A 68,179-nucleotide genomic window follows, 5' to 3' on the forward strand; every position below is an offset into this window, starting at 1 on the left:
GCCAAGAATTAAACACCAACTACTAATACGTAGATAGAAAAGAGAGAGGAGGTTTTGCGCTTCCGGACTTAGAATTATATCATGCGGCAGCAGGATTGGTATGGCTGAAAGAATGGATTATCTTAAAAGAAACTGATTTGTTAGTTCTTGAAGGCCATGATAATCGGTACGGATGGCACTCTTACTTAATATATGACAAGGTGAGAGTCCACAAGGGATTTCTGAGCCATGTGATAAGGAAATCACTTTATAAAATCTGGATTAAATATAAAGGATTACTGGAGCCAAAGATACCATTGTGGACCTCACCTGTCGAAACAACAGTGGTGGGGGGGGAAAGGAATATGAAGGGAAGGTGGCCTACATACCGATTATTATTGGAGATGGATAAAGACAAGCCAACCTTGAAGAAATACGAGGAAATCAAAGGATACTTGTCAGACTGGCTTCAGTACTTTCAGTAAAATCAAAGATTGTGCATAGACAAGAGAGAAGGCATCACAAAAGAAACAAGAAGATTTGAGAAAGAATTAACCCACAATAAAGGAAAACACGTATCACGAATCTATGATTATCTACTACAGGGGTGGCCAACTTCCAAGAGACTGCAATCTACTCACAGAGTTAAAAACTGGCAGTGATCTACCCCCTTTTGGGGGGGTTCAGGTCAAAGTTGTTGAGCTTCTTTAGGGAGGAGGAAAGTTGTTTTTTATTTTTATCTTTATTTGCGTTTGGAACATAAACAACAATTTTCAATAAAAAAGGAAGGAAAGCCCTTTTTTTGATGGTTCAGGTCATTTTAGGGGTGCAGGGCAAAGGAGTTTTTTTTTAGGGCAGCCAAAGTTTTTTAGCTTCTTTGGGGGGAGCCACTGATCTACCAGTGATCTACCACAGACGTCCAGTGATCTACCGGTAGATCATGATCTACCTGTTGGACATGCCTGATCTACTAGAATGGGGAACTAAAGAAGAACAAGTTAAAGACGTGATGGTGAAGTGGGCACAGGATTTGGGATACAGTATTTATATGGAACAGTGGGAAAGACTATGGAGAACAGATATTAAGTTCATGGCATGTTATAATCTCAGAGAAAACACAATGAAGATGGTATACAGATGGGTACCATACCCCTTTAAAACTTGCCAAAATGTTTAAGGGGAAATCGTCAACATGCTGGAGATGTAAAAAAGACATTGGATCTTTCTTCCATATGTGGTGGAACTGTGAAGTGATATCTGAATTTTGGAGTAGCATCTAAAGTGAACTTAAAAAATTATTCAAATTTACATTAAAAAAAGACCAGAAATTTTTCTGCTGGGTATATTACCAAAATAATTTTTTAAAAAAATATAAAGCCACTGTTTATGTACGCAATTACGGCAGCTAGAACAATAGTAGCGAGAAACTGGAAGAATAAAACCTTACCATCGGTAGCAGAATGGCAGATTCTTATGATAAAGAGTATTTACAATTAGCCAAATTGACTGGGAAAGTCAGAGGAGTGTCAGATCAGAAAGTGTATGGAGAATGGAAAACATTTAAAACCTATTTGAATACAAACTGTGCAGATAAAAAAATACTTGCAGAACTAGATTGATACTTGTAAGCAATAAAATGTATTGGATATTATACTGGATTATATAATTTATTGGACACATATGCTTTATAAATCTGTGAAATAAATAAGGACAGAAACAGTATAGTGAGAATGATTGGAAGTTAGTGATTTTAAGTTGTTAGTCAATAGTAATATGTTGTATTATAAGTATTTGTTCATTTACGTATTTATTGTACTTGTTTCTTTTATCTCTTCATCTTGTATGATTTGCTAATTATGTTATCTATGTTTGTGCGTAAAATGTATAAAGGTTACTACAAAAAAAGGGCTACCTAAGGTATCCAGCAGTTGGAAATGCAATAGGGATAATGCTTCTCTGGAACATGTGTTTTTTCATTGTTCAAAGATTTTTGGCCGAAGGTAACTGAACTGTACGGAACAACTTTACATTTATAGAGCAAAATATCCTCTTGAATTATATACCCAGCACATGGAACCTTACAAAAGGACAATACGAGTGGACTCTCCGTGCCCTTACCACGGCAAAGAGACTAATCCTAATGAACTGGAGAAAAAAAATGAGGCTCCTTTCTATGATTGGATCGAAGACTTGTACAAACTAGCAACATATGAACAACATGCATATAAACACAGATTCTTACAAATACTGTTATAGATTCTAAGATCTGGTGAAGTTCAATAGCAACCTTGTAAAATATGCAGTTTTGGGTTGTCGTCCCCGACCTGCCCCCTTTATTTTCCCTTCTCCATGGGTTCTGTTTCTCTCTTTCTCTCTTTTATTTATGCCTCACTATGTTTAGTGCACATATAATTATGTACTTTTTGAATTTTAAATAGATTTTAAACAAAAACAGCAACTGGTTAAAGCAGGGGCCAGAATTATCAGGGACGGTGGGGGGGGTGTAGTTCAGCAACATCTGGAGTATATGCTGTATTGCAGGGGTCAGCAACCTTTTTTCAGCGGGGGGCCGGTCCACAGTCCCTCAAGACCTTGTGGGGGGGGCGGACTATAATGGGGGGGGGGAATATGAACGAATTCCTATGCCCCACAAATAACCCAGAGATGCATTTTAAATAAAAGGACACACACTACTCATGTAAAAACAGGCTGGATCCCAGACTGTCTGTGGGCCGGATTGAGGTGATTGGGCCGGATCCGGCCCCCGGGCCTTAGTTTGTCTACCCATGCTGTATTGTTTTTAACACTCGACTGGGAGCCGCCCAGAGTGGCTGGGGAAACTCGGCCAGGTGAGCGGCGTATATCAATAAATCATCATCATCACGAACCCCGCAGGTTCCCCACGGGGAGCGATGTTTTCCCCACCAGCCTCCATCAGTTGCTCTGCGAAGTCAGAGGCCAAGTGTCTCAGGGCTGGAGCGAAGGCCGGGGGGGGGGGTATCTATCTATCGATTTACGGGGAGGGCGGGGGGGGGTCCCAATAGCGCCCCTTTCGCCACAGAGTCGGGAAGAGGACCCGAAACAACCCCCGTCACCCTGGGGGAGGAGGAGAGGTCGGAAAAGTCAGTTTGGGAGACGAGCAACTTACTCCAAGAGCTCCGCCTGCGACGAAGGAGAGGCGCAGAATGAGGCCCAGGGGCCCCGGGAGCTTTAGCTATAGAGCAGGGATTTCCGGGCCGAGGGACCTCTTCCGGGACATGGCTAAAATGCTTCCGGCGCGACGGAAAGGCCCTCCCTCCCCCCCCCCGTCACTCTGGTGGCGCAGGGACCATAGAGGTGCCACGGGATAGAGCGGCCTACTCTCCTCACACCATCTCCGCCAATCTTTCTCTCTATCTCTCTCCCTTCCTTCCTTTCACTCTCTCTCTCTTTCTCTCCTTCCTTATTATTATTATTATTATTATTATTATTATTATTATTATTATTATTAATACCCTGCCCATCTGCCTGGGTTTCCTCCCTTCCTTCCCTCTCTCTCTTTTTCTCTCTCCATCTCTGCCTGTCTTTCTCTCTGGGTGCCCTGCCTGGCGTGAACAGCGCCTTCCTTGGATCTGCCCTGAAGGGATCTGTTTTTAATGCTGCTTTTAATGTGCCGTTTTTATTGTAACTATCTCTGTGTTTTTAACAGAACGTGCATTGATAGGTGATTATTATTATTTATTTCTACCCTGCCCCCCTGGCCAGGTTTCCCCAGCCACTCTGGGCGGCTCCCAACAGAACTTTAAAAACAGAATAAAACTTCAAACATTGAAAACTTCCCTAAACAGGGCTGCCTTCAGACGTCTTCCAAAAGTCAGATAGTTGTTTATTTTCTTGACACCTGATGGGAGATAGACAGAGACATGCATACATGTACAGTATATTCTGGCGTATAAGACTACTTTTTAATCCAAGAAAATCTTCTCAAAAGTTGGGGGTCGTCTTATACGCCGGGTGGAAAATCTGTGCTTGAGTATATCTCAAACTCTATATTTTAACTGGAAAAGTTGGGGGTCGTCTTATACGCCCAGTCGTCTTATACGCCGCAATATACGGTAGTTTTAATTCGATTAACGCTTAATTGTGTTTGTTTTTTGTCTTCCCATGTGTTTTCAGCTGCTCTTTTGTTATCTGTAAGCTGCCCTAATATTATTATTAATTATTATTATTAATTATTATTATTATTATTACTATTACTATTTCCTGCTTTTCACCACTGCAGGGCACAACATCCATTAAGCCACAGTGAAACCAGGTTCCCCTCTTCTGCCTTCCCTTCGGCTGAGTCTCCTTGCGATGGCCGGCTTCTCCTTGGAAGCCCAGAAGCGCTTAGCGGCCGACATCACCCGCGTCCTCTCCCTCTACAGCTTCATTACAGATGCCTACATCATTGTGAGTCAGCCCCCATCTCCACTGCTGTGGGGCAGAAAGGGGTCTGGGGAAGGGGGGCACCCTGGCCTCGCTGGGATCCGCATGATGAGCGGGGGCGGGGGGTCCTGGGCTTTTTCCTGAAGAATCTGGGAGGGGTTGGGATGCAAGGCTGCAGGCACACTATACAGTTAAAGCACCAAAGAACCCTGGGAACTATAGTTTTCCTGCGCCGAACTACAGTTCCCAGCACTCTTAACAAGCTGCATTTCCCAGGATTCTTCAAGGGGAGGGTGGTGGGCAAGAAGCACGCAACTGTAACCCTGTTGCACCCCACCCCCACCCCCTTTCTTCCCTGCTAGGAGTTTTTCACGGACAATCTGTGGGGCAGCCTCCCGCTGTCCTGGCAGGCCGCCTTGGCTGACCTGCAGCCCCCACAGCTGGCCGCCCTCCTGCTGGAAAACAGACACGCCAAAGAGGAAGAAGCCAGGTAGGGTCGAGGGTGTTGTGGGTTTCCTTGGGCAGCCTCAAGGATGCTTCCTCGGAAATGGGTGCATTTGAACCCCCCCCCTTGCATGATTGGGGGGGCCAAAGGGGTGTGGGGCTCCCAGTGGAGTACTTTTCTCACGGTTCCTGAGCAACTGCTTAAAAACACAGAGACCGTATAGTGAATTTAATTTTCTGTCCCTCCTCCGCCCCGCCATTAAAGACGAATGAGAATGTGGGTGGCTTCGTTACCTGCCACCGCTTGCCTCCCTCCCTCGCCCCCCCCTCAGGTACAGCTCGGTCTGGCCACTCTCCCTGCTGGCCTTCAAAGCCTCTGCCGACACCTTGGCATTCCCCAGGAGGCTCAGCGGCTGGGCTGGCAAGTCCAAGGAGGCCGGGAGGCCGGAAGAGTTCCGGGACAACCAGTGCCAGAGCTCCAGGCTCCCTTCCCTTTTCCGGAAACACGTCAAGCCCAAGAAGCAGCACGAGATCCGGCGGCTGGGGCAGGTATGGCTGAGCTGGGGAGGGCGGGCGGCTCGAGTAAGCGAGCCCAGCTGCATGTCACGAAGGAGGCGAGAACTGCTACCCCCACTGCCAGGCCCAGTGTTCCTTTTACATCCTGCCCAGGGTGGCAAACACACCACTACCGGAAAGCATTCTCAAAACAGGGCATTTGTTTTCTACCAAACAGGGATTTTGGGGTCACCAGGAGCACACATCAGATGCCAGCCTGGGTATAGACAAAGGTCTTAAACTCCCTCCTGAAAGCCAATTATGAGGGAGGCGGGCACAGCTCGAGGGAGTTGTTGTTGTTCAGTCGTTCAGTCGTGTCCGACTCTTCGTGACCCCATGGACCAGAGCACGCCAGGCACGCCTATCATTCACTGCCTCCCGCAGTTTGGCCAAACTCATGTTAGTAGCTTCGAGAATACTGTCCAACCATCTCATCCTTTGTCGTCCCCTTCTCCTTGTGCCCTCCATCTTTCCCAACATCAGGGTCTTTTCCAGGGAGTCTTCTCTTCTCATGAGGTGGCCAAAGTACTGGAGCCTCAACTTCAGGATCTGTCCTTCTAGTGAGCACTCAGGGCCGATTTCCTTGAGAATGGATAGGTTTGATCTTCTTGCAGTCCATGGGACTCTCAAGAGTCTCCTCCAGCACCATAATTCAAAAGCATCAATTCTTCGGCGATCAGCCTTCTTGATGGTCCAGCTCTCACTTCCGCACATTACTACTGGGAAAACCATAGCTTTAACTATACGGACCTTTGTTGGCAAGGTGATGTCTTTGCTTTTTAAGATGCTGTCTAGGTTTGTCATTGCTTTTCTCCCAAGCAGGCGTCTTCTAATTTCGTGACTGCTGTCACCATCTGCAGTGATCATGGCTCGAGGGAGGGTATTCCACAAACAGGAAGCCACCACTGAAAAGGCCCTGCTATGAGTCAGTGCCAACCAGTCAGCCCCCAGAATAAGACCTCCACAGCCTGTCATAGGGTCCAAGCAAGGCATTTGCTTTGGGGGGGGGCTGTTGCCAGAGCTGCTGGTGGTGGTGGTCACTGCAGGAACTACTGCTGTGCTTCTGATGCCCCTGTGGCCCTGCCCACCAGCCTTTCCTTCGCACACTCCCTTCCACCTCTTCCTCCAGCCACACCTGGTTTCCTCTCCTGCTGCTGCTGCCCCTTCTCCTCCTCTCCTGGGAAGCAGCCGCTGCCGCTTGCTGAAGCCACCAAGGGGTCCCTCCACCTTCGCTCCCTGAGTGGGTCCTGGGGGCCAGCTCCACAGGGGCCTCCCTGACTCCCGTTTCCCCCGCAGATGGTGAAACGGCTGAGTGACCTCACGGGATGCCGCCAGGTGGTTGACGTGGGCGCTGGCCAGGTAAGTAGGGATGCAGGAGGCCTCTCGGGTTGCTCTTCCTTTTCGGAGTCTCGCAAAGTCGGCTTTATTTATAGTGTCTTCTCCCTGCCGTCCTTTCCCCCCCCCCTTCCCCCAGGGCCACCTGTCTCGCTTCCTGGCCTTCGGCCTGGGCCTCTCCGTCACCGCCATCGAGGGAGACCCCCGGCTGGTCGCCCAGGCTGCCAAGTTCGACCAGGAGCTGGTGCAGGCGCTGAGGAAAGAGGGGGCCAAGCCACGAGGGCAGGTGAGAAGGCAGAACGTCAGGGTTGGGGAGGGGGTGTGGTGTGTTGCAGAGGGAGCCAATCCCAGCCCTGTGTGGAGATGCTGCCAGCGGGGATGGAGCCTGGGGTCTCCCGCATGCAAAGCAGGCTCCATCCCACTGAGCCACAGCTCTTCCTCTCAAAATAAAGTAGGACTCTAGTCCTCATGGTTTATGAAAAAATGGTTGACATAGGAACGTACCTTGCACAGAGCCATATACCTTTGTTCTGGGAGCTCACCAGGTTAGGGGAAGGCTGGCCCAAACCCATCCTAGTCCCCAGGCAGGGGTCCTGGCTTCACCCAGCTCCTCCCTGGTTCTCCCTCCGGGCGACACCATCTCCCTCTTTGCTTCCCTGCAGGTCCCCAGCGGAATCGCTCTCGAGGGGCCGAGGCACGTGGTTGGCTGGGTGGACCCTGGAGCACCGTGGACCGAGTTCTGTCAACTGCTGCAGTGCCCAGAAGAGGAGGAGCGTGGCCCTGCGGTGGACAGAGGCAGCCCTGGGACCTTCTGGCCCAGAGAGACGGCAGGACTGGATTCTGGGGGAGGGGACCTCCCAGGCTCCCGGGAATGTGGGGCCTGCAGCGCACCCGTCTGCCCCACTCCCAAGGGGCGCCAGCTGCTCCTGACGGGACTCCACGCCTGTGGCGACCTGAGCGTGGCCCTCCTGCGCCACTTTGCCCGCTGCCCTCACGTGGCGGGCATCACCTCCGTGGCCTGCTGCTACATGAAGCTCACCACGGCAGAAGCCCCCATCCCACCGGGCCCTGGGCCCCTGCACTGCCCCGCAGAGCCCGGCTACCCCCTGAGCGCCTGGGTCTCCGCCCTGCCCGGCCACCAGCTCTCCTACAAGGCCCGCGAGGGGGCCTGCCACGCCCTCGAGGACTACGCCCGGAGGCTCAAGGGCCAGAGCGCTGCCCTCAGGACTCACTGCTTCCGCGCAGCATTGGAGACGGTGATCCGGGCTGCTGACCCGGCCAAGAAGCGCCTGGGGGTGCAGACCATCGCCAAGGCCCACCGGCTCACCTTTGGCGAGTGAGTGAGCCCAGGGGGTGGCGAGCACCAGGCCAGGCAGCTCCACTGCAGGGGGTGGGGCTAGATGGCCCTTGGGGGTCCCGCCCAACTCTCTGGTTCTATGAGTCAGTTAAAGCTGTGGCCCCAAATGTCCCCGAGGATTTTGGAGGTGGGGGTGGAGGACAGCCCTGTGTGGATATAGGGTGGGGGTACAGCAAATGTTGGCCCCAGAAACCAAGGCGCTGCCAGTAAGTAGCCATGAACCTTATTAGATGTGATTCCTGCAATGCAGGGGGTTGGACTGGATGACCCTTGGGGGACCCCGCAAATAATATAATGTAATAATAATTTATTATTTCTACCCTGCTCATCTGACTGGGTTTCCCCAGCCACTCTGGGCAGCTTCCAACAAAATATTAAAAATAAATACAAAGTTTGCAATTCTACAGTTCTAATGGGTGTGGAAACCAAAAGGAACCCCACCCCCCAAATGGGGCACGGGTGGGTGGGGTTTCCCCGAGACCTTTTGCGCTTCAGCCCGAGCGCAGGGGCTCAGCACGTCTCTCTCCCGCCTCCAGGTACGCCCGCCTGGGCCTGGCGAGGGTGGGGGTGGACCCTGACGCAAGGCTGGAGCCTGGCCCCCTGCAGGCGCTGCTGGCCCAGGAGGGGAAGGTGGTGGCCTTCTTCAGCCTGGCCCTCCTGCTGGCCCCCCTGGTGGAGACCCTGCTGCTTCTCGACCGGATGATCTTCCTGCAGGAGGAAGGTAAGCAGGCGGTTCCCCAGCCCCAATTCCTGCGCTGCAAGGGGTGGGCCAGATGGCCTTTGGGGGTCCCTTCCAACTCTGCGATTCCACGAACGAGCACCAGGGGTGGACATCAACCCCTCCAGGGAACTCCCTGCCCCGCTGAGGAGGGGAGGGCCTTGCTCCAAGCAGCCTTCCCCACAGCTGCCCCCCCCCAAGCGCAGCCAGGACCCTCACCAGGCTCTCCTCCCCAAACAGGCTTTCACTGCCAGCTGCTCCCGCTCTTTGACCCCGCCTTCTCCCCCCGCAACCTGGTGCTGGTGGCGGCCAAGACCCCCCTGGGCTCTGCTCTCTTGGACGTGGCAGCGGAAGACTGAGGGAGACCGCTTGGCGACGCCTGGACCCACACACCCTGCCCCACACCCCAGGAGGGGGAAAGCAGGGCGTGGGCACTCTGGACACAAACGGGGGCTCCTGCTCCCATCATCCCTGGCCAGGAATGGGTCAGGGCGGGTGGTAGAGATCCAGAGGTTTCTCCCCCTTCCCAGAGGCCTGGAGAGATGAGCAGCCGGACACCTTGCACCCAGCAAGGAAATGCAAAGGAGGGCAAGACACCCTCAGCCACCACCAAGTCCAGCCGAGGAACGGCCTCTCACAGGATGGGGCTTTAGGAGCAGCAGAAAGCAGCTGGGAAGGGACGACTTCAGGAAATTTCAGTTATTCGAGTGACTTGGCTGCTCATTTCCATCATTTTCTGTGTTTTTTCCATGCACTGTGGCATTTTATGCATTGTAACTTTGCAGCTGCTTTTATTAATGTGTTGGATGTTTTCAACTTATCAACACAACTGTCGAGAGCAGATTTCTGCTTACCTGATATTTTCAGAATGAATTTTACCGTGTACTATTGTGTCGCTCTTCTATTATCACTGTGTACTATTATATTCTTGACTATTCGTTTGATGCAAGTTGTTTATCCAAAAGCCCTATCTTTTACTGCGACCTTCTCTGCCTCGGACCAGATTGTTCCTTTGCTTCTAGGGCTTATAAACCGCCTCATGGGTGGTGGCGATACAGGAAGGCGGTATAGATAAGACTTGCCAGAGGGGAACGGCCACCTCCACACACACAAAGACACACTCAGGTTGCCGTTTAGGGAGTCCTTTATCAGGAGGCAACAGCCCCCATCTCAGCCTCCTCCTCGGTCTCCCCTCAAAGCTGAGAGTCTCTTGGGGTCCAGGCAGCCGGGCACAGATCCGCGGGACGAAAGGCCTCAATACCAGTAGGACTTTCTGAAGCGGCGCGTCTCCACGATGGCCATCATCTCCATGATCTCCTCCTGGAACGTCTTCAAGGAAGGGACGTAGGTCTTCTCCAGGGCATCCTCCACCGACGTGTCCTTGGGGCAGTCTTCAGCAGCAAGGCAGGAGGAGAAGAGAAAGCAGGAAAGTAGGAGACTGGGTGTGGGGGTTTTTTTTAATGCTATGGTGCAAGACCTGTAAACCCGGAACCAGGATTCTAGTCCACATGGTGACAGAGGACACCGCCCGAGGCAACAGGCAGTCAGGATTCCCTTTTCCCCCATGGAAATCCGCTCCATACCAGCCCCACTCCCAAACGGAAGAGCCACTCACCTGTCCATTGTTCTGGGATGATGCCGTCGTCCCGCTGCTCCAAGGGCTTTGGGATGATCCTGCCGGTCCGGAGAGAGACGCGCACCCTCTCTCCTTCCTCCGTGTAGCGCCATTCCACCTCGGTGGGCTGCCTGGGGGGCAAGGGGCAGATGAGAGGGGAGAGGGGGGCCCAGGGACAGTCCAGCGGGGATGGGGAAGTGGTTTATTTGGGGGGGTGTTTGAAAAGAAGCTCAATCTGAATTTCAGCATCTGCTAAAGACGTTCTTGCTTAAGCCACTCAGATGCTTAGGAAGTTGGTGTGGGTTTAAATTTTCTGCATGCTGTGAATTTTTACAATTGAGCGGCGTATAGTTTTAAAGAAATATAAATAACTAAACTTAGTCTGTGGATCAATCATCAAACTGTTAAACAACAATGATACAAATACCAGTGCTTTTTTCTGGGGGTGCTCAAGGTTATGCAGTATTGGCACCCTTTTTCCTAGAAGAAAAGCACTGATGATGATAATAATTTTATTATTTATACCCTGTTGCATTTGATGCCTCACTTAAAAACACCAAAGTCTGCAGTCTTTGAGCATATGGCCAACGGGGGAAATTAGTCCCCAGGTGTTTGTTATAATAACAGAAAAGAACAACAATAGATATTTCATTTACCTAGCAGTATTTAAATACCCCTTAATCATCCTTAATCTCACTGGTTGGTTTACAAATAATATTAAATCTTCATTTAAAAAATCCTGACACTTTCATTCTACAGCTTCCGGAGACAGACCTAACTTCGGACACTTGAGAAATATATTTTTAGGCCCCACCTTATTTCTGTGATCAAACTTGTTCAAAACTGTTTTTAAGGTTGCGTTTAAATCGCAGGAAACGGCCCTGGGGCCTTGGGGTGATGGCCAGTTTAATAATAATAATAATAATAATAATACAATAAATTACAATGGAAAGCTAGAAAGGGTTTTCCTCTTCGTCCAGCGAACAAGCCTGCTGTTTAGAGACTTTTAGAACATTCAGCAGTTTAGGAATGCTCTTAAGTAAACGAAGGGGAGAGAGGCAGGCGTAACCTCTGGAAACGAATCCACGGTGCTTTCGGGGAGACGGCGTTCGTCCCCCGCAGATTGTGGGATCACAGAACCATGGAGTTTGGAGGGACCCAAAGAGCCATCTAGTCCATGGACAGGCAAACTAAGGCACGGGGGCCGGATCTGGCCCAATCGCCTTCTCAATCCGGCCTGCGGACAGTCCGGGAATCAGCATGTCCTTTTATTTAAAATCCATCTCTGGGTTATTTGTGGGGCATAGGAATTCATTCATATTTTTCTCTTCAAAATATAGTCTGGCCCCCCACAAGGACTGAGGGACATTGGAACGGCCCCCTGCTGAAAAAGTTTGCTGGCCCCTGAAGTCCAACCCTCGGCCATGCAGGGATCGCAAGCAATGAATTCAGGAATGGCGATCAAGGGGCGGGTTCTTAGTATTGCCCTGCCCCCTTACCTGTCGGTGGGGTCGACCAGGGACACCCAGTTCACCAGCAGCGGACCCTCACTGGCCATGTACATCCCACGGTAGGGGCCGGACTTGCCCGTGTATCGGTAGTGCTGCCAGAAAGGGGGGGAGGAGGGAAGAAGACTGAGCCAGAGAGCACAAAAGGGTCTCAGGGGGCCAAAGCCCCCAGAACACCCCACTTCTCTCCTGGGGGGGGAGCCCAAGAGCATCACCACCACCACCATCACTCACCACGTTCAGGCCCTCCAGGACGACCCAGTTCCGCTCTCGGATCACCTGGGAGACCATCCCTTGCTTGCCCAAGTCCTTCCCCTTCAGGATCTGGACCTAAAACGACAAGAGGGAGGCATTGTACGTGGGGGTGGGGGTTGGCAGGAAGGGAAGACCCCCGGTTGGGTCAGCTGCCCCAAGGGACAGGCAAGGGACCGTCGTGGATCCTGACCTCTGGCCAAGAGGAGAGACCCGCCTGCCTTGCTGATCCGGGGCAGGAATGGCCAATGGGCCAAGCCTGAAGGGCTGCAATAGTCTCTTCAGCCAGGCAGAGTTATGCCACCTTATTTATTAGGATTATTGGTATCAGGCAGGCGCCCTTTGGAACTCTCTGCATGTTGACGCCAGGCAGGCAGCTTCGCTGTATCCTTTTCAGTCCCTGCTAAAAAACATTCTTGTTCAGGCAAGGCTACCTAGGTGCTTGGCAAGTTAGTGAGAGTTTTAATTTGTTTTAGCCTACTGTTTTTTTAACTTTTGGAACGTCTTAAACTATCATTGCTAATTTTTTCTCACTGCTAATTTTATTGCCTTGCCCCTTTTTTAGTAAACCATGTTGAGGTGGTTGCATTTACGACCCACCAGTGTATAAATTTTAGGAAATAAATGTTATCAACCTGTCGCCTGCTTTTCTCAGAGTAACGCAAATCACCTCACGCTAAAGCCAGATTAACAGCGCCCACCTCCCCCCCAAAATAAAAAATAAACACACAACTCAAAGGCAGGACTTGCGGATCCTGACCCACTAAAGGAGGCCAGGATGCCACCCTTGAAATTAAGGGCCAAAAGCCCAAGGGAAGAGAATTTGCTCAGTGCCTAAATGCAGATAAATGTGGCACCAGGTGAGACTCCCGAGGGAGTGAATTCCACAGTGGGGGAGCCACCACCAAAAAGGCCCCCGTCTCGTGCGTACATGTTACAGTACACCTAGTTTTGAGAACAGTAAGAACAAACAATATTATTCAAGAACCCAGTGGTATTTAATAACCTGTTTGTATGAGACTGCACCTGAAGTTATACTGCTGCTGTTTTGCAAACAATTTTAAACTAGAAATATATTTTTTTCTTCTAGGATGGGAGAGGGAACCAATTACCAGCTGCTTTTCAAGGCAGCCAATTTGGAGTACAAAAAAAGAGAGTAAAACCATATTTTAAAAAGGAATGCACCAGTAAAAAGTAAATAAAATTAGCCGGAGGTAAAATATGTATCAGGGAAGACAGGCGAACGACGACAAGTCCAGATGTCATGGAGAACAGAGGAGCAAGATTGCCCCACAACTTTGGGGCAACAGCTGAGAAGTCCCTTCCCCCTCGCCAAAGGAATTCTCACCAGGATTATTGGAAGTGCGGGGGGGGGGGGGAGTCAGGCGAGGAGCTTCCTGCAATGTTTGGGGCCCAGGCCATGATAGACTTGGTTTGTTTCCCTCCATAAAATTTATACAACACTTGATTTTTTTTTAATTAAAAAACAACAACTCAAAGCTGTTTACGAAAAAGATAAAATCAATAACAATTTGCAATCTTTTAAAACGTTCAAAAAATATTAAAACAGATTAAAATTCACACCAGGTTTCTAAGCATCTAGACTGGCTATGTCTAAAAGAAGAATGTTTTTTTCAGGCGCCAAAAGGAGTACTGATGTCAACAGGCTGGGAGTTCCACAGGGCAAGTGCTGCCTTGCTAAACAACCAAGTTCAGATTCAGAACGGGGATTATGCGGCACCCGCGGCAATGTCATTTCCGCCAATCAAAGTGGTCGGTTGGCAATATATGCGGCAAGACGATCTTGTAGGTAAACTGGCCCCAAATTGTTAGGGGCTTCATATTCTACTACTAACACCTTATACTTGGCCCGGCAGCAAGTCGGCAACCAGTGAAAATGGTTCTTATACGCTGACAAGGCCTCACTCCCGTCAGCAATCGTGCTGCAGCATTCTGCGTTCACTGTGACGGAAACCCCACTCAGCCCAACGGTTCGAACCCAGGCAGGGACTGCAGTTGTAGGGAAACCAGCCTGGCGCATCTGAAACATCACCCCCTCGGCAAGAGGTCAGGCGGCGTGTTTGGAACGAGGGTTGTCTCCGAGGGCCGCCCCACAGAGTTCACTCGGCAGCGGTCAAGCGTTGCCAAAGTGAGCGGCACAGACCAAGCGGGTAGCTGAGAGCAGGGAGAGAGCTCACCGTGTCGCCCTTGAAGAACTTCCAGTCCTCGTCTTTGATGGGCTCCACGGGGATCCTCTTCCGCCAGACCCACGGAGGGTTCTTGGCCTTGTCGGCGACCGAGCCGGGCCGGTTCATGCCATAGCGGTAGCCGGGGTGCGGCTTGAATTTCTCCGCCGCGGCAAGGAGGACGGACAGCCTCATGGTCCCTGCAGGGAAAGAGAGGCTCAGGGAGGGGTTGGTGAAGGGGGTCACCCTGGGCCTTTGCACCCAGAGCACAGCAGCAGCGACAAAGGCCGGGGAGAACATCCTTCAAGCCATGTGGGCGGCTTAAAGGGTCGCCCCAAGGACAGAAGGAGAGCCTGGCTGCTGGGTGAGGGCCACGGGGCTGCAGCCAGCTCAGCATCTGGTTCCCACAGGCGTCAAAGTCTCCACAGAACCTAAAATCTGCTTCCAGTTTTCTTGGGGAAAGAGTTATTACACAGATAGTATCGCACCGCTTTGCAAATTTAAAAAAATATAATTCCTTCTACATCACCTGATTCATAGAATCAAAGCTCAGTTGGTGGAGCATGAGACTCCTAATCTCAAGGTCATGAGTTCGAGTCTGGGTGAAAGATTCCTGCATTGCAGGGGGTTGGACTAGATGACCCCCGTAGTCCCTTCCAACTAGGATTCTTGGAGGGGTTGCAGTGAACTTGGCACATATTGTCATTTATGGTGGAAATGCCAGTTGTTGCAAGAGTTCTGGAACTCAATTTTGACAGAAACAATAAATATTACGCAAGAAACGACTGTTTGTTGTCCAAAATGAACGTTTCTGCATATTTTTGATGCTACAATTGTAGTGTAGATATATTATCAGAATAATTGTTTTCATATATGATCTTGGCCGCACTATTAATAATTACAACTCAATGGAAAACAGCCCAAAATCTTACAGGGAAAGCTTGGGAGCAACTCACTCTGGAACAGAGCTACAAGAGAGAGAATTAGTACACATAATCTTAGATTTTGACAAAGACTGCAACCTCCAGACACTTTTCATACGATGTGGCACTCTTTTATAACCTGTACAGCAAAATAAAAATAAAAAAATTCCTTCCAGTAGCACCTTAGAGACCAACTAAGTTTGTTCTCGGTATGAGCTTTCGTGTGCATGCACACTTCTTCAGATACCAATATACAGCAAAAACTTCATTTTCAAAACGACCCTTTTCGAGAGCCTGGCAAATCTGGAGCTTTGCTTGACAATGGGATAATGATGCCGGTCCATCCTTGGACTTGGCTATTTTATTCTATTTCATTCTAAGTGCTTCTTTGATCGTTTTGGTTTGCATCTTTGAATTTTGCTCAGTTGTCCTAATTTTCCCCTCTGATTTATACGGAATACAGAATGAAATACAGCAATAAAGATACCACCCCCCCCCCACGGGAGCTAGGAATCCAGATAGACTGGACCTGGAGGCTCCATCCACGGAGCCCTCACGGATCAGCTCCCAAAGGGGGTCCATCTTGCCCAGCATCCTGTTCTCGGGGGGGGGGGGAGCGACCAGATGCCCCAAAGCAGGACCTGAACACAAGACCACTCCCCACCCGCGTGGTTTCCAGCAACTGGTATTCAGAAGCATTGCTGCCGCCAACCCAGGGCCGGATTTAGGTTTGGCGAGGCCCTAAGCTGCTGAAGGTAATGGGGCCCTTTATATGTCCATCTAAGAGACGCGGGTGGCGCTGTGGACTAAACCACTGAGCCTCTTGGGCTTGCCAATCAGAAGGTCGGTGGTTCGAATCCCCGCGACAGGGTGAGCTCCCGTTGCTCAGTCCCTGCTCCTGCCAACCTAGCAGTTCAAAAGCACGTCAAAGTGCAAGTAGATAAATAGGTACCCCTTCGGCGGGAAGGTAAACGGCGTTTCCGTGCGCTGCTCTGGTTCGCCAGAAGCAGCTTTGTCATGCTGGCCACATGACCTAGAAAAACTGTCTGCGGACAAATGCCGGCTCCCTCGGCCAGTAAAGCAAAATAAGCGCCACAACCCCAGAGTTGTCTGCGACTGGACCTAACGGTCAGGGGTCCCTTTACCTTTATATGTCCAGCTGTCCTTTGTCCACAACAAATGGTCGCTGTTTTTTGTGTTCAATGTATGCTAGATGGTAATTTCTGGACCTAATAGGTATCTAAAGCCATTTGCACATAACAAAATATGTATTTTATCAAAGTAATTGTTGAAAAGTCCATGCAGAATGTAGGCACCCCATATATAGAAATAAGCAAACCGGTGATATTTTAGGGAGCAGGCTAGCAGACGGGGCCCCTTACTTACATCACAGGAGCCTACACAACATTGCTGTATGTAGGTTTTATTTTATTTGTTTTTTATCCTGTATTTTGGAAATGTACATCCAGATATATATATATATATATATTACTTTAATTTTTGGGGGGTCCCCCAAGAAAGTGGGACCCTAAGCTATAGCTTGTTTAGCTTATACGTAAATCCGACACAGCACAGCCACGGGGGCCTCTCCTCCTCCTCCTCCTCCTCCCTGAATTGGCCTGGTCCTCCTTGAGGACTAGAACCTTGAAAGCGAACTCACCAGGAGGGCAGCCCCCTCTCCCGACCCCAGCCCATTTGCACCCCGGCCTCGGGGGGCCCTCTGCTGTCCCCCTGTTTTGCAGGGGGGAGGAGGAGGAGGAGGTGCCCCCCAAATCTATCCATGCACACGCGCTCCCGCCACCGACTCGCCTTCGCTCACCTTCTGCCTCGCAGCCTCCCCAGGAAGAATGCGCACGCGCAAAAGAAGGCAAAAGGGGGCGGGGGCCGGCGCGGTGCATTCTGGGACTTGTAGTAATCAGGGAGGGAGGGAACCCCGCCAGCTGTTTGCAGAGCTAGGAAAGTCGAAGGAGGGAGATGCGCTTTGCATTGGGGAGGCGCCTATGGAGTTTTCTTTTGTGGATATGGCATTTCGTGAGATTCCTTTTTTCTTTCTTTCTTTCTTTCTTTTAATAAGCTTTGTTAATTTTACAATCAAATAGCAATAATGAACCCAAAAAGAAGAGGGGGGAGAAAATATTTCTTTTTTTCAAAAAACAGAAAAAACAAGGGGGAAAGGGGAAAGAGAGGGAAAAGGAAAACAAACAAACAAACAAACAAAAAGACAATTCAGAATACATAATTTCATTCCAGGAACACAAACCGTTATTTGAGTAATCTGTACATGTAATCTGTACAAGTTTATTCAAGGTATATATTTATTAAATGAAAAAATAAAGGCTTTTCTTTGTTTTCAGGAAGCCCCACCCGGCCAGTGGAATGGTGGCGTGGGTCCGCCTGCTTCCGCCTCTGGCTTGGCATCTTCACCAGCCTCCTGCCTGCTTCTCTGCTCCGCTGCCCCATCTCCAGGCTGCGGGGGCACTGGAGGGGGCACCCAGGCCGGGGGGCTCTCCTCGCCCTCCCCTCCTTCCTTGGGGGGCTCCTTCTCGTCCTCCTCCAGGTCCAGGCCCAGCTCGTGAGGGGGCACGGAGATGCCCAGCTTGGCTTCCACCCTCCAGAGCCTCCCCTGGACCTCCTGCAGGTTCTCCTTCAAGGTCTTGACGGACTTCAGGCAGTCGTGGCAGCTGCGAAGGTCCTTTTTCCCTGCGGGGAGAAGAGCAGCGTTGAGGGTCCCGGTGGATGCCCCAGGGAGGGGCAGATCCTGCACCCTGCTTGCTGCAAACAGAACAGGAGGAACATTGGCAGCAGCGGTGGGGGGGGGGAGGGTTGTGTCATTTTGCAAAAAGCAAGCAGGGTATTTTTTATTTTTTATTTTTTTGCTTTTGCTATTTTTATAGACTTGGAAGGGACCCCAGGGAGTCATGTAGACCCACCCTCTGCAATGCAACAATCACAGCGAAACAATCCCTAACAATTGGCCAGCCAGCCTCTGTGTGAGTTGCTCTAGTCTCACTTGGCCCCGGGACGGGGGGGCAAGGCAGGGCACCAAAGCCCCCACAGACATTCATCCATTGCCCCTCTCGGGCTCCTGACGTTTCGGCAGCTGTTGTCTCCCCCCCAAAAAAGCAACCCCCCCACACACCCCAGATCTTTGCAGCCTCCTTAAGGACTAGCAACTTGCTTTTGTTTTTAAAATGGAAGCAGAGATGCTCATGAAGCCGGAGCAGACCCTTCTCCCTGAGGAGGAGGAGGAGGAAGAGGAGGAGGGCACAGGGATCTTGTTGGGGGGCAGGGGGAGCGGCCCACCCTCCCCCACTTACGTTCCCGGCGGTGGCGAGACTGACGCTCCTGTGCTGCCCCCAGCTCTTGAATGAAGCCCAAAATCTCATGGTGGGGAATCGGGAAACTCGGAGCGGGTTGGGAGGAGGGTGGCTGGGCTTCCCCGGGTGCTTCCTGGGAGGGGAGGGTGCCCAGGGGCTGGAGGGCCTTGGCAGGGCTTTCCGGATCGTCACCTAAAAGAGAAACCCAGCAGGCCAGGAAGCGAAGGGGGGCCGGGTGCGCCCGACCCCACTCTGTCCCCCCACCCACCCTCTCTCTTCGCTTACCATCCTCAACTGCCCCGTCTGGCTGTGGCTCAGCTCTGGGTGCCCGCCGAGGACAGCCTGGAAAAGAAGATAGCAGACCCTCCAAGTGTCCCTATTTCCCAGGGACAGTCCCGGATTTACAGAAGCCAGCCCAGTTTCTGGTTTGATCCTGGAATGTCTCTCGGTAAGGGAGAAGGAGGTTCTCCTGCACCATCACCCCCAGTGGAGAGCCAAGGAAGTCAAGCGCCACCTGTGCTTGCAGGTGAGCCTCCGTCCCACACACCTGTCTGCCAAGGCCTTTGCCCTTCTGCCACCTCGCCCCCCCCCCAGGCTCCTCTCTGCTGGGGTCTGTGCCAGCGCCCAGGGCAGGCAGTTCTCCGTTGAGCAAACCCTTGGGGTGCTTTTGAGCCCCCACCCACCCAAGACCCGCTCCTCACCTTCTCCGACAGCCGCCTCCTTTGGCCCGCCTTCCTGCTTCCCCTTCTCTCGCTTTCCCTCCTCCCTGATTTCCGACAGCCTGCGAGGAAGAGCGGGAGTCTTCATGGCACCGAATATTCGCACCCTAATTTTATTTCATTCCTTTTCTTAAATTTATTGCCTTTGTGTGTGGTTCTCCCCCTCCTTTAATCCCCATGACAACCCTGGAAGGTGGGAAAAGCCGAGAGAGTCACTGGAGCAGTCTAGGAATCCCGGGGAGGGTGGCCAAGAGCTTCTCAGGGGGTTCCCACTCCAGCCCCCAATGCAACCCCAACCGCACAGTCTCTCTGGCCTTCCCCCTCCCATCCTTGGCCCAGCAAAGCCAAAGAGTCCCGAGTGGAGGGTCCCAGAGAGGCCCACCCCCTCACCTGTGGTCTTCCTCGTAGCGGGATCTGGAAGAGGAAAAGGAGGCGGATCAGACAGGCCCTTCCGAAAGGATCCCAGTCAACTAGCCGACCCACTGTTGGGCCACACGGGGGGTTGCCAAGCCAGGCTAAGAAGCAGGGGGCTCCCCTGCAGAGTTGGGGTTAGCACCCAAGTGGGAGCAGGGTTATTCTTTGATTACATGCTTATTATTATATTTATTCATATCCTGCCTTTTTCCCGGACTGGGACTCAAGGCAGCTTGGGTAAAGGGTAAAGGGACCCCGACTGTTAGGTCCAGTTGTGGCACTCATCTTGCTTTACTGGCCAAGGGAGCCGGCGTCCAGCTTCCGGGTCAAGTGGCCAGCATGACAAAGCCACTTCTGGCGAACCAGAGCAGCGCAGGGAAACGCCGTTTACCTTCCCGCTGGAGCGGTCCCTATTTATCTACTTGCACTTTGACATGCTTTCGAACTGCTAGGTGGGCAGGAGCAGGGACTGAGCAACAGGAGCTCACCCCGTCGCGGGGATTCGAACCGCCGACCTTCTGATCAGCAAGCCCTAGACTCTGTGGTTTAACCCACAGCGCCGCCCACTGTGTAAGGCAGCTTACACAACTCCAAGCGGACAAAATGCAACAAGCTGAAAACGTATGAAATGCAGTTGTTAAAAATCAATCTCCCAAAAGGCTTAAAACTGTGTTAGAATGGCCTTATTGGAGGCTGGTGGGCTCTCCTTCCTTGGAGGCTTTGAAGCAGAGGTTGGGACTCCTGTGCTCCCTGCATTGCAGGGGGTTGGACTAGATGACCGTTGGGGGTCTCTTCCAACTTTACCATTTTGAGACACGATAATGCATTGCAGCCTGAGGGCTGTATTCCTTTCTGGAATACCTTCTGAGGGCCACATGCTGGTGGTGAGCTGGGCCAGGGCCAAAAGTGAGCAGAGTAACCAACATAAACTTTTACTTGGTACATTACGCCGGTTTCTACACACACAAACACCTCTTTTGCATCCAGGCAAGCAAAAGGAAGGATCAGACACATCCCTAGAGAGGGTGCAAAGCAGGGCTGGCGAGGAGTGTAGCTGACGGAGAGGTCCAGAGGGCCACACTGATCCCCCCCCACCTCCAAAGCCAGAGGTCTGCATTGGTGCAAAAGCACGCAAGCTGAGCCGAGAACCAGAAAGAACCTCTGGAACGAACCATAGCAACACCTCGGCTTGAGGACAACCCCTGATGTTTCACCTGTGCTTTACCTGCGGCAGCGGTGGTTGCAGGAGAACCAGCACTTCATCGCGCAACGGAGGAGGAGAGCAGCCTCTGCTCCAAACAGAGGAAATCATCCTGGAATCCTCGTAGATCTCCGGGGAACCGAGAGTGCCAGAATCTGTGGCCAGTTGTGAGGTCACCACCTGCTCAACCGTGGGCCAGAACACAGCCTGGTCTCTTCCTGCAATCCAGGGAAAGCACAACTCCAAACCGAACACGGAAACCTCTGCACTTGTAAGGCGGATGTTCTTCCAAATGCCTCTTTAATGCCTCTGAATGTCCAGAGGTGGGTCTCCTCGATCTTTTTCGGGGAGACAATTTTAATTTTATTGCAGGGGTCAGCAAACTTTTTCAGCAGGGGTCCGGTCCACCGTCCCTCAGACCTTGTGGGGGGCTGGAGTATTTTTTGGAGGGGGGTGAACAAATTCCTATGCCCCACAAATAAACCAGGGATGCATTTTAAATAAAAGGACACATTCTATTCATGTAAAAACACGCCGATTCCCGGACCGTCCGCGGGCCAGATTGAGAAGGCGATTGGACCGGATCCGGCCCCCAGGCCCTAGTTTGCCTACCCACAGTTTAAACCTTTACTTAAATTTCTCTTCTACTAGCAGCCAGCCAGGCCTGTATTACCGCCCTCGGAAGGTGGTGGGCTCTCTTCCACTGAATGCTTTTAAGCAGAGGTTGTGTGCCCACCCGTCAGGGATTCCTGCATTGCAGGGGGTTGGACTAGATGACCCTTGGGGCCCCTTCCAGCTCCACGATCCTATGATTTTATGGGATCCTGGAAGGACCCAGGGGGGAGCTTTTCAGACAAATCGGCAAACAGCACTGGTGGGAAAATGAAGCAATAAAATTTGCCTAAGGCCTGATAATAATAAATTTTTATTTGTACCCCGCCCATCTGGCTGGGTCTCGCCTGCCTGAGACACAAGGACTCTTTTTCTAACTGGTTGGCATGGTTTTACTATGGGCATGGCTAAAAAACAAAAACCAGAGGACTCCCCTCACATTATTTTTTGTGGCGGTGGTTGTTAATTTAAACTGTTTATCCCTTTAATAACTTATTGTGTCATCTGGTTGTTGTTTTGCATGTGTTACCTAAACACCAGTTTCTGGGTGGGATTCTCCATTATTTCCCCCGTATGTTATCGTTACCTGTTTACCTACGAGACCAAAATACCCCACATGTGCGCACTCGACCACTTCGATCGGTAGAATTGGCCTTGCCACAGGTGCCACATAATCTCCGTTCCATCTTTGTAAGAACTCGGCCGTTTCGTGTGGCGGCACCTACACCTTGGGAACTCCCTGCCTGTTGACATCGAGCAGGTGCCTCCGCGGTGCTCTTTTCAGAGCCTCTTAAAAGCACCCTTGTTTAGAGAACTCTGTCCAGGTGCTTAGAAAGTGGAGGTGAGCCGTAATCTGTTTCAGTATTTTTACTTTTTCTAAGTTTTAAAGTATTGCTGTTAATTATTATTTTCGTTTTATCTCTTTGTAAGCCTCTTTGGGGCATCCCCCCCCCCCGTAAAATCAAGGACTGTATAAATTGTATGAATAAATGAATAAAGGTAAACAAATGTTGAAAGAATTTCATTTTAGGGGGGGAAAGCTGGTTCCTGAAATAGGAAGGACTCCTCACAATATGTTCACTCACATCTGTTTTTTGATGAGGACCACAAAATAGCTGCTATTAGGTGTGATATCAAAAAGTAGGGTGTTTTCAGCCAGAATTCACCTGAACTCAGCTCCGGCACCTGTCAGGTGGGCGCCATTGCCATTATAAGAGACCAAATGGGGAGTTCATGGTGAGTTCCGGCACCTCTTTTTCTAGAAAAATAGCACTGGATGTTTTCAAGGCAGACAAAAATGTTTCTCTTGATTATAAAATGTCCCTGAATCCTTGAGGGGACATCACAGCCTGCTGTTTCCTCTCTTCGCCACAGTGAGGCGCTGCCGCCTCAAGCACATATTGCCATCCAACCTTAGGGTATTTGCTCCATCCCAGAAACGTCTACTCAGATTAAGTAACAGGTAGGTAGCCGTGTCGGTCTGCCATAGTCAAAACAAAATAGAAAATTCTTTCCAGTAGCACCTTAGAGACCAACTGAGTTTGTTCTTGGTATGAGCTTTAAGTAACAGGTAGGTAGCCATATTGGTCTGCCATAGTCAAAACAAAATTAAATTAAAAAATTCCTTCCAGTAACACCTTAGAGACCAACTACCGGTAAGTTTGTTATAGGTATGAGCTTTTGTGTGCATGCACACTTCTTCAGATATGCATGCACACGAAAGCTCACACCAAGAACAAACTTAGTTGGTCTCTAAGGTGCTACTGGAAGGAATTTTTTATTTGATTTTATTCAGATTAAGCAACTCCCACTGGCCTCAAGAGAACTTCCTTTCAACCGGCCTGCTGGTTTAATCTGGCCCCTGTGGCAGTTTATTTCCTGGGGGGGGAAAAAAAAAGCTCAACAACTTCAATCCTAAAAAAAAAGGCAAGCAATTTTGGTTGGCCCTTTGGCCGGCCCTCACAGCCCTTCATTTCATCAAATCTGGCCCTCTTTGAAAAACGTTTGGACACCACTGCAGAATTGTGTGTTTGTCTGTGTGCAGGGCTGCAGCTGAGAATACGCGCAGCCCTTGGGCAAAGCTCTCTCCTCCTCCATGCATTTGTTTAATCCTCTTTTAAAGCCATTCCAGATTGGTGGCTATCCCTGCTTCATGTGGGAGGGGGTTCCCCGCTGGCAACAGGGTGCTCCCCCTCACCACAGAAGTCATTTGGGACAGAGGTGAATCTAGGTGCACCCCTTTAAACTACGCAACTGTCCCTTCAGGGGCACGGCAACCCTGTCCAGAACTGTTGAACTCCTCAATTCCAGGACCTGGGAACTTCTCAACCACAAAGTCTCCATCCTACCAGTGTTATAAGAAAAAGAACTGCTCCTTTATCCCTGATGGGGTATCCAAGAGCCTGTGCAGAGTCCTTATGTAGGTTCTCTATCAGTAGGAGAAAATAACAGAGACCAACCAGAGACTATTGAGAAGCAAAGCAGCTAATAAGCCTGATCTTTATTAAACTGTTGCAACAGGGTCCCCCACTCACCCCACGCAGGGAGGGAGGAGAGGAACCTAGAACTATGGAGCAAAAGCTCTTATATTAACATTTGAAAACTGCCTCCCCTGTAGCTCAAGACCACCACCCCACCCTCCAACATCATACATACATCACTGAAGGAGCGGTCTACAGCAGAAAACCTGTGTGTCAGGATACCTCATAATGGTCACTGGTTGCTTTTACCTGGGCATCCTGGCCATTCTTTTGTGATGGTAAATACTCAGTTCCTGAATCCAACTCACAGGCTCACCCTATTCATACACAGATACGCCCTCAAGACAGGATTTGTGAGCAAAGAGACAATGGAGAGGCCTTTCCCATTCCTTCCTCCTTGCAGAGAAACATTTGAGGTCAATTAGGGAGAGTCAACATGGTTTCAGGATTGCTCTCCTGTACTATTTCAGGCTCCAGTACTTTGGCCACCTCATGAGAAGAGAAGACTCCCTGGAAAAGACCCTGATGTTGGGAAAGATGGAGGGCACAAGGAGAAGGGGACGACAGAGGATGAGATGGTTGGACAGTGTTCTCGAAGCTACTAACATGAGTTTGGCCAAACTGCGAGAGGCAGTGAAGGATAGGCGTGCCTGGCGTGCTCTGGTCCATGGGGTCACGAAGAGTCGGACACGACTGAACGACTGAACAACAACACTATTTCAGACACATGGTTTATATACAGGTAGGTCTGCCATAGTCAAAACAAAAAATAAAATAAAAAAATCCTTCCAGTAGCACCTTAGAGACCAAGGCGCTACTGGAAGGAATAGTTTATATACCTATGTATGTGTTTGCCTTGTAAATTTATGAACATATGATTTATATATATGAGATCTTAGAATTCCTATAACACCAGGATTCAGGATCAAGTTTGTTGGCCCTTGTCCAGTGCGCCAGAGCACCTGGGCACCTGTTTAAAACAGTCACAGCCTCTCCTGAATGATTCAGATGCCACAGAGAAACAGAACAGGGTGTCAGCAGCGTACTGACAACACCCTGCCCCAAACCTCACAAGGACCGTTCCCAGTAGCTTCCTTTAGTTATTCAACAGCCCTGGGCAGGGCTGACCCACTCATGAGGCAAGGTGAAGTGACCGCCTTGGGCGGCAGGATCCACAGGGGCAGCAGGTCTGGCTTCCAAGGGGTGCATCACCCACTGCCACGGTGGTAAAAGCTCCGGCACACTCCTTGGAGACCGGATCTACCAGCTCCTCAGCGTGACCCCCCCCCCCCCAATGCTGCCTCTACAGTGGCCTTTCTGCAAATAGGAGGCGCTGCTGCTCTCTTCCTCACTTTCTTCCTGATGTAGATCATGGAATCATAGCATTGGAAGGGACCACAGGGGTCATCTAGTCCAACCCCCTGCAATGCAGGAATCTTTTGCCCAATGCTGGGCTAGAACCCCTGACTCTGAGATTAAGAGTCTCATGCTGAGCTATCCCAAACAGATATTCACTCACCTCTTCTTTCCTGATTGGCGGGGGGGGGGGGAGGTGGGGCACCATTTTGAGGTTTGCCTCGGGGGTCAAAACATATCGCAGCCCTGGGGTGCCCATTATGGGAAACCAGCAAGCACAATCCGAGCACAAGAGCAGCACTCTTCCCCTCCTGTGGTCTCCAGAAACTGGCAATCAGAAGCACGGCTGCCTCGTCACTATGGAGGCAGAGCGCGGCAGCCACTGTGGCTACTGGCCCTCTCCTCCTCCATGAATTTGCCCGATTCCCTTCCGAAGCCAATCCAGATTGGTGGCCATCACTGCCTCCTGCGGGAAGGGGATGTAGTTGGCCTGATCCAGCAGGGCTCTTCTTCTTCTTCTTTTGCATAAATGTAATTTATATTTACACAGGCAACCGTGTCCTTAAACACAGCGGGGATAAAACATCAAACATAATTCAGCTACAAGGCGATGCCAACATAGAAGCACGTATACTGACTCCCAGAACGGGATCCGTGCTAAGCGAAAGCACAAAAGCTGGACCAAACTCCCCCACGCAGCCTGGAAAGGAGAGGGAAATGCAATGGTGGGATTCTGCTCGTCAGCTCTGGGGCTTTCCCCCTTACGGGCAGCAGAACCGCTGCACTCTCAGCCCAACACAGCAGGGCAATAACAGCAACAATATTCAATAATGACACGGCCATAATAGTGATTTTTCCCAGTGCAAAAAAATAAGGAAGGTTGACAGCTCTGGAGTTTAGCAAAGGAGCAAGAATCATCATAGGACTTTTCATAACAACATCAGCACAACAGCAATAATAACAATAACAATAATAATAATAATACCCTAAATCTTAACGAAACAGCCATGCTAGTAAATATAAAAATAATGGCAATTATTTCCCCGTCAGTATCTCTTTAAAGGGGAGACACTCTCTCTCTCCGTGTGTTTTTGTCTCTCCTTTTCCCTTCCTCCTTCCGGCCCCTCCTTCCCTCCTCCGGAAGTGACGCGACAGCCCGCCTTCTCCCGCTCGGCTTCCCGGAGGAAGTGACGTCGCCCTCCTGCCAGCCGGCCTGCGCGCGGCCTGGCATCCTTCCCTCCTCCTCCCTTTACGCCCACCCTCCGCCGGAAGTGACGCGAGGGTTGAGTCAGGGCCCAGTGGGCGGCCGACGAGGCGTTTCCGTTTCCGGTGGCTGGAGGCTGGGGGTGGGTGAGGGACTTTTGAGTGGGGGGGAAGAGAGAGAGAGAAAGGAAGAAAGAAGGGAGGAAAGAAGGAAGGAAGGGAAGGGAAAGGGGGACGGGGGGGGCAGAGAGGATAGAGGAAAGCGGGGCGCGGAGGGAGGAGGAAGAGGAGCAGCCCGGGCGGAAGGACGGAGCCCCGAGGCGGAGGCGGCTCAGGTGAGAGGCAGGAGGCGGCGGCCTTGGATTTGGGGCCGGGGGGGGTCGGGAAGGGGGTCTGGGGAGGGGAGGGGGTCCTGGACTCCCCCTGGGCGCCCCCCACCCAAGAGGGGCTTCCAGAGGGCGATGAAAGGGGGTCGAGGGGAGGAACCTCAGTCTCTCTCGGCCTTTCCGCCAGGCCTACCTCGCAGGGCTACGGGGAGGATGGATTCCTGGGGGGGGAGGGGGGAGAGAGGCATGCTCAGCAAATATAGTATTGATATGCCTCAATGTTGAAAATCAGCATGTAATTTAAAACAAGACTTTGGAGGGTGCAGAGGGAGGTGTCATTCAGAGGGGGGGGGACAGGGGTGAGGAGGGGGGGATGTTCACTCTCACGTTACACACACACACACACATATTTATACCACACATCTCATGGGGCGTTTGGTATTACTTCACCCTCGTGTGGCACCGCCAAACGTTCAGAGGGCTTTGCGTAACAGCAGCTTGCAATCCTTGCCATGGCCCTGCAAGGTAAATCTGCATTCTTGCTTCCCCCACCACCACCACCCAAAAAAATGCAGGTGGGGAGGGGGGTTGTTTGTGTGCAAGTGGCTTTCCTAGTAAGCCACCTAGTTTGCTCACGGCCGAGGTGAGATTTGAACCAGGGGCTGCCCCGTTTACACTGCACCGGGTCTCAATATATACTTTAGGTGTGTAAACTTGTGTGTGAGGAACAAAATGTGAACGTGCAAGAGGGATGCTCTGTAGTGAGGGGTTGGAGAGAGAACTAGGGCAGAGGGGTGGCAGTGGGGGTGGTTGCTGCTGCATTGCTGCTGTTATTGTTCTTGATTGACCCCCATACGGAGCAGTTACAGTGAGGAAATCCCTTCCCCAAAAATGTGGGGGAAAGGTTTGGGGAGGAGCTTAGGCAAGTTCAAGGAGGAGGAGGAGATGTAAAGCTTCCAAGTTCAGGAGCAGCGTGCTTCCGAATGCCAGTTTCTGACACGGCAAAGCCAACCACAGGGTGGTGGAGGAGGAGGAGGAGGAGGAGGAGGAGGAAAAGAACGTGCTTTATTCTCGCAGCCATCCTCTAGGTAGGTCAAGTAACAAGACGGCACCCAGCCGAAGCCGCCGCCTTGGAATTTGAACCCGGGCGTGAATCTTAACTCTGGGCTGCGTATACTCTTGCACTGGGAGAGAGGGTTGCCTTTAGGTGGAACTGGGCTCTGGAGGTAGCTGCCTGCCTTCCTCTGCCCTCGAAATCTTCGGAGCCAAGGCTGTCTTTTTCCTTCCAGTGCTGGGAGGCGAAGGGTGTTCTTCCGCAGGGAGTGGGGCCCGTCCCCCCCTTGTAGGGAGTGCCAGGCGCTCTGCAGGAAGGCTTTGGAGCATTGTTAGAGCGCAGGGAGCAGGTAATCCCTTTATGACTCCCCCCCTTATCATTTTTTGCCGGCTCAGTCAGAAGAAGGAAGGAAAAATCTTCCTCTCTCAAATCCCAGTTGTTGGGCTGTAGGGGGGGATGTTCTCTTGGCTTAAAATAGTCTCTCGGTGACTTCACTGTTCAAACACGGGTGTGGTGGAGGGAGAGGAAGCCAGGAAGAAAAGGTCTCTGGGGGAGGACCGGCTGGAGAGGCTCATGGGCCCCCACCAGCCATCCTGTGAAGGCTGCCAGACCGAGCAGCTTTCCTGCAGGCGTGTGTGTGCGGTGCATGTCTGCTGATAAGGGTTTGGGGTCGGGAAGGCTTTTTCTAGCACTGGCTCCTGGGATGCCCTCCCCACTTCCCCCTGTGGCTTTGCCCTACTTCCAAGCGGAGCCCCCACTCCCGACCCCATGCTGGTGAAACTTCGGCAGGAACAAACTTTCACATCAAACTCCCCTCCCTGCTCAGGGGCCTCCTCTGTCCTGACTTGCCCCTTTGGCAGCTGCTGCTCTTAGGGGGCTGTTCTGGGAGCAGGGATTGAGCAGCCCCCCTGCCTGCTGTGGGTGGACCCGTGGTGGCTCTTTGGGAAATGGCTTGCTTGGGGAATGCCGTCCAGAGACTGGTCTGAGTATTGCTTCCAGGGCAGGGAGCCCACAGGGACACGGAAGGCCACCCATCAGTGGATTGGGCTTGATGGGGGTTTTATCAATATGGAATAATCTGAATCAGACATGGATATTTCTCCTTCTTCTGGTGGGACTTGGGTTTGTTCCACACACACCCCTGGCCTGCCCCATAGTTGCTGGTCCTGGGTGGGAGGCCAACCCCCTAACTGAGCTCCCTCCCAACTCAGGAGAACTTCCCCCACTCACCCACCTCTCTCTTTTGGCTCTAAAACTTTGCTGGTTGCTGGCTTGCCATTTTCTTGGGTTAAAGGGCAAGATCAATAAGTATCATCTGGCGACACTGACAATTACTTGTGGTTGTGAGTTGGCGATGGGGGATCCCTCTTGTGACAAAGCCATGGAATTCTGCATGGTGGATGTCCTGGGCTGAGAAAGTTCAGCAGCTAATAAGTCCTAGAAAGTAATCATGGTCTCTCTCCCTCTCTCTCTCCTCCCCCTCTACCCTTGGAACATCCAGCAGGAGCAGAAAAATGAAGGCAGGCTGCCCCATTGTGGAGAAGCCAGAGGGCGGAGGAGGTAAGGGCTCTGAACCCTTGGGCTCTGTGAATTCAGAGGCCGGACTTCTTCTGAGAAGCTTGACGCCTTCTTTGTCTGTGAAGAAACTGTCCTGTCTTCTCCTTCCTTGAGATGTTATCTTGGCAGATGCCATTGCTTCAGGACTGATCCAGGCTGTTGGCCTTGCAGCTTGATTTAGGGGGCTCTCCAGACAGGAAAGCAAAGTGATAAGGTGGTTTTGGGGGGGGGGGTGGAGAGACACTGCAGAGGCGCTTTGACTGCGTAGTGGTGACCATATCAGTCCACGAGTCTTGAGACCGCTTGGAACTGTTGATGATGTGAAGCAGGACGGAGGAACAGGACTCCAACTGCCACTGACCTCCTTGCCATTGGCCAGTTGCCATGCTGGTTGCTGGGAGGTGGAGCCCTGCAGGGTCTAGAGGGCCTCACAGGTTCCTGATCCCTGGTGTCAAAGAAGCCAAAATGGTGTGAGGGCCAGGGGCTACACAATGCTTCCTCCTGGGATCTTGCACCTCGGAAGCAGCAATAGCTTTAGAGGCCAATTAGGCTTAATAGCCAGGTGACCACCAACAGAGGCTCTCTCCATGGAAAGAAAGCGGCTCTTTGAGAGTTGGGACCCTCGTTCCTCTTCTTCCCCTGAAGTCTCCCTCTGTATTTGGCCTTCTCTCCAGGCTACCACTTCCCGGACTGGGCCTACAAGACGGAGTCCAGCCCAGGCTCCCGCCAGATCCAGCTCTGGCACTTCATCCTGGAGCTGCTGCAGAAGGAGGAGTTCCGGCACGTCATTGCCTGGCAGCAGGGGGAGTACGGGGAGTTTGTCATCAAGGACCCCGACGAGGTGGCGCGGCTGTGGGGCCGGAGGAAGTGCAAGCCACAGATGAACTACGACAAGCTCAGCCGGGCCCTCAGGTGAGGGGTAGCAGGGTGCGGGCCCAGGGAATGTGGGAGCTGAGGGCCTGAGTAAGAGGGCCTTTTTCTTTTCCGCAAAGTCATCCCTGTCCTGTTTGAAATGGGCCCTGGTGGAGATTTCTGCAAGGGCAGAAGGCTGGGCTCTTCTCTGGCTCTCTCTCTGGCTCCTAAGTAGGGCAACTTGAGATACGTGCTCTCTGTGGTTTGCAGGGTTCTGCAACCTGAAGTGTTTCGGGTGCAATCCTAGGTCTGCGTCCCAAGCGATAAGGAGTCCTTTTGAAGGCAGAAGGTTTTCCTTTGGGAATTGTGCTGTCAGCCTTCCAGGAAGTTTCCTAATCCTGTTCTGCGTCTGCTCGTGAAAGTCCAGAGGGTGGAGGGTACAAAATGGATCCCTAGATCAGCCACAGCTGGCTTCCTGGGATTCAGTTGCCTCATTGTGGAAGTGAGGCTTGAACGTAGGCATGCTGTTTAGGGTGGCAGGCACACAAAGTTTCAGGCTTGTAGATTTGGAAGGGATCCCAAGGGTCCACTTGTCCAACCCCCTGCAGTGCAGGAACCGCAGTTAAGTCATAAGAACATTGGAAGAGCCTGACGGTTGGCTGAGGTCCTGGGGGGGTCGGTCATTTAGTCCAGGATCCTGTCCCCACAGGGGCCAGCCAGGTGCCTTGATGGGAAGCCCACAAGCCCTGAAGTTTCCAGCAGCTGTCATCCAGAGGCACTTACTGCCTCCTACAGTGGCGGGAGAACAGCCATCAGGGTGAGCAGCAACCATTCAGGGGTCTCTCTAAGCTGAAAGGTTCAGGGTCTTACAATCTTGGCTGTTTGGGCCTTGCAAGTTACTCTGGGGGAGGGGGCAGTCCTTGACTGAGAAGCCCCCCCCTGGAGACTCTGGGATTGAGAGGGCTAACTGGCGAACAGGCTTGTTCAGACAGGAGAAGAGGGCATGAGTGCCATCCTCAAATATCTGAAGAGCTGTCACATAAAAGAGGCAGCGAGCTTGTTTTCTGCTGCCCCAGAAGATAGGACCCAAACCATAGATTCTAATGACAGGAGAGGACATTCTGACTAAACATCAGGAGGAACTTTCTGTATCCAGTGCAGGAGTCTGGCTGGTTCCTGCCATGGGCTCTGCTTCCACGATGCATTCTAGGCAGCCCTCTGGGTGCCTCTTCTGGGTCCTCTGCAAGGCTCCCTGCATTCCTGTCCTCGCCCCCTCCTCCTCCCGATGAGGCAGCCAGAGCTGTTGAGCCAGCGCCAAGACCTGAGGGCGCACGCCATGTGGTGAACAGGTTGCCTCTTCCCTCTGGCTTCTGTCCCCAGGAGGTGGTGGCTGAGCAGACGGGAGCCCACAGACTTGGCTGCCGCTCTGCCCTCTGCTCAACTCCTCGGTGGCGGAGGCCCAGATCAGCAAACAAGGCGGCAACCTGTGCACAATGGGAGAGGAAGGAAGTAACAGGTCGGAGGATGCAGGCCCAGCCATTGATCCCAGAGAGGAGGAGAGGCAGAGCCCTGCCCTTGCCACCTCCAGGAGCCTCCAAATGGCACCGGGGAGACAAAGCAGCACGACTGGCCCGACAGGTTGACAGGAGGAACCCGTCTCCCATTTTGTTCTTCCCTTCAGGCGCCTCTTTCAGGAGCAGCGGAAGTTGCCTTCTGTCTTACCCAGTATTGACAACACTGATTGGCAGCATTAGCAGCTTGCCCGGTTGTGGTCTGTGAGGACGTCCCTCTGTCCCTGTGGGGACTGGGCCCAGGAATCTTCTGCATACAAAGCAGGTGTTCCATTCATGAGCTCCATCCCTGCCTGTGAAAATAAAGGAGGGTTCTAGGTGTTGCAGTCTTGTGCCAAGGCAGACTCTTGGTCCATCTAGCTCACTATTGTAGACTCTGACTGGCATCAGCGGCTCTCCAGGGTTTCAGGCTGGGGGCGTTCCCAGCAGTAGCTGGCCGTGCCAGGGATTGAACCCGGGCCCTTCTGCAGCCAAAGCAGGTGTTCTCACCACTGAATTACAGCCCCTTTCTTACAGATCAACTAAGATTCCAGTCCTGGTGTTTGCAAATGAAGGGCTGATCTCAGTAGGAATGTGGGAGGTTTCCAGGGATTGAACCCGGGGCCTTCTGCAGGCAACCCCAGTGCTTTCCCCACTGAGCTGCCTGGACGTAGCATTCCTCACGGTTAGCTGGCGCCCTTATTTCCTTCCTTCCTTTAACCTTTTGGCAGATACTACTATAACAAGCGCATCCTCCACAAGACGAAAGGGAAGAGGTTCACCTACAAGTTCAACTTCAACAAGCTGGTGATGCCCAACTACCCCTTCATCAACATCCGGCCAACAGGTAAGAAGAAGGGCATTGAGCGCCTCTCCTCCTTGCCAGCTGGAGGACGTGGGGACACCCATTGCGGGTCCATCCCAAGAGCAGGGGAAGGAATGCGGGGACCAGGGAGGTTGGGGGAGAACTTCAGTTCACTTCCCATGGAAAGGCAAACCAGCGCCAACTCATACTTTCCAAAAGAGCCATTGGACAGCAGAACGGACTCCCTTGGAAGGTGGAGGACTCGCCTCCCTTGGTGGTTTTCAAACCCTACAATTCTGTGTTTCTGTTACTGCGGAAGAAAGAAGCTGCTGTCTTGGAACAACATTAGGGCTCCTGCAGGAACAAGTCTGGGCAGTTGCTGCCTGGTGTTGCTTGTTCCAGTTCCCTTTCTTCTTCCTCTCGGGTCCGCCCTGCGCTCGCCTCTCTCTCTCTCTCTCTCTCTCTCTCTCTCTCCTTCCCTCCCTCCCTCCTGGCTGCCTGGGGCTGGCACTGAGCAGGCAAGGAAGGTGCTGGAGTCCTGGAATGCCTCCCAGTGTGATTGCAGCTTGTTTTCTTTCTTCTCCCCTGTGGGGAGGTTGACGCAACAAACCTGTTTGGCCCTTGCCTCCTTTGCCCTCACCCCAGATATTGGCACTTCCTTTCTTGTGGGAAGTGGCAGCCTAGGTGGCGTGTGGGTCTTTGTGCCTGAGTGTTTCCCCTATGCAGGAAAACGGGAGGCCACACCAGCCATTCCTGGCCAAAGAGGATTTTTCTGTTGTTGTTGCTGCTGCTACTGCTGCTGCTTTTTTATCCCACAAGGTGGCATATATGGTTCTCCCTTCTTCTCATTTAATCCCCACAACAACCCTGTGAGGTTAGGCCGAGAGGCAGAAACTGGCTCCCAAGGATACATGGTGAGCTTTCCTGGCTTGAGTGGGAATTTGAGCCCTGGTCTCGCCCACGCCATAATAATAATAATAATAATAATAATAATAATAATAATAATAATAATTTATACTCCGCCCATCTGGCTGGGTTTCCAGCCAGAATATTAAATATTAAAATACAGTGGTACCTCGACTTAGGAAGTTAATCCATTCCGAAGGCGCGCTCGTAAGTCGAAATCTTCGCAAGTTGAAGCCGCCATCTCGGAATGGAAAAAAACTTTGCAAGTCGAAAAAACCGCCTTGAAAACCTTGTAAGTCGAAGTATTGTGCCGCCGCTTCCGAAATTTTCGACTTCCAAAGCGAAAGCGGCCATTTTTTCGCCTCCGGAGGTCATTCGGAAGTCGAAAAATGCGGAAGTCGAGTCGCTCGTAAGTCGAGGTACCACTGTACAATAGTCTATTAAACATTAAAAGCTTCCCTAAACAGGGCTGCCTTCAGATTTCTTCTAAAAGTCTGGTGGTTGTTCTTCTCCTTGACATCTGGTGGGAGGGCGTTCCACAGGGCGGGTGCCACCACTGAGAAGGCCCTGTAACTTGGCTTCTCGCAGCGAGGGAACCGCCAGAAGGCCCTCGGCACTGGACCTCAGTGTCCGGGCAGAAGGATGGGGGTGGAGACACTCCTTCAGGTATACAGGGCTGAGGCAGTTTAGACCATTAAAGGTCAGCACCACATGCGAAAGGCTCCTTACAGACCCTCTTGGGCATTACAGTTGGCAGAGTGGGGGCCTCATGGCTGTGTTCAGGGGGTGGGGTGTGTCTGGGTTCTCCTTGGCAGTCCCCTTTTCACAGAAGTGCGTTTGGCACCTTCCTGGTACAGTGTCTGCCATACACACTGCAGACTCACCTTTTCACCCTGGGCCTTTGACCCTGGAGATACCTCTGTGTGTTTCCAGGTCCCACCCTATTCCCATAATTGGTTTTAAACTGTTTTGAATAATTGAATCTTAAAACTGTTGCCACCTGCCCTGGAACCTGGCGGTGAAGGGCAGGCAAGAAGTGGAATAAATAAGAGTGACGATGGTGATAATTTCTGTGGGCTGGAGCTTTGAGAGGGGGGCTGCGAGACCTGGGGCCTGGGGCTGCTCCTTGAGGCAAGCCCCTGCAGAAGCCCGCCTGCCCCTCGTAACACTCAGACACGCCTACATTCCTGACGGCCCTCCATCTCCTTCCTCCTCAGGTGTCGTCCCCCAAAGCGCCCCTCCTGTCCCGTCGGCCTCGTCCCACTTCCAGTTTTCCCCACTGGACAGCCACTCGCCCACCGAGGACGCCCAGCCCAGCCGCTTCTCCGGCCGGCCCCTCGCCTCGTCCGGCCAGGAGACCCTGAACAACGGTGGCCGCGGCGAGAAGTCTTCTCCAGCTCCAGAGCTGGAGGGAGGGTCTCCGGACTGGCGCCACGGAGTGGACCTGCTGGCATCCCGCAATTCCGCCGCTGCCGCTGCTTCCGCAGGTGGGGTGAGCCACCAGAAGCGCAAGCCGGACTTGGTGCTGCCCCTCTTTGGACGGTCGGGGGTGTACCCCGACCCGCATAGCCCTTTTGCCGTCTCCCCACTGCCGACCCGTGGAGGGGTCTTGAATGTCCCCATCTCGCCGGCCCTGTCGCTGACCCCCACCCTCTTCTCGTACAGCCCCTCCCCGGGCATGAGCCCCTTTGCGGTGGGGGGCAGCTGCTTCTCCTTCAACCCCGAGGAGATGAAGCACTACCTCCACTCGCAGGCCTGCTCTGTCTTCAACTACCACCTCAGCCCGCGGACTTTCCCCCGCTACCCGGGCCTTCTCATCCCACCCTTCCCCTGCCAGCTGCCTCCGGAGGACCCGGCCCAGTTCCCCATCAAGCTGCAGCCCCCGCCTGTCGGCCGCAAGAACCGAGAGCGGCCGGAGAGCGGCGGCAGGCCCGGGGCCCCTCCGCCATCCTCCCCCCAGATCAAGGTGGAGCCCCTGCTGGACCGCCAGGAGCCCGAGGGCAGGGAGTCCCCAGGGAGAGAGGGAGGGTGCCAGTCAGCCTCCAAGTCGCCCACCTGCAAGAGCGCCCAGGAACAGCGGGAGAAGACCCTCTTTGCGCGGCCCGTGGCCCCCTCCTGGCCGCCGGCGGCAGCTACAGCGGCTCACCCCCCAGCGCCCTCCCAGGCTGACCTTCTGGCCGACGAGAAGAAGCCCAAGCAAGAGGACGTCTCGGTTGAGAAGCCCCCGCGACAGACGATGGGGGAGCCAGCGGGGGCCCCGGAGAAGAGGGAGGACTCCGCTGCTGTGATGCCCCCCAAGCTGCGCCTCAAGCGGCGCTGGATCGACGACCGGCAGGCGGAGGGCCTCAAGGAGGAGCAGGGGGGCAGGAAGCCCTACTGGGGAGCCCTGGACACCCCACACATCCTCCTGGCCCCCAAAGCTGCCGTGGATACTTAGGACTGTAGAGGCCCCATGGCAGTGGCGGCGTTTGTGTGTCTGCTTTGTAACGTAGCAAGATTTGCCTAGCCAGGTGGGAAGGGGACCGAGAGGAAAAGGAGGAGTGGGGAGGCTAGAATGGTTTTATGAATTCTAGGGGTGTGTGTGTGTGTGTCTGTGTGTGTTGCAGGCAAAAGGCTGTTTTGTGTCGAGGCCTGCCTTGTCTGCAGCCACGTGGCCCCATCTATGGCCACTGCGCTGCCTCCTGGCGGGCTTCCACTGACGTGAAGAGACTATTTTCTCATGAATTCTGCCCCCCTCTTCCCTTACAGTCTTTTACAGAAGCAAGAATCTGTCTGAATGTACATAGTTCTTTTCTCTGGAGATGGGGGGGGGCAGTGGGGGGGTGGGTGGACCAGGCGGAGGATTTCCTAGCCATTCAGAACTGGAAATGTGTCTCGTATCAAGCTAGGAAAATGCTTTATTTAGCCACCAGGACATCGCACTGTCTTTGATCCTTTTTAAGAGCGGGGGTAGCAGGAAGAGGAGACGGAAATGACACTCTGCAGAGCTGGTGGCTGCCCCCTGGGGCAGGGGAGCCTGGGGTCTGAGCCGGCTGGAATGAGGGCTTGGCAACCATAAGTGTTACTTTCAGGACTTTGTGGGGAGGGAGGGGGACACACCGAATGGTCACGTTTTTTAACAAAAACTTTTTTTGAAAAATATTGAAGAAGCCATGATGAGCAATTGTAAAACCTTTTCAGGGATGTGCAAGGAATGTGGTTGTAAACGAAAACCTTGAATGCCTTTAACAAGACCCCCCCCCTCTTTAATTTCCCTCGGCGGTTGTGGGCAAGGGGCGCTGGGGGGCAACTGAGTGGAGAAGCGGCTGGGAGCTCCCACAGAATGACTATCGGGGCGTCTATTTCTCCCTCCCTCTTTTTTGGGAGCTGGGGGTGGGCAAAGCTCCCCCAGCCTTTTCCGTCTTGCCTTAACTGCCTGCTTTGGAGACAAGCGCTGGGAAACGGAGAGGCTTCTGCCTGGTGGGGTGGGGGGGTGTTGTTTTCTACTTTGGGCCCGGAGAGGGGGCACGCAGCTCAGGGTGCGAAGATGGGCCTGGGTCCTTCTTGCGGTTGCAGCATGGCGGCAGTGCCGGAGAGCTAGGAGCAGAGTTGGGCAGGCCGGATCGGGTCGCCCGTCTTCTGGTGCCCGTGGGCACTGTCCTAAAATGCAAGGTCGTGTGGTGGGCAGGGCACCCCTGCGGCTGCTCCTCTTCCCCCTCTGCCAAGGTGGCCCAAGGAACGGAAGAAAGCATGTGCATGCAGGGCACACTTTGTTGACTCTCCAAGGGTGACCCCGCAGAGAGGGGGAGGTCATGAGAGGGGGCCCCCCAGTGCCCGTTCTTCTTCCTGCTACTGAGAAGGTGAGGGTCCCCTTCCTTCCTTGCACTTGCTGGGATTTGTGGGCAGTTGTGGCCCCAACACAGAGATCACCCCTGTGCAAACTCTTGCTTTGCCTCTTTGAATGTCCCCTTGTCAGCCCCCGCACTTCCTCTCTGCCCCCCTACAGCTGGCCAGGTTCAGTGAATTCCTGGTGGGGTGCGGCTGGAGGACATCAGGGAAGCTGTTGGCTACCAGTTTTATTTAAAGACTGGTAAGGATTACCAAGGAAAATACTGTAGCTATGTTTTGGGGGTGGGAGTTTTGGGAACGGGGAGGGTCTCACCGCAGTGTGCCCCCTCTTCTGCCACGAGCGCTGTGGCTCTTGCTGGGCTTCACGCAAGTTCACCCCCCCCCGGCATCCTGCGCACGAACAGCCTTACGGACCTTGGAGTTGGGGGGTGGGGGGCTGCAGGTCTTTTCCCCGGACAGGCAGGGTTTGGCGGAGGTGGGCTCAAAACTCAGGGACTGAAACATGACGGCCTTTTCTTCTTCCTCCTCTTCAGATGAGTACATGCAAACCTTCAGTCTATTGTACCCAAGTGCCAGACTCCACGTCAGGCGGGGCTGGGGAGCAAATCCCGTGGGGGGGGGGGTTGCGCGTGAGAAATCCCGTTTGCACTTCTTCAGTGAGAATTTGTGTCTTAAAAAAACAAAACGCCCTAACCTTTGCTGTCCCTTTTCTCCTCTGCCTCCCTCCCGTCGATAGCCATGGCAGTGCAGAGGGGCATGCCCCATTCATGGACGGTGGCGAAAGGGCTCAGGGTACCGGAAGGGCATGGAGGGGGGGGGAAGTGAAGTGATCTGCTGTGTGTGTTGGGGGTGGTGTGTGGATACCTTTCCCCTTCAGCTGGCTCAGGGAGCCATCGCTGTGGCTTTGCAGGGGCCGCAGCAGGCAAGGCCCCTCCTGGCTTCCGAGGGGAGGGGCTCCTCTTTTTATTTCTGTAGGAAAAAGCAGCCGCGTGCTTTAGAAGCAGAAACGCCTCTCCCATTGTGCCAAATACTCAAGCCGGCGGGCGGCTAAACTCCTATATATTACGACTGATCAAGAGTGTGTTGACCTTTTTTAAAAAAAAACCCACAAAAAACAAGAATTAAAATACTTTTTTGGGACAGTGTTTAGGTTTTGCTGGCCTTGGGAACGTTGGGGAGCAAGGAAACATCCCTGACAGAAGGAGGAGGAGAGTGGTTCTCAGGGGGCGGAGAGGGTGAACGGGGGCACCTCCACTTCTCCCCCCCACACACACACACAGACACAGCTTGCTTCCCCCCCCCCTTTTCTAAGGTTAACAGGCTGACTTTGGGAAAGGGGCCTGACTCAGCCTCCCCTAACTAACGTCCATTTATTTCCTGGCTCGCCCCAGAAGAGAGCAGCAGGCATGTTGAGTCTTGTTGGGTCCTGGGGTGGCGTGCGTGTGCCTCATCGCCCGGGACTCCTGCGTCAGGGGATGCATAATCCCCAGGAGCACCTCGCCCTGGGATGGAGCCGGACTTTGAGGCCGAGATCCGCCCTGCCTGCTGCGTTCCCTTCCTTCCAGCATGTGAGGAAGGTGGCACCTGCGCCGGCCTCGCTTTGGCCAACTGAGAAGCCATTTCCTGTTACCCGCCCACCCCAGACATCGTGGGGCGTTGTTGCCGAACTGCTGTTTTTAGGGCAATGCGCCCCATCCCAAACTCCACACACACAAAAACATACATACACACATGCAGACAGGCGGGTCATGGGTGATGCATATAGTCTGCACTTGTCCCTTGAAGAGAGGTAAAAAGGGTTTTTATTTAACCTTCAAGGGAGGTTTATATTTGCTTGGTTGCCCTTTTAATTCCATAACTGTTTCGCTTTTTAAAGAAATAAATGTAACTTTTTTCTCTCTTTTTTTCTTCTTCTTCCGTCTTATGGATCCTGATGGGTTTTAAAGAGAGCTATGTCTTTGGTTTGGAATAATTTTGATTAGATTTCTTTGAAAAGAAACAAAGCAACTTTTATTTTATTTTATTTTTTAGTGTTAAAGTGACAAAGTATTTACCGGTGACTTTTTAAATTTTATTATTATTGTTGAATCATTTTCCATGAGACATGGTCCTGTCTTTATGATGCTTTGAGAGTCTGCAGGGAGTAAAACACATCCGAACGGCAACTCTTAACACTTGAGGTATTTTTATTTTGTCTGTGTAAAGCAGGATTAAAATTGTGTGTAAAAAAAAATTTTTTTTAAAGAAAAAAAAATGTAAGTAGTCCTCATGCTTTCGTGCAGTGCCTTTTAGACGTTCCACTTTCTATAAAGTCTTCAAAAAAAAGTTTGCATATATATTATATATATGATGTAATGTTATAGAAATATATGTATAATATACATATTTTTTCCAGGGGTATCTGATAGCTCTGTATTTTGTTATGGAAGTTGATATGAAAAGTATTTTACCTCAAATTTAAAGAAGTTAAATAAACCTTTTAAATAAGCCTCCCAGAGTCCTTTGAGTCTCTTGCCTTCTTGCAGCCTTGTAGGGACAGGGGCGAGATCCAGGGAACTGTCCGCGCAGGAAGAGCAGGAAGATGGAAGCTGAGCTCCGCGGGGAACCAGCCTGTGCACCAGGGTTTAGTTACTCCGTCATTAACTCTGCCCATTGCTCACCACAGCCATGGCTCAGGGTATGCAGCTCCTACTCTGTGGACACGGAGGGCTGGTGCCTCGTTCTGAAACCCTGCAGAGCCACTGCTAGGCAGCGTAGATGCTGCTGACCTATAAGGCAGCTTGTTAACTTCCTGTTGAATCGCCCCTTAATCCGGCAGCTTGAGGACTAGAATCTTGGTTTTTTTGTTTCTTAGCTTAGTGGTAGAGCACCTGCTTTGAATGCAGAAGGCCCCGGCTTCAATCACCATTGGCATCTGTCCCCTGCTTGAAACCCTGGAGTGCTGCTGCTGGTCAGTCTAGACCAGGCGTCCTCAACCTCGGCCCTCCAGATGTTTTGAGACTACCATTCCCATCATCCCTGATCACTGGTCCTGCTAGCTAGGGATCATGGGAGTTGTAGGCCAGAAGCATCTGGAGGGCCGAGGTTGAGGAAGCCTGGTCTAGACAAGAACTAGGTGGGATTGGCATGAGGCTGACCCTGGAGGGACTGTGCCTCAGTTGTGTTCGAGAGTCCCTGGGTGTGCTTTGAAGGCCCAGGATGCAACAAGAGGAGTAAGTAGCTCTGAGTCTGTCCTGCCCTATATTTCCAAGATGGAAGAGGAGCGGAGGCTGAAGAAATGGAATCGAGTCCAGCGCAGTACCGTGTCATTTTTGTCAGGTTTTGTCTTGGGAATGCTTTGACCCGGGTTCTAGGTGCTCCCAGAAGAGGGTTGAGCTCAGCTGTGCATGTATCAAACACATTCCTTTGTTACCCTTAATCGTAGACAGATCGGGGAAGGGCAGGTGCACAGCTTGCCATTTTCAAATTTGTAATGCATGAAAACAAACCGGTAAAAGCGCACAAAGCTTAAAATGAACCAAAATCCCCTTAAAACACAAAGTTGACCGGTGTTGGCGGCATTCACAAGACCTCTTGCACGTTTTCAAAAATTTGTGTGGCCCAGAGGCCAGCCTGATATGGCTTGGAAGGTGCCAAGAATCTCCCCAGAGACTCTTATATGGTGCTGCCGTTCCAGAGGCTTAAGCAAGAGGTCTCTGGCCCTGAAGAGCTTACAGTTTGCATACTTGGTGGTGTGTGGACCTGGAGAACAAAGGGTGGGTTAACCAGATGTTCTGGGGAGGAGGAAAGGTTTGTGGACTGAAGTTCAGGCAGGTAAAGCTTTGTGGCGCTTCCATGGTGAATCTGCTGTGGGCATCCCCCCCCCCCCGCCTGCTTGCTCCTCAGTCCCAAAGTCTCTCTCTTCTCCCCCCACCCCGCCACCCCCCAAACCCTGCTAGAGCTGTCATGTTCTTTGAAGCAACCCTCTCATCTGGCAGCGGAGGGTGTGACGAGGAGAAAGAGGGAGAGAGGGATGGCACTATTGATCTGTTAGATTACTCAATTTCGCTCGTATCGATCAGGTAATTGCTTTATCTAGGTTCTCATTTGGGCACTGCATTACTTTTTCTCTTCTTCCCTAACCACCACAACCCCCCCCCCGGGTGGCTAAACGCCTTCTCCTTAAAGTAAAGTGTGGGGCAAGGAGGAGGACAGTGGGCAGGGGAGGGGGTGGCAGGCAAATCCCCCAAGAGCATCCAGACCAGACCCTCTGCTCCAGTTCAAGAGCCTGGCTTTTCGGAAGGAGACTGATGGGCTTCCAATACAGGAATGCGGACCAATGCCTTATCAGCACATTCTCTTCCTTGCCACCCCATCTCCACAGCTAACCCCCCCCCCCAAAAAAATTGCATTTTGCTTCCTGAACCCAAGAACAGAATCCCTTCGTTGTGGACCAACCTGCCATTCACAAGATGTCACAATGACATCGGTTGTGAGGGGCTTTGACGTCCCAAAGTTTGTACTTCAAAGCACTTTGCCAGGCGCTGCTGGAACGAAAGGGTTTTCTTTCATTTTTGTAGGGGATTCCTGAACCAGGAAGGGATTTGCATGGAACCGTGCGGGACTGGACAGGGTTTAACCCGTACTCATCAGCTGACAAATGGGAGAGAGGGGTGTAGGGACTTAAATCCTGCTGCTTTCCCACTGAGGAAAAGGGCCTTGCTGGATCCCCCTGGTGGGCTGAGGCTCACCACTTGTGTCCTTGGTCAGCACTCTGGCCGCTACACTACGCGGGCTCCAAACTCCAGCACTCCCCCCCCACTCCCCCAGCAGCAGAGGGCTTGAGAGAAGCCACATGGCAACCAAGGAACAGCTGCAGCGGCTCAGAGGAACAGTCGGGGGCTACTCCCCGATGCAACCGCTTGCCTTTGCCAGCTGACTGGGCTGCCCTCGCTCCCAAGGCTGGCTGAGTACTGAGTCTGCCAGGAGACACAGAAGTCTCAGCAAGCAGCGCCAGTAGGAGCCAGCTGCATTTATTTCCAGAGGGCCTCGTAATGGATTTTTGGGCAAATGACTGGCTGGCGGCTCAGCGTCTCTGAGGTCGGGCTCCTCCTTGCTGCCATGCATCCCTACCCACTGGGCTCCTGGATCCAGAAAGGTGGCAGCTGTCTCTCCCCCCACCCACTTCCACAAATGTCTCCTGCCTCTGCTGAATCACGCCTGTTTCACCCTGGGGAACACCTTCCCTCTGACCCGAATCTTCAGGGAGGGGCAGCCTAAGGGTAAAGCAACCGGCTTGTCTACCCCTGGGGCCCCACAGAAGGGTGGCTCCCCAGCTGCTGCTGCTTCCTCTTCTTTCTTCTGGGCCAGAAAGGTGCTAGACCTCTTGAATCTTTGGAGCGTTACTTGGCAGCATAGAGATTTGCCACTTTGGCTCATGACCCAGTTCAGTGGTAAATCGCTTCCCTTGCTTTCAGAGTCTCAGGTTCAATCCCCGCTCATGGCAATTGCAGGCAGGGTTGGGAGAGGCTCCCTGCCTGAAACTTTTCACAGCCACCTGCCAGTTAGAGACAGTACTCAGCAGCATGGCCCCAGTGGTCTGATTCAGTACGCAGCTGCTGCTTACGCTCCTGTAACCCTAAGAGTTGCATTTAGGGGCAGGCAGAGACTTTGGCAGTGGGCACAACAGCCAGTGAAAGCACCACCACTCTCTCTCTCACACACACACATATGGAAAATTAAATAAAAAATTCCTTCCAGTAGCACCTTAGAGACCAACTAAGTTTGTCTTGGTATGAGCTTTCGTGTGCATGCACACTTCTTCACATATTTTTTAAAATTTTAAGAAAATTCTAATTTTTAATTTTGTTTTGACCATGGCAGACCAACAAGGCTACCTACTTGTATATGGGAAATGGGAACTGTAGTTTTCTAAGGGTGCTGGGGGCTGTAGCTCTGTGAAGGTCAAGCCACATTTCCCAGGACTCTTTGGAAGGGAAAATGTGCTCAAAATGTGCCATGTGCTGCTGGCCACATTTTGTTGGTGATGAGACGGGTGCCCAACACATTCAGGTTGCTGAGGTATCAGTCCTGGGTTTAGGCAACGAGGATGGGCGTAGCAGGATGCGGGATTTGTAGGGCTTTCGGCTTTAAAACAACAACAACCACCCACCTTTAATTGGTTGTTGCTTTAGCCGGCTATTTAATTAGGCTTTGTGCTTCGGGTTTTCCATTGCATCTCCCCAGGAAGTCTTTTCTGATGCCATCTCACCAGAAGCACCAACACCCCGTTCTGCCGCAGGTGATCTCTGGGTGCTCTTAGGGTGGGCATCGGGGGGGGGGCGGGCTTGTAACTAATCCCACAGAACAGCTGTCACGCATATACACACACAGACCACTTCCCAGCCGGCTGCGTCTATAACCTCCCAACACAAATCAAAAGCAAGTGATTTGGCATTCCTTTGTGACATAGACGGCCAAACCATCGCTTTCAAGAGAACCCTCGTCGCAAACCTGGCAAATCTGGAAGTACATTTGATGATCTGGGAGAACGGATAGTCTTTACTTGGGTTTTGTTATTTTAACTCACGTGCAACTACTCATTCTGCATGCCTATTTTACAGTTTTGCTTTTCATCTTTTAATTTTTGTGCACAGTTATAGTTGTTCTCTCTGTTTTATAAAGTCAAATAATAATAAAACATTACCAAACACACAAACACACACACGTCAAAAGCATTTCAGTGTTCAGGTGTCGGGGGGTCAGGTATACCCAGTTTATTCACCTTAAGGGTGCATGTCTGGAATCTGCGAAGAAGTGTCTGGTGGTAAAGGGAAAGGGACGCCTGACCGTTAGGTCCAGTCGTGCCCGACTCTTGGGTTGCGGTGCTCATCTCAGTCTACAGGCCAAGGGAGCCGGCATACAGCTTCCGGGTCATGTGGCCAGCATGACTAAGCCGCTTCTGGCGAACCAGAGCAGCGCACGGAAACGCCATTTGGACTAAATGGCCCTTCTGGTCCCTAAAAAAAGGTAAAAGGTAAAGGACCTCTGACAATTAGGTCCAGTCGCAGACTACTCTGGGGTTGCGGCACTCATCTCGCTTTACTGGCCGAGGGAGCCGGCGTCCAGCTTCCGGTCATGGGGCCAGCACAACTAAGCCGCTTCTGGCAAACCAGAGCAGTGCACGGAAACGCCGTTTACCTTCCCGCTGGAGCGGTCCCTATTTATCTACTTGCACTTTGACGTGCTTTCGAACTGCTAGGTGGGCAGGAGCTGGGACCGGGCAACGGGAGCTCACCGTGTCGTGGGGATTCTGCCGACCTTCTGATTGGCAAGCCCTAGGCTCTGTGGTTTAGACCACAGTGCCACCAGTGTCCCTGTCTGGTGGTAGGTAGTGGTTAAAAGTGTTGGACTTTGGATACCAGGGTTCAAATTGCCACTCAGCCATGAAGCTCACTTGGTAACCTTGGGGCTGGTCACTCACTCACAATCTATGGTACCTCAAAGGGTTGTTGTTGTCAGGAGAGACACATACACCACTTTTAGCTCCAAAAGTTAGCAATTATATTAACCTGGCTGTTCAGTTCTTCCAGTTGAGTAAACAATCATATATGTATTTATTGGGAATCATCCTTAATGATTTCTGCTTTATGAATTGTTTTGTATTTATTTAAGTGGTCGTTTTTATGTTTTATGGTTTTCCTTAAAATTAATTCTTTTTAAAAAAAGTTTTTCAAAACCAATTTAGGGGAGTAACCCATTGATATGAATAGGCATGACCTAACTTCAGTATCAATGGGTTGACTCTTGCATATGAAGCCTGCTTCTACGTGAATTTTAAAAATCCAGGGCAAATTTCAGGGCTCTCCCCCCCCACCCCCCGCTGCACTTCTCTGGAAGCTTCTATTGCCTCAAGATGTCCTGAGCAGGTTGGCGCAAGATCTGAAGCCGCCTCTTGCTCTGCAGATTAAAAAAGGGCAGGGAGGAGGAACCACAAAACTCTCCGTTGGAAATAGAAGCCTTTTATATAACTCGAGTCTCACATGAGGTAATTAAAAGCACCTCCTTTGAGGTTCCCCTAATGCCTAATTGGTTTTTCAAAAAGCACTTCAGGTTCATAACATACACAGTTCTGTTCTGCAAAGAAAAGAAAAAAAGCAAGCCAGTTGTTCCCGCTCAGTCGGAAGAAGGACCGGAAGATCGAGTTATTTAAGAAAGGGGAAGACTTGCAACTTGGGATGCCAGGGCTGTTTGTGCACGTGGCATTTAAAGAGCAACACCCCCCCCCCCCGCAAATAATAGTGGGAACTGTAGTTTGCTCCCTCGCAGGGCTACAACTCCCAGCACCCTTCATTTGTTTGTTGCATTAATACCCCACCTTTCTTTCCAAAGAGCCTGAGGTGGGGCACACAGTTCTCCCCCCCCCATTTAATCCCCCACAACAACCCTGTGAGGTTGGTTAGGCCGAGAGATGCAGTAAGTGGCCCCAGGGCGCCCAGCAAGCTTCATGTGGCTGAAAGGGGGATTTGAACCCTGGTGTCGCCCAGGTCTTGGTCCGACACTCTAACCACGACACCGCAATGGGCTCCTAACAAATGGTATTTTCCAGGATTCTTGTGGTGGGTGGGGAGATGCGCTTCCCTATCTCCTTCCAAGCTGATGTCCTGGGAGCCCAGGATGGGAAGGAAGGGGGTGTTCTCCTCCTGTCCATGCGCTGACAACACTTACTTCCGTGTGATTTGTTTTGGAAGGAGGGGTTGCTCTGTTACTCTTTACTAACTGCAAGACCCATGGACTGCAAAGAGATCAAACCTATCCATTCTCAAAGAAATCGGCCCTGAGTGCTCACTAGAAGGACAGATCCTGAAGCTGAGGCTCCAAGACTTTGGCCACCTAATGAGAAGAGAAGACTTCCTGGAAAAGACCCTGATGTTGGGAAAGATGGAGGGCACAAGGAGAAGGGGACGACAAGAGGATGAGATGGTTGGACAGTGTTCTTGAAGCGACTAGCATGAGTTTGGCCAAACTATGTGCCTGGCATGCTCTGGTCCAGGGGGTCACGAAGAGGCAGACACGACTGAACGACTGAACAACAACAACTGCATGTACTTTTGTGTGAATGTGTTCATATTATAAAGCATTTTAAAAATCCTTTTAAGCATGTTGCGAGTCACTTGGATGCCTTTTTGGGTAACAAGCAGCTGGCATGTTTGATAAAATAATAATGACGACAACAACAACAACAACAACAACAAATTAATTGATCAATTAATTAATTAATAGAATGTTCGACCCGTCCCATCAGCTGCAGGGCAGGGCATTTCATGATCAGCCAACCTTCCCTCCACCATCTCCAAGAAAGGCACACAGCAGTGCGGTGCAGTGGTTATAGTGTCAGACTAAGACCTGGGAGACCAGGGTTCAAATCCCACCACTCAGCCATGAAGATCACTGGACGGCCTTGTGGGACACTCACTTCTTTTCTCAGCCTAACCATGTGCGCTGCCTTGAGCTCCTTGGAATAAAAAAAAGGTGGAATCTAAATGCAATTAACAAGCATAACAAAGAAAGAAATGCTTTTGAAATGGAGTTCCATTTCCCTGGGAGCCGGGTGTGGCTCCCAGGTGGAGAAGAAGACCCCCAAGATGCATGGGAGCTATTAGCCCTAAAGCTGTTGCTGAAAGCTACTTTAAATAATTCTTTCATGTGTGTTGGGGGGGGGTGGAGTTTGCATTTGGGGAGCAAGTCTGTCTGCTGCACACCCACCAATGTCGCTTACTGATCTACGACACTGGTGTTTTTGTATAGCTCCCTGCCCCAAAGAGCATACACTGCAAAAATTAACAGCTGCCTTGTGAGATCTTCCCCAGGAGACCTCCCCCCCCCGCCCTGCATTCTGTTTTTACACCAGAGCAACGAAAGTGGGCCGACCCCCCGCATAACATCCGTCCAGCCTCTCCAATTTCAGACCCTGTTTGACAAAGGCAGCAGCAAGCCTGTTTTAGGGCAGAGCTCTTAGGGTGCAGCTGGGTGAAAAGGACCTCCCTGCTCCCCCCGCATAAAAACAACACCAGTCCCTGAGAATGGGGGGGGGGTGCAAGGAAAAGAAACCCCCAAGGAGGGTTGGAAGGAAGAGCTGAAGTGTGGGGGCGAGGAGGAGGAGGCCTCGCTCTGGTTACAGAAACCCCCTTCACGTCCCATTAGTGGCAATGGAAGGTGACAGGAGCCGGTCGATACCAATCCTGCCAGACAGACTCCCAGTAATAAACCCATTTCACTCACATTTCTATGTGTGCCCCCCCCCCCCGCTGCCTCTGCCGCCTGCCCCACACCACTGGCTGCACATCTCCGGAGGCCGAGGGGGCACTGGCGATGCTCAGCCCACCTGCCATACAGGCCCCCACCCCACACCTTTGCACCAGGGGGGGCGTGCATGGGGCATTGGGATTCTCTCTGCATGGTGGGGGTGATCATTAATTCCACCGTACTTTGCCCCACCGCTTAGCAAGCTGTCACATAACACATTTTGCCCTCACTGCAAGTGGAGATTTTAGTACACGCACATGGGATGTGGAGCAAGCCTGTTCTCTGCTGCTTCAGCGCCTGGGACCCGAACCGAAGGACAAGAAATTAAAAGAAAGGAGATTCCGACTAAAGGTTACGAAGAGTTTTCTGAGGGTAAGAGCTGTCCGACTGTGGGACGGACTCACTGGGAAGGTGGCAGACTCTCCTTCACATGCAGGGGTGGGTTAAGCAGAGGTTGGATGACCACCTGCCAGGGATTCTTGAGCTGTGATTCCTGCACTGCAGGGGGTTGGACTAGATGACCCCTGGGGATCCCTTCCAACTCTACAATTCTAGGTTTCTATGAAAATTCAGGGGAGAAAAAGCCAGTTAAATCCTGCTGGCCACAGGTGGGGTGACCTTTGATCCGACCCTGAGCTACTCAAAGCACCTCTGGCACCTCCTCCCTCAAAAGGCCTCGCCCGTTCTCAAGCCCAGGACCCCAGTGGAGGATTAAGGAGCAAGCTGCCTTATACTGAGTCAGACTACTGGGTCTCTTTAGCTCAGCAGTGCCTACACTGACCGGCAGCAGCTCTCCAGGATTTCAGATGTGTGAGTCTCAGCCCTGCCTAGCAACTGGAGGTGAGCCAGATACCTTTATTATCCTTCTCCTCCTCCACCACCACACCTGCCTCCTTTGCAAAGAGGGTATCCAAAGCTTTCAAACAGAGCGGGCAATTTTCTTAATAGTCGTCCATCAGCACAACTTTTCCCGCTCGGCACTTGAGCACCGCACCGTTGCAAAACACTCCGCCCTCCCAGCCACATTTGTTTGCTCTCTTTCCTTCCCTAACCCTTATCTTATTATTGTTTTAATTCAGGATCTCACTCCGCAACCGGCGGGGAAATTAAGGAACGAGAAATGACATATCGATCCCAAGAGCTGAGACGGGTGGCAGAGTCCCTGGGGCTGGGAACTTCTCCAGAGCCATGTGGCTGAGAAAAGGAGAGAGACTGCTTTAGTGTATACCTCTCTCTCTCTCTCTCTCTCTCGTAGAATCATAGAATTGTAGAATGGGAAGGTACCCCCAAAGGCCATCTGGTCCAGCCCCCTGCAATGCTGGAATCACAGCTAAATCATCCCTGGCAGGTGGCCACCCAAACTCTGTTTAAAGACACCCAGTGAAGGCGAGACCCCCATCTTCCCAGGTCATAGAATCGTAGAGTTGGAAAGACCATAAAAGTCCTCTAGTCCAATTCCCTGAAATTCAGGAGTCACAGTTCAGGGATCCCTGACAGACGGCCATTCTACCCCTGTTTAAACACCTGCAATGGAGGACAGTCTACCACCTTCAGAGGTATTCTCAAAGACACTCAGAAAGTATAGACAGGGGCTCTGAGATTACGTCTGCAAGTTCCCTTGGATGGGGGTTCTTCCTTATCTCTTTCTTTGCGCCTACAAAAATTGGGTTATCCTACACAGGACTGCAGGGAACGTTTATCTGTCGGAGACCCTTCTCAAGCAACTCCTTTTGAAAACCTGGAATTTTCTTTCTCTTCTTAAATTGAAATATACACGGAGTCAAGTGTGAATTTCATGCTCTTTATTCAGCTCATAGTAGTGAGGAATGCAGTTCCCCCAAAACCTCTGCTTTATATACACTATTTACACAAGGGGCCCCACGTGATTGGCTAATTCCGGGATTCTCCTGTGTGCCAATCGGGTTGCGGATTCACTTCCACCTGGAGCTGGATTGGGTAGCTCCTGTGGACCAATCAGACTGCTGCATTCTGGATCCTATTGTTCTAGGACCAATCAGACTGCTGCAATCTCAATCCTATTGTTCTAGGACCAATCAGGCTGGTGCATTTTGGATCCTGTTCAACTCAGTACATAACATAAATACTCCTCAGTTGTTACATATAAAGTCCCCCAGTCTTGGGAGCACTTTTCATAAAACTCTGACCATGATACTTCTTTATAATCCAGCTTTGTATAATTTTTATGAAATAAATAATAAAAATACCACCATGGCCCCTTAGGGCTGCTGACCAGGAAAGGGACTCTTCTATTAATACTTAAGATGAGACCCGCAGCAGCTGGATCAGGCCAAAGGGGGCCCAACCCATCCAGCGTCAAGTTCTCTTAGTGGCCAACCAGATGCTCATTACGGGAAGCATGTAAGTGGGACACCCACCCTTCCTAGAAGTATACAAGTCCATCCCCGATGACTGGAGGGGGGGCAGGTGCCTCTGTTCCACTTAAGGACTGTGTCCTGCACATTATTGAACGCTGGAGAAAGAATTTGCGCTGGTGGAAATTCCCTCTTCTACACAACGCTTAAAAACTCTCCATAAGGAGATCCTGGTGGATCAGATTATTGCCCCATCTAGTGCAGCATCCTGTCCTCAAAATGGCTGAACATTTGCCTGTGGGGAAATAAGCAGGATTCGAGCACAAGAGCAGCACTTGGTTTCTAGCCCAGCTGGTAGAGCATGAGACTCCTAATCTCCGGGTTGTGGGTTCGAGTCCCACAAGGCGCAAAATATTTCTGTATTGGAGGGGCTGGACTAGATGAGCCTCATGGTCTCTTCCAACTCTACAAGCCTATGATTCTTGGCTGCCCACCTCCTGGTGCCACTGACTGCCCCCTTCTATATCCTCTGAATGTGGCACTCTTGAAATGCCCCCCCCCCGACCACAGGTGGGGCTCCCTCCGCCCGTTTCTGAAGAGACAGAAGGCCCCGAGGCTCTTATCTCTGACTTGGGGGTGTGGATGCCTGAGGGATGAGCAAAGATACAAGCATGGACCTTCAACTTGTCGGTTACAGGGATGTTTCCTCGCTCTGGCTCTCTTTCCCCCTCTGATAAAGGACGGGGAGGAGGGTCGTCAGCCCGAGACACCGGCAAGAGTTAACGTGATTGTCTTTATAACCACATCGGCTCTCCTGGGAACTCAGAGTACTGGGTTTTCATTTTAAGTAACCCCAACACAGCGGCGTGTGATGGAAAGCACAGTCCCCGCCTGACAGATGGAGAGGAAGAGGGGAAGAGAGGAGGACGGCAGGGACGCTCCAGGTGGCTCCAAAAGGTAAGAGGCCAAACAGCAGCTGAGCTCTGCAGGCTCCTCTTGCAGGACCACCCAGGGCACGTTGGCTTAGAACCAAGCGCCACAGGGACTTCCTCCCAGGAATCCACGTGCTGCTTCAGTGTGTGCCTACGAGGGTCTTCAAACCTCTTTCGGCCCACTTGGTGCCCGTGCCGTTTCGTGCCCCGTGAAAGTCAACTCCAAGCCAAAAGAATTCGGATAACATAGGAAGTTGCCTTATTGAGCTATTGCTCCATCTAGCTCAGTATTGTTTGCACTGACTGGGGTTTTCAGGCAGGGTTCTCTCCCAGCTCTACCTGGAGATGCTGCCTTTGGGAATTGAATCTGGAGCCTTCTGCATGCATAGCAGCTGTTCTGCTGCTGGTCCATGGCTCTTCCCCTCATGGTTCTGAATAAAGGGCTGACCTTAATAGCCACACTGGCCGGGAGTCTATTCCCAGCCCTTCCTGAAGATTCTGCCGGTGAGGGTTGAACCTGTGACCTTCTGCATGCCAAGCAGGTGTTCAGCCTCTGAGCTATGGCCCCTTTGCCTTGTTCTTCATCTGGGCATCCCAAAGACATCTTTTATGTGCCTCCAGAACACAGATCCTGATTTTGCTGCCGCAGCAACAGCTGTGCTATTTTCTTTTTTCAGGATAGATCCCTCTCATCCTGGATGTTGCCAGGATGTTAGGGCAGATGGGGCTCTGAGCAAACACCAGGGTGGTGTAGATCCCTCTCATCCTGGATGTTGCCAGGATGTTAGGGCAGATGGGGCTCTGAGCAAACACCAGGGTGGTGTGGAAAGGGGCATTTCATCTTGTGATCAAAAAGTGCTCGGTGTAATCAACTTTTCCTTTTTTTGCGGGAAATTCCCTTATTCCAGCGCTGTTTCCCAATGCCAAAAAAAAGGAAGGTTGACAGCTCTGGTGGTCATGTGCTTGCCTTTCAAAAAGTGTGCCAGAGAGCACGTTTTTTCCTTCGTGGTGTTTTTCAAAACCATCAGCAGCCTTCAATGCCTCTGACAGAGACATTAACTTAAGATCTTCTTCTTCCTTCCTGGAAACATTTTGGGACTGGTGTGAGCCCGGCACACGTAAGGGGGCAGATTGTATATCCAGCTGCTGGTCTTTGTAAACTCACTGAAGTTAACAGACATGGCTAACTTTACGGCCATTGATTTAAATGGGTCTACTCTGAGTAGAGGTTAGTTGGGTGCAACCTGGGCAGTGGTCCCCTAATGTTTACCCCCACGGGCCACTTGAGAATTGTTGCTGGTTCTTGGTTTCTCTCTGTTTCCAGTCTTAGGGTTAGCTCTCCACATTTCCACATCCGTTTGGGAATGTGTGTGTTTGCTTTAAGTACTCATGTAAAATCACTGCTGAAGTTCTCCTGATATATACATGAATATTGCAAACACTTTTCACTAAGAGAGATACCCCCCCCCCAAAAAAAAACCAACCCAATATATGCATTTTCTGCACATATTACTTTGCTGGATAATGGATCTTTCGGAAGTGTGAATGAGTGTTGCTTTGCCTTCAAATGGGAACTGAAACAAATTTCTCCTCCATCTCAACTTCCATGTAAGACTATTATTAAGTCCAAGGTCTGAAATGACCCGTCTGCACAAAACTTAAAAGCTGAGCTTCTCGAAGGCTGAACTCTCCCCCTTTGTTGGACTTGTGGAAATTTCTGAGTGCTGGTTATACCCCCCCACCCCTTTAAAAAGGCACTTATTGATAGCACTTTTGAGGTGTCCCATTGGCTTTGATATCTTGCCCCTAAATGGGTCATTTTGATCCCTGTGTGTCTTGACCTTCCAGTGTAACCTTCTCTCCCCCCCCCCCGCCACCTCTTTCTCGCACACACAACCAATCGTTTAGGGTTTCCTATTGCCAGGAGCCTTTTAAATACCACATTCCCCAGAGACTCAAATAAGGGAAATGAAGGGTTCTTTGGAGAGCAGAAAAGGAGTTTGCCGGGTTGCGGGGAGAGACACCGGCAATACAGAAAATTGCGCCAAGGGGACTCTCCACCCCAACGCTATTAATCTCTGCCCTGCAACAAACATGTTATTGTGAGCTTGGTTTGAACTCCAGAGTGGCAAAATCTGCAAGTTCTGTTTCCCATGTGATAGGAGATAGTCCTGGGGCTGTTGTGTGGCATCCTTGCAGGATCATTCCCCATCCCAGATGTGCCAGGTTGTTACCCACTTTTCCTTAGGATGTCTCTATTTTCATTGGAGAAATTTTAGATGGTATGGAGTTATCTGACCCTTGAGCCGTCTGAAGGTAATCCTTTATAGGGAAGTTCTTTTCATGTTTGATGTTTTATTATATATGTGGGAGGCTGCCCAACGCGGCTGGGGCAACCCAGTAAGATGTGGGGGGTATAAATAGTAAAATTATCATTACGGAATGGGACCTCCCCATTTTCATTGGAGAAATGTTGGGCTTGAGGGCATCCTGATCAAGTTTGCAGATGACACCAAATTGGGAGGGGTGATTAATACCCCAGAGGACAGGATCACACTTCAAAATGACCTTAACAGATTAGAGAACTGGGCCAAAGCAAACAAGATAAATTTTAACAGGGAGAAATGTAAAGTACTACACTTGGGCAAAAAAAAAATGAAAGGCACAAATACAGGATGGATGACACCTGGCTTGAGAGCAGTACATGTGAAAAAAACCTAGGAGTCTTGGTAGACCACAATCTTGACATGAGTCAACAGTGTGATGCAGCAGCTAAAAAAGCCAATGCAATTCTGGGCTGCATCAATAGGAGTATAGCATCTAGATCAAGGGAAGTAATAGTACCACTGTATTCCCCCACCGCCCACCTAGAATCCTGAAACGCCCACTAGTGGGCGGTAGGGACCAGGTTGACAACCCCTGCTCTAACCACTACAGCTCTCTGTCATACACACACACACACACACACACAAACACACACTTCTTTGTGTGTTCAGGTTGCCAGCTAGGGGCTTTGCCATGCCTCTGGAGGAGTCCCTAACATGTTCCGGTTTCAGCTTTCCAGTTTCATCCCCTGCAGGATGAGGGCCTTGTCTCTTCCCCCCCCCCACCACCCATGGATCTCCTCCTCCTCCTCCTCGCTAGGGGACTGTTCCGATGTCTTGTAATCCGCTTGTGCTAATAGCATTAGGGGCTTTAAACAAACAGGCCCTTGACCTCCTTGCCCAGTGGATGCTAAGAGGGGGGGGGGGGAGTGGCATGCAGTTGAAATGGCCAGGCCCAGCTTGTGGGGGGGGGTGGCGCCTGTGGAAAAGCTAAGAAGATTGTAAAGGACTTGGGTGGTGGCGGGGGGGGGAGAGAGATTGGATTTGGCAGAGATAAAGTGGGCAGTGAGAGCGGAGTTTACTCTTGCAATGAGCATGAATCCGCTCCACCCTCTCATCGGCTAGATCAGAATTCCCCGTGGGGGTGGGAAGGCTTCAGGGTGGGTGGGTGAGTCCAAAAATAAGGGGGACTCGTAGAAATACTGAACTAAGCACATAAGAATAGCCTGCTGGTCCAGGCCAGTAGCCCATCTAGTCCAGCATCCTGTTCTCATGGTGGCCAACCGGGTGCCTCTTTTGGGAAACACACAAACAGGAAAGCTGAGCACCGAAACAGCCCTCTCCCCTCCTGTGGCTTCCAGCAACTGGTATTATTCAGAAGCATTTACTGCCTCTGACCCATGTAGGCAGAGCATACAGGCAGAGTTCCCACTTCGTTGTTGTTGAGTCCTTTAGTCGTGTCCGACTCTTCGTGACCCCCTGGACCAGAGCACACCAGGCACTCCTGTCTCCCACTGCCTCCCTTATGCCAGTCTCTTCGAGAACACCGTCCAACCATCTCATCCTCTGTCGTCCCCTTCTCCTTGTGCCCTCCATCTTTCCCAGCATCAGGGTCTTCTCCAGGGAGTCTTCTCTTCTCATGAGGTGGCCAAAGTACTGGAGCCTCAACTTCAGGAACTGTCCTTCCCACTTTTTGTTGTTGTTCAGTCGTTCAGTCGTGTCCGACTCTTCGTGACCCCATGGACCAGAGCACGCCAGGCACGCCTATCCTTCACTGCCTCTCGCAGTTTGGCCAAACTCATGTTAGTAGCTTCGAGAACACTGTCCAACCATCTCATCCTCTGTCGTCCCCTTCTCCTTGTGCCCTCCATCTTTCCCAACATCAGGGTCTTTTCTAGGGATTCTTCTCTTCTCATGAGGTGGCCAAAGTACTGGAGCCTCAACTTCAGGATCTGTCCTTCTAGTGAGTACTCAGGGCTGATTTCTTTGAGAATGGATAGGTTTGATCTTCTTGCAGTCCATGGGACTCTCAAGAGTCTCCTCCAGCACCATAATTCAAAAGCATCAATTCTACGGCGATCAGCCTTCTTTATGGTCCAGCTCTCACTTCCGTCCTTCCCACTTACGACTTCTAAAAGAAGTGTCTCAATATTCTGGCCATTGCCCATTCCTTGTTTGCAAAAACACATTTCTGTCAGGATCGTAGCACATGGCTATGAGTGCGCGTGTCGGTTTTTGGTTTGTTTTCATTATTGTTCTTCTTGTTCTTACGTATTTTGTGTTCTCATTTCGTATGTTTATGTTGTGAAACCCTCCCCACCCCCCGTGATTTTTGGGTGAATGGCGGAATAATAAACAAATCATTAAATGAATGAATGAATGAATAATTTTTAAAAAAATGTTGTGGTGCTCAGGGAGCTTCCACCACTGTTGCCAGCCCTGCCTGTTCATTCTGCGCTGTGGGAAGTGCAGAATTGTCCTGGTTGGTGGCGGCAAAGAATAAGAGAGGGGACCGCATCCTAAGGATGGCCTTCAGATCTTGTTACAGGTAGGTAGCCGTGTTGCTCTGCCATAGTCAAAACAAAATAAAAAAATAAAAAAATTCTTTCCAGTAGCACCTTAGAGACCAACTTGGTATGAGCTTTCGTGTGCATGCACACTTCTTCAGAGCGCAGATCCTGGTTTGGGGTGTTGTTGCTATTGTGCCCTACCCCACCTATGCTGCTGCTGCTGCTGCTGACTCCTGTGGCACCGACACCATGGCTCAGTCTGGCCCCATTGCCCCCCCCTTCCACAAACCGCTTTGTTTGCTAGAGAGGATGCAAAATAGCAGGATTCTGCCTTGAGCAAGCCAGAATTTTAATTCCTCAGCCCTCCCTGTCAACTGCAGATGAATCCCTGGGTTGTTTTGTTTTTAAATAAGGCAAGAAAATCCATTTAGGGCCTAACTGTGACCTTGGCCCTTGGCCACATTTGTTAGGTCTTTAAAAGCCAAGTTAATTGATTTCCCCCCCCCCAATGCCTGCACTCCTGAAAGCGATTCCCCCAGAAAAAGGCAAATCTCTGTCCTTGAGCCCCAACTGAGTAAGACCCTTCCTCCTCCTCCTCCTCCTCCTCCTCCTCCTCCTCCTCCTCCTCCTCCCAGGGAGAGGGGTAAGAAGATTTAAAAATTAACCCCTTTTCCTTTCCTTTATATACGGAGGTGGGTTGTCCCCAAACCCTCACATGCAGAGGACGCTGGCCTCTCTTTCTCCTTGCTCAGCTTTCTGGCTGCCAAGAGCTCCAAGGTGGAGGAAGTAAACGGTAAGTGAGAAGGGGACCAACTGTGCAGGTCCGGATGCGGCCCCTTCCCACGCCCATATCCCCCATAGGGCGCTTCTCCCTCACAGAATCATAGAGTTGGAAGGGACCCCAAGGGGTCATCTAGTCCAACCCTCTGCAATGCAGGAATCTCAGCTAAAGCACCCAAGACAGGTGGCCACCAACCTCTGTGTAAAAGCCTCCGTGGAAGGAGACAGAGCCCACAGCTTCCCGAGGGAGAGTGTTCCACTGAACGGAACGGCTCTTGCCCTGGGAAGGTTCTTCCTGGGGGTTAGCCTGAACCTCCTTTCTCCTAACTTGAATCCGTTGGTTTGGGGTTCTAGCCTGTCTGTGGAGCAGGGGAAAGCAAGCTTGCTCCGTCTCACTGAAAAGTCAGCCGGGCAGACTGGGCTCAGGAACCCCCTTGGCAACGGGGAACTTTCTGAAAGATCAGCAAGGCGGGCTGAGCACAGAGGTCTCTCCGTCCCTCCTAACACTGGCGCCCCTCCTGCTTCTTTGCACTTTCTTCCCAAAGGAAACTGGAGCAGAACCAGATCTGGTCTTTCCTCCTTCTTTTTGCAAGGACTGAGAATGCCACCCCCAGCGGACCACCGTTGCCCTACATTGCAGGGTCAGTCTGAGGGAGGGGCGAATCTTCCCATTTTGTATACTATCATTAGAATCTTAAATTCAGTTTGCTGCATTTAATCACAATTGTGCTTTTTTTTTTTTAGGTATCTCAATAAAAATTCCCTTACGCTTTACTGCACATTTTAAAAAAGATATACCTTTTAGCAAGTATTTCCCCCAATTTTGGTGTGTTTATTTTACATGCACAAACACATTTTTGTTCATGCTTTCTTCTCCGTTGTACATATTTTTGTGCTGATTATTTTGGGTTGGAGAACAGCACTGCAAAATTCAGAGAAGTGTGAATTTTTAAGGATGGCTGTGGTTGTGATATGTTTGTGTTTCTTTCAAGTCTTGCTTTAGGAAGACGTAAGTGACTCACAAGATTCACACCCATATAAATAATCAACATGACCACCATCACACGAAAACAGCAGCCAAGCCAAACTTCCCCTCCGTCCTTCTTATACCTTAAAAGCAGGAATATTTTTAGGCATGGGCAAAGCTACCATGCTTCCCAAGAGGTGTGTGCTGGAGAATTCCTCGTCATGTCCTAGAGGATCATGGCCAGTTGCTGTTGGACTTTGTGGCTTGGCTGTTGTGGGGATATTGCCAGGCCAGCTTCATTGGGAACAGAAAATCATTGCAAGTTACACTGTGGGCCCCAATCCAGGGTGATGTGTCGCTTGAACACGCAGTGCTTTTTAAATCTTCCTGCCCTAGAGGGGCTTCTGGGAGGCAGTACACAAAGGAAAGCCTTGGAAACTTATACAATACTGTCCCCCCCCCCCTTGCTGATTGTTGGGGGAAGTGTTGCCCTCTGGGTGTTGCTGGACTAAGGCTTGCATCGTCCCCGAGTCCAACAGCACCTGCGCGCATCCTTGATCTCTGGCATCTTCCTCCAAACCTGAGCCTAGGCACTGATTCGGTGGCTGAGACCCCTTTGCAAAGCAGCATGAGGTTCCTTAAAATCCCAACAGCAAACCTCATGTCTCACGCTGGCTTTTGCCAAATAGCAGCCATCTCCCTCCATTGGTGAAATCTTGTCCAGTTTCACCAATGGTTCAGATGTTACCAGGGCGAAACTACTGAAACTCTTAAGTTTTACTGCAGTTTGGGGCTGAAACTTGGTAGCAATTTCCTTCCACTGGTGAACAATTCTCTCTCAAACACACAGCGAGGTGGTGGGGGGGGGAGAGATTCCGCTGAGAAATCATCTGTCCACTTCCATTTGTCCTCTTTGCTGCCTCTAAGGTAATTAGGCAGTTACACACACACACACATACACACACAAAAAAAACTTAGCAAAGAGGAAGAACTTGGCTGGCCTCCTGAATGCAGGGCCCCCATGAGAAGGCCCTGTAAAAACATAAAATGAGCGTGCTGGGTCAGGCCAAAGGGGGCCCATCTAGTCCAGCACGCTCTTCTCACAGGGGCCAACCAGATGCACAAGAGCCTTCTCCCCTCCTGTGGTTTTCCAGCTACTGGTACTTAGAAGCGTTACTGCCTCCAACTGTGTAGGCAGAGCATAGCCACTGTGGCTATTAGCCATCGATAGCCCTCTCTTCTTCCATAAATCTGTCTAAACTTCTTTTGAAGTTGTCCAAGTTGCTGACTATCACTGTCTCCTGCAGGAATGAGCTTCACTGGATGTCCACGAGTTCTGGTGTTATAGAATCATCAAATTGTAGAGTTGTAAGGGACCAGAGGGACGCGGGTGGTGCTGTGGTGTAAACCACTGAGCCTAGGGCTTGCCTATTAGAAGGTTGGTGGTTTGAATCCCCGCGACAGGGTGAGCTCCCTTTGCTCGATCCCAGCTCCTGCCAACCTAGCACTGCAGTTCGAAAGCACGTCAAAGTGCAAGTAGATAAATAGGTACCACTCCGGCAGGAAGGTAAATGGCGTTTCTGTGCGCTGCTCTGGTTTGCTAGAAGTGGCTTAGTCATGCTGGCCACATGACCCAGAAGCTGGATGCTGGCTCCCTCGGCCAGTAAAGCGAGATGAGTGCCGCAACCCCAGAGTCGTCCTCGACTGGACCTAATGGTCAGGGGTCCCTTTACCTTTTACCTTTTTTTAGGGACCAGAAGGGCCATTTAGTCCACAGGAATCACAGCTAAAGAATCCCTGTCAGATAGATGGCCATCCAACCTCTGTTTAAAAACATTCAATGGAGGGGGGTCCACCACCTTCTGAGGGAATCCATTCCACTGTTGAGCAGCTCTTACCGGCATAACGTTCTTCCTAATGTTGTGTGGCAGCCTTTCTTCGTAGGGGAACCACTCTATCCCTTTGATCGTCCTAGTTCATTTTGTGAGGAAGAAGTTTGCTACCAAAAAAATAAATAAAAGAAAAATGAATGCATTTTGGTGCTTCTCCTTGTCCTGATGCTGGGTGGCATTTTATTTTATTTTTTTGCCCCTTGACAGGTCGGTAAGATGCACTGTGGCTGCATCCCTGAGGGGGTCCCTTCTCTCCCCAGCTCCTACTGGATATCAGGTGAGGGTTGGGTGGGATGAGGAAGGGGCTCACGGAGGGGGGCGTCTCAGCTCTGGGGAAAAAGGCTGGCAGCCCCAAGTCTGCCCAAGAGCTTTCCTCGTTGTTTCTCCCTCCGCTTGGCATGCAGGTCTGGCTTTCCCGGACTGGGCCTACAAGACGGAGTCCAGCCCAGGCTCCCGCCAGATCCAGCTCTGGCACTTCATCCTGGAGCTGCTGCAGAAGGAGGACTTCCGGCACGTCATCGCCTGGCAGCAGGGGGAGTACGGGGAGTTCGTCATCAAGGACCCCGACGAGGTGGCGCGGCTGTGGGGCCGGAGGAAGTGCAAGCCCCAGATGAACTACGACAAGCTCAGCCGGGCCCTCAGGTGAGGGGAACAGCCGGCACAGGTCTTTCTCCTTAGGGCGCTTTCTTTACTTGACAAGTTTACACCACGTCCGACAACTGTGTTCTCAGGGTGGGTTAGAGCAGGAGGAGGTGTTTCTTCTGTGAGCCCTTTGGGTGTTGCCATCTTGGATTTGATTGGAATGGATATAGAATAATGGAACTGTGGTGTTGGGAGGGACCCCCATGGGCCATCTAGTTCAGCCCTCTGCAATGCAGGAATCACAGCCAAAGAAGGCTGAGGCCACTCAACCTCTCTTTGAAGACTTGCTAACAGCTTCCAAGGGAGCCCGCTCCACTGCGGGACGGCTCTGGCCACCAGAAAGTTCTTCCTGATGTTTCTTGCCATTTGAATCCATTGGTTTGGCTCCTCCCCTCTGGAGCAGCAGAAAACAAGCTTGCTCCATCTTCCCCGTGCCAGGTGTTTTAAGATGGCCATCATGTCACATGTCAGTCTTCTCTCCTCTAGGCTAAACAGACCCAACTGCCGCAACCATTCCTCATATTTTATTTGTAAGATGCTTTGAATGGCAAACAAGTGATTATAATTATTAATGATGATGATGATGATAGTGATGATGCTTGAATTCCAGCCAAGTGCATGATGGCTGTTGCCCAGATGGCAGTGGCCATTGGCTCACCTCAGGTTACTTACTCATCTGTACTGGCTGGTTAGGAAGCGTTGGGTGGGCTTTTTTTGAAGCATGTGAGTTTCCAAGACAATTTGCTCGCCTTTTTCTCTGTCTCACCCTCTTCTGAGGTCTCCCATTGAGGCTTCTGGCTGTCCACCGTGAGAAGGTGGTGCTGATCCAGCAGCCAGGCTCTCCTCATTTTCTCACGTTGGTTCTCCTTTCTCCTTCCTTCTCGCAGGTATTATTACAACAAGCACATCCTCCACAAGACGAAAGGCAAGAGGTTCACCTACAGGTTCAACTTCAGCAAGCTGATCTTCATCAACTACCCTCTGTGGGGCGTCCAGCCTCCTTCTCGGCCGATGTGGATGGGGGCGGCCAGGATGTTCCGGCCTCGTGGCGGGAGTTTCAGTGCGCAGACAGAGGTGGGCTCTGGCAGCTGTGTGGAATACCGCCTCCTCCGGCAGTAGCCCCTCCACACCGAGAGCCTTATCCTCCACGGAAATGCATTCCATGTTAAAGGAACCACAACCCCGAGGGCCCCTCTATTGTAGGTGCAAAGTAAGGATGCCTGGAGGGGCCTTGAAAGCCACACTATTCCTCTACACAAGCTGCATGGTAGGAGCCCTCAGCAATCCTCAGGAGGCCCTTCAGCAGAAGTTTTTCATGAGAAGAGAGCAGGGCCTTCTCTGTGGTGGTGCCCCGACTGCCTACTGCCCCCTCCACGTACACACCCAAGGCTACACCTACTGTGTCCCTTTTCAGTGACAGGCACAAACCTTTTTATTTGCCCCATCAATTTCAGATGATGATGATAATTTAATTCCTATTATTTCTTTATTTATTGCATTTATAGCCCACCTTTCCCCCACAAGGAGCTCAAGGTGGTGTACGTGGTTCTCCCTCCGCCCATTTAACCCCCACAACAACCTTGTGAGGCAGGTTAGGCTGAGAGGCAGTGACTGGCCCATGTCAACTAGCGGGCTTCAACGCCAAGAAGGGATTTGCACCCTGCTGTACCCGTTCCCAATTTGACTCTCTCACCACCACACTGGCTCAATTTAAAGATTTATTATTATTATTTTTAAAAATCCCTCCAATATTGTATTGTCGCACTGTGTTGTGAATTTTTAAAATTTTGAATTTCTTTATACGGGCACCCTGAAATGCATTTTTGAATAAGAGATGGTCTGTATACATTTTAAGATTTAAAAAATACTCGGTAATCCCTTTAAAAACTGTCCTATGGCCCTTCCCTCTTTCATTTCAAGCTCTTACAGAATATGATGTTTGGCCGAAGGACCTGCCCTGACCACCTGGCCTTCCGCAGGTGCGCCCATGAGCTGACACTTGACCTAGAGGACCCCAGGGAGAAGACGGGAGCAGTGGCTTCCAGCCCTTGTAAGTGTGCAGGTGTTACAAAGGCAGGGTCCCCCTTGATACCTGGACCCTGAGATTGAGGGAAGTCCAGAAGGTGGTGGTGAGAGAACGGGGCCTTTTTTGTAGTAGCCCACTCACATACACTCGCCATTTATGGAATGCTCTCCCGAGTGAGGCCCGCCTGGTGCCAGCCTTGTCCTTGTTTTTAGTACAAGGCAAGGACTTGCTTTGTTTTGTTTTCCAGCACATCCTACACAGCACCAGGCTTGGTGTTTGAACAGTCACCACTTTAAATAACAAAACAATCTGTTTTTAGTTTATCGTTACTTTAACTTTTTGAAAACCTTCAATTGTTGATAGTTTTTGTTATTGGTAATTTTATATTTTTTTGTAAACTGCTTTGAGGTTGGTTGGGTTTTTTCTTTTTTAAGATGTCCAGCTTTTAAAAAAAGTATTAATTTAGGACGACAGGGACATTAATTAGATTAGATTAATTAGATAATTTATTTCTATCCCACCCTTCCTCCAAAGGAGCCCAGGGCAGCAAACAAATCACGACTGAAACATTGCAATTCTACAGGCAGTTAAAAACAACCTTCTGAAAAGATTGCAGAATTGGTAATGGATATTTAATTATTTTTATTTTTATCCAACAATAGTAGTGTAAAAAACACATTTTTTTTAATCTGAAAGCATTTGTAAATGGCTGTGATAACGTAACATTTCAGCCAGTTCAGCTGCTGTGAATCAGAGTGAATTATATTTTTGGAGGCTGAACAGCCGGATTGGATTGGCAAATGGTTAGCTGGCTCCAAGGTGACCTCATGTGGCTCTTTCAGTAGGTCAGCTAGGAAAGGACCACAAAGAAATGAGACCTGTGACCAGTCGGTGGCCCGGGACTGGACTTGTGGTCTTCTTGCGCCCCCTAGCGATGGGTGCCAGTCCAACCTCTCCAGGCTCAGTTTATGCTTGATCTGCCAGCCCCATTTCCACGGACAGGAGAGCGTACAAGTTGAAATTATAGGAAGTCCAGCATGGAATGATTTGGGAGGAATTTTAACTTCCCTCTTTGCCACTGACATGCTAAGTCGCCTTTCCCTTTCACCTCCAAACTTCAGTTTCCTGCTGTGGTCAAAACATTCCTTTAAAACAAACAGCACAGCACAGCACCAACTTCTCAAATTTTGGTCCCACCTCCTTTCCATCATGGAAACTGAGTGATGCTGGCATCTTTTTTCACTCTTTCAAAATCATGGGGTGGGGTGGGGGGCTGTGTACGAGAATTACAGCAAAACACAACTTTTAAAAAAACCAATAACAATAAAACCACAGTCAAAATAAAATAAAATAAAATTATTTCCAGTAGCACCTTAGAGACCAACTAAGTTTGTTCTTGGTATGAGCTTTTGTGTGCATGCACACTTCTTCAGGTATCTGAAGACTATGGCAGACCAACACGACTACCCACCTGTAAATAAAACCACAGTAATTCTCCAGGGTTTCAGGCAGGGGACATTCTCAGCCTTACCTGGAGATGTTGGGGATTGAACCTAGGACCTTCTGCATGTAAATCAAATGCTCTGCTGTTGAGATACACTGGCTCCCCTTAAAATAAGATTTTAGTCCTCATGATTCTGAATAAAGTGCTGATTTAAATATGCATGCAGAGCAGATGCTCAGCCACTGAGCTATGGCCCCTGTACATAAATGCACATGCTTGTATTAATCAAGCAGCACAACCCCCCACCAGATTAACTGGGGGAACTAGTCTTTAGTTGATAGATCAGTTAAAGTTTGCAGCCCTTAGAATAATGTTACAAATAAACAGTCCTTAAAAAGCCTGGAGATGCCTTTTCACTTAAGACGAGTCTGCTGGATCAGGCCAGTGGCCCATCTGGTCCAACATCTTGTTCTCACCATGGGCAGCCTGATGCCTTTGGAAGCCTGCAAGCTGGACATGAGCGGCTTCCTGCCCACCTGTGACTCGTATTCAGAGGCATGGCGCCTCCGACAGTGAAGGTGGAACATAGCCATTGTGGCTAGTAGCCGATGACAGCCTGGCCCTTCAGGATTGATCTAATCCTCTTTAGTTGACACTTTGGGTCTCTTCCAATTCTACAATTCTATAATTCTCTTAAAGCCATCCAAGTAACTTGCCATTTTTTTTTCTTTTAATTGTTCTGGGGACTGTGCCTTTCTTGTTTTCTTTTTCCTTCCTTCCTTCCTTCCTTTCTTCCTCTCCAGGTCTTGGGTCCGTCTCACCTTCTTGCGTCTTCAACTCCTGCTGCTGCTTCCGAGCCCAAGAGAAATGCCGCCCTCTGGCCGCTTTCCCCACACCCCTCCCTCTCGCAGGCTTTGCCCCCCACCCTGGCCGGCAGCTCTGCCCAGGGCTACCCCAGCAGTACCCGCTCTCTAACCCGCCTTGCTTTGCTGCTGCCAGTGGTCTTTTTTTCCACCAAGGAGGCCAACCTGCTGTGCCCTTGGAAGACAGAGCGCTGTTCCCAAGCCAGCTGGCCACCCCCTGTTACGGAAAAATCCCAAGTGTGCTTGTCCACCTGGCCCTATGAGAGAAGCCCACGGGTTCTGCGGAGATCAAGGAGGAAACCAGCCAGGAGCAAAGTAAAGCAAAGAAGCTTTATTGCGCAACAGGAGCAGCCAAGACTGTTCAACGGGGAAAGGGGTGACATGGACTTTTAAAACTTCACAAAACATCCCAGAATACCCTTCAGGAACGTCATCATCACATGGGGAAAACGTCAGATGATTGACAGGAGGAAGGGGGGGTTTTCAGGATCTGCATATGGGGAAAACAAGTTTAGCATAACGATCAAGGTGGCAGGAACAGGTAAATGGTTTAAGGGTGGGTACAATACACATAGAGAGTTTCCACTGGGGAAGAACAATAGGGGATCCTTGGGAGGATGTCTGCTACTATGGTAACTGATGGATGGGGATTGAGTGGATTATTGGGAGGGGTGCATTTCCTGGATGAGGACGTGACTGCCTGCTGAAAGGATTATGAAGGTCATCGACACAAAGTCCAAAAATTATATATGTTCAAGAAAGTGTACTTCTGATGGTCGGAGGATGGCGGGAACCGAGGGGATGGAGAGTCCATCTCCTGAGGAGAAGATAGACACTCGAACTGAGCAGATTGGACACTGCGTTCAGGAGTTACGGATTTTACAATAATAAACATTTCGAGCTGTCAAAAACAGGCCACCCAGTCTTTAAATTGTCCATTTGATACATTGTTGCAAGTTATAATTAATAGTTTCCCCAACTGGATACATTTTGGTTTCGATTCCATTGTTCTCCCAGCAGGGAGCCTGTCAATACCCACTTAGCGTTCAGTCAAGCGTGAAGGTGATGATTGAATCATAGTATCTGAGCTGAACGTTCCATTTTGCAGGCTGAGCTGGATGCATGCTCCTGATTGGCGGGCCTGCCGCTCATTGAGAAAATGGTGTGTAGCGAAGCGCTTCTGACAGGCGAAGCGGTACGGGTTTTTTTAGGCTTTATGTACAGCCTTTTGAAGGGGTTTTTGGGGAAAATCAGTGTGCTGCTTGTGAGACCGTGTGGGGAAACATGTGGAGGGGTTTTCGGGGCCCAGGGGAAGTGTCCTAAAGGCGATCCGGTGAGTCCCGGCTGGCCGCCTTGTCAGCAGGCCTCCGGGAAGAGCGCTCCCCCTGCCGGTTTCCCTATCATATCCCCCATTCGGAGAGAGGGTTGCGGCCCGTTCCGGAGGAACAGCAACCCCTTCTCTCCGCACCTTCACAGTTCGGTGATCTGATATTCCCCTTCCCCCAGGTGCCGCATCTGTACGTATTCAGGGAAGGGAATGGCGGTACGGGAATAGGCTCTAAGGGGAAATATAGCGTTAGGGGCTTTCCGGGAGGGACAACGAAGCAAAGAACAACACGGTCCCCAGCAGTGAGCAACACAACAAAAGGTCACAATGCATACGGTAACGACTAAAACAATCACAACTAGTCCCTTCAGGAGTTGCTTCGCCCAGCCCAAATCAGGCAGCCAACCCCACAGGTCGAGCCCCGACAGTCCTTCATGCTGGATGTCACGCAGGGTCCCAGCAAGTCTATGTATGTTGTTTAGGTGTCCCGTTATGTTTAGGGTTTGGTCGGTTACATACGTACAGCACTCTGAACCAATCAGAGCACAAGTCCCGCCCTCCGATGACAGTAAAAAATCGGTAGCAATCCGGTTTTGGATCGATAATTGTCGTACCTGGGAGAGCTCAGTGGTTAGAGCATCGGTGACCTGTTCGGTTTCTCGCATGAATTTGAGGAGGATGTCCGTGAGTTTCAAGATGTCAACGTGATTGGAACCCGCTCCGTAGGCAGGGAACAATGCTCTCCCCCACGTCTCTCCGTTAGCGGCCACATCGGAGAGGTCCGAGAGAGCCTGTTCCTCTCTTTTGTTCCTTTGTCTCCCGGTAGGCAGGTCATGGGTGACTCGGATGCCCGGGACAATATATCCTATATAACAGGAGCCAGACATGTGGGGGCTGACCCACCGGTACCCGCGGTGAGCACAGATCCACCACAGGCCCGCGAGGTAGGACTCCATCCGGCCTGAGGCAAAACTCTGTAGGAGAGCGGGGTTCGGCTTTCCCACGGGTCCAACAACGGTAGTCCAAGCGGCGGAGAGGTCGGAGGCAGTCTGTGTGCCTCTCGGGCTGGTGATGATAACTTGCCCTGTCTCACGGAGTTCCAGGTTGATGTCGCATACACTGACCCCCACGTTAGGTCCTTGTCCAGTGAAGCGGCGGCAAAGGGGGCCCCTGGTTGGACCTGTCAAGTACAGGTATTGGTGGGTGAGATTCAAGGCGGTTAGGTTCCATGAGGCAACGTCCCCTGACCGGAACTGCTCCAGGGTGACGGCCACCGGAACCAGAGGTAGTCCTTGTCTCATATGGGTTGGAGCATGAGCACAGATCCAACAGTCCCGAGTAGTGGTCTCCTTTGCCACCTTGCTGAGGAGTTGGATGAAAGAGTTCTGCTCCCAGGAGGAGAGGAGGTCCGGTTCTATGCCAGACCGGTTCAGTCCTAATTGTCGGGGAGCGGTGCCTATCGGGTGAAGGGGGTCAGTGGAATTAAGGAGGCTGACGTTGGAGGCAATGCCTCCACATCTCATAGGTCCTGTATGGTCCCAAGCAGGAGGATGGGAAGGGGCTACTGGGTGATGCCACCCTTCTAAGTACTCTCTCCCCTGCCAGTTTCCCGTAAGTCCAAGGTCCCAGAGGCAACAAAACCTCCGGAGACATACGCCTTGCAACTGGGATCTATGGGGTCCCGGAGCCATACGGAGGCATTGAAATCCAAAGAGGAGACTCTCAGAGGGTTGGTGGGTGTCCGTGTAGGCGTGTGAGGCTCCACCAAGCGCCACCTCAGTCCAGTTGGGAAGCCTGGTAACTTCCCCTCGTTCATAGAGGAGGTAGGACCCATTCACGCATTGCAAACGGTAATGCCCATGGTCCAAGGCGAGGACAGCGGCTCCAATGCGATGGAAGTATTGGGTACGGATAAAGAGTTCCCAATACTGAGAGTCAGAGAGTTGGGGTACTGCAGAGTGACGCAAGAGGGTCCGGGACTCAGGAACACAAAAGTCAAAGTCCCCCATTCGATCCTGGTTGTCCCTACCCCCTAGGTCAACAGCATGGAAGTCCAGGTAACGGTAGTCGGTGTGCAAGTGCACGCAGTAGTTGGCTGCGAAGGTGATAGTCGCAGCAGTTAGAACAAGGGATAGAGTCCGGGGAGAGCAGAGAAATTGGGGCGACATGGTAGAAGTTGAAGGTGGAGCTGTCAGATAGCTGTCAGCTGTCAACGAGCTGTCAGAAGGCGAGGCGAGCTGTCAACGAGCTGTCAGAAGGCGAGGCGAAGCGAAGGACGAGCTGTCAGCGAGCTGTCAGAAGGCGAGGCGAAGCGAAGGACGAGCTGTCAGCGAGCTGTCAGAAGGCGAGGCGAGCTGTCAACGAGCTGTCAGAAGGCGAGGCGAAGCGAAGGACGA

At 51.2% G+C, this 68,179-nt stretch overlaps 5 protein-coding genes across 7 annotated transcripts; 3 read left to right on the forward strand and 2 right to left on the reverse strand.

Annotated features, from left to right (window-relative positions):
- Positions 1-3,664: 3,664 nt before the first annotated feature.
- Positions 3,665-9,578, forward strand: RRNAD1 (ribosomal RNA adenine dimethylase domain containing 1). Its single transcript, XM_033174915.1, has 9 exons — positions 3,665-3,682; positions 4,241-4,410; positions 4,749-4,876; positions 5,163-5,379; positions 6,682-6,744; positions 6,860-7,006; positions 7,383-8,056; positions 8,614-8,798; positions 9,036-9,578. The coding sequence occupies exons 2-9, from the start codon at positions 4,315-4,317 to the stop codon at positions 9,152-9,154; spliced, it is 1,629 nt and encodes a 542-aa protein (XP_033030806.1). The 5' UTR covers positions 3,665-3,682; positions 4,241-4,314; the 3' UTR covers positions 9,155-9,578.
- Positions 9,579-9,921: 343 nt separating this feature from the next.
- MRPL24 (mitochondrial ribosomal protein L24) lies at positions 9,922-17,136 on the reverse strand. Its single transcript, XM_033174916.1, has 6 exons — positions 17,099-17,136; positions 14,369-14,556; positions 12,153-12,248; positions 11,910-12,013; positions 10,411-10,541; positions 9,922-10,186 (listed from the first exon to the last, which is right to left on the reverse strand). The coding sequence occupies exons 2-6, from the start codon at positions 14,549-14,551 to the stop codon at positions 10,050-10,052; spliced, it is 651 nt and encodes a 216-aa protein (XP_033030807.1). The 5' UTR covers positions 14,552-14,556; positions 17,099-17,136; the 3' UTR covers positions 9,922-10,049.
- Positions 17,137-17,629: 493 nt separating this feature from the next.
- LOC117061496 (spectrin beta chain, non-erythrocytic 4-like) lies at positions 17,630-21,009 on the reverse strand. The gene is made up of 6 exons (XM_033174332.1): positions 20,955-21,009; positions 19,706-19,729; positions 19,298-19,377; positions 18,882-18,938; positions 18,597-18,788; positions 17,630-17,979 (listed from the first exon to the last, which is right to left on the reverse strand). The coding sequence occupies exons 1-6, from the start codon at positions 20,990-20,992 to the stop codon at positions 17,630-17,632; spliced, it is 741 nt and encodes a 246-aa protein (XP_033030223.1). The 5' UTR covers positions 20,993-21,009.
- A 5,811-nt stretch (positions 21,010-26,820) lies between these two features.
- LOC117061962 (ETS translocation variant 3-like) lies at positions 26,821-36,235 on the forward strand. 3 transcript variants are annotated; one of them, XM_033174976.1, is made up of 5 exons: positions 26,821-26,916; positions 29,463-29,521; positions 30,193-30,430; positions 32,652-32,767; positions 34,849-36,234. In XM_033174976.1, exons 2-5 carry the CDS (start codon positions 29,476-29,478, stop codon positions 36,066-36,068), a joined length of 1,620 nt encoding a protein of 539 aa, XP_033030867.1. In that variant the 5' UTR covers positions 26,821-26,916; positions 29,463-29,475; the 3' UTR covers positions 36,069-36,234. The 3 variants fall into 3 exon arrangements, with proteins under 3 accessions (XP_033030867.1, XP_033030865.1, XP_033030866.1); XM_033174974.1 differs by having other exon boundaries at positions 26,878-26,916; positions 29,466-29,521; positions 34,849-36,235; XM_033174975.1 differs by lacking the exon at positions 26,821-26,916 and adding an exon at positions 28,144-28,310 and having other exon boundaries at positions 34,849-36,235.
- A 23,459-nt stretch (positions 36,236-59,694) lies between these two features.
- Positions 59,695-61,164, forward strand: LOC117061497 (ETS translocation variant 3-like protein; the record flags this gene model as incomplete). The annotated part of the gene is made up of 3 exons (XM_033174333.1): positions 59,695-59,758; positions 59,886-60,123; positions 61,011-61,164. Coding segments are annotated over exons 1-3 (453 nt in total), but the record flags the coding sequence as incomplete, so codon positions are not given.
- Between the last annotated feature and the right edge of the window lie 7,015 nt (positions 61,165-68,179).

The sequence above is a fragment of the Lacerta agilis genome, chromosome 17, assembly GCF_009819535.1.
Source record: "Lacerta agilis isolate rLacAgi1 chromosome 17, rLacAgi1.pri, whole genome shotgun sequence".
NCBI classification, from domain to species: domain Eukaryota; kingdom Metazoa; phylum Chordata; class Lepidosauria; order Squamata; family Lacertidae; genus Lacerta; species Lacerta agilis.

Bases quoted from the DNA above. Each gene is read 5' to 3' on its own strand.
- RRNAD1 (XM_033174915.1), top strand. From the start codon at position 4,315: ATGGCCGGCTTCTCCTTGGAAGCCCAGAAGCGCTTAGCGGCCGACATC. The intron at 7,007-7,382 runs GTGAGAAGGCAG...GCTTCCCTGCAG, and splicing joins GGGCCAAGCCACGAGGGCAG to GTCCCCAGCGGAATCGCTCT. The intron at 8,799-9,035 runs GTAAGCAGGCGG...CTCCCCAAACAG, and splicing joins GATCTTCCTGCAGGAGGAAG to GCTTTCACTGCCAGCTGCTC.
- MRPL24 (XM_033174916.1), bottom strand. From the start codon at position 14,551: ATGAGGCTGTCCGTCCTCCTTGCCGCGGCGGAGAAATTCAAGCCGCAC. The intron at 12,014-12,152 runs GTGAGTGATGGT...CCTTTCTGGCAG, and splicing joins TCCTGGAGGGCCTGAACGTG to CACTACCGATACACGGGCAA. The intron at 10,542-11,909 runs GTAAGGGGGCAG...CTTGCCCCCCAG, and splicing joins CTGGTCGACCCCACCGACAG to GCAGCCCACCGAGGTGGAAT.
- LOC117061496 (XM_033174332.1), bottom strand. From the start codon at position 20,992: ATGAAGTGCTGGTTCTCCTGCAACCACCGCTGCCGCAG. The intron at 18,939-19,297 runs GTGAGGAGCGGG...CTTCTTTTCCAG, and splicing joins GGAGGCGGCTGTCGGAGAAG to GCTGTCCTCGGCGGGCACCC. The intron at 18,789-18,881 runs GTAAGCGAAGAG...TTTCTCTTTTAG, and splicing joins AGACGGGGCAGTTGAGGATG to GTGACGATCCGGAAAGCCCT.
- LOC117061962 (XM_033174976.1), top strand. From the start codon at position 29,476: ATGAAGGCAGGCTGCCCCATTGTGGAGAAGCCAGAGGGCGGAGGAG. The intron at 29,522-30,192 runs GTAAGGGCTCTG...CCTTCTCTCCAG, and splicing joins GAAGCCAGAGGGCGGAGGAG to GCTACCACTTCCCGGACTGG. The intron at 30,431-32,651 runs GTGAGGGGTAGC...ACCTTTTGGCAG, and splicing joins AAGCTCAGCCGGGCCCTCAG to ATACTACTATAACAAGCGCA.